This window comes from Pinus tabuliformis, chromosome 9 (genome assembly GCF_031772625.1).
Source record: "Pinus tabuliformis cultivar Carrire ecotype Pingquan chromosome 9, CPIR1, whole genome shotgun sequence".
NCBI lineage: Eukaryota > Viridiplantae > Streptophyta > Pinopsida > Pinales > Pinaceae > Pinus > Pinus tabuliformis.
In genome coordinates this window covers 691,694,133-691,766,221 of record NC_142307.1, presented here as the reverse complement: position 1 = coordinate 691,766,221, position 72,089 = coordinate 691,694,133, and positions in this window count along the sequence as shown.

The window sequence follows — 72,089 nt, the reverse complement described above, 5'->3', positions numbered from 1 at the left end:
AACTCATAATGAGAACAAACGAAATGTTAATCATGATTCCATAGACTCTAATGTTGGATCGAAGACCTACCATATTCCAAAAATCGATATGAGGAAGTTTGATGGCAAGGATCCCGCAACATGGATATTACAGATGGAGCAATTTTTCAATCTCAATAATGTGCAAAACACACAAAAGGTATGTATTGTAACTTTATATTTGGAACCAAATCAGTTTGTATGGTATCAATGGCTTTGCTCTCGTAAACAAATTATCACTTGGGAAATTTTTACAGAAGAATTGATAGCACATTATGAGGATACAAAAAGCAACACTTTTTTTAGCCAATTTTTAAGTCTCAAACAAAAGGGTTCAATAATGAAGCACATTGAGGAGTTCCAAAAATTGAACATAAGGGTAAAAAATATTCCAGAGGAGCATAGGATTGATGTGTTCATAGGGACTTTAAAGGATAATATCCAACATGACGTTTTCCTTTGGGAACCTGATTCATTAGAGAAGGCATTCAGGTTAGCAAGAAAAATGGAAAGCAAAATTATGGCAACCAGGAAGCATACCAGTCACAACTATAAAGATGGAAGCATTGTTACCCCTAGCCTTCCACAAGCTATAAGGTTGACACCACAACAATTGGAAGAAAAAATAGCAAAATGGTTTTATTGCAGTTGTGATAGCAAATACACTAAAGGTCATAAGTGTGCTGAGAAGAAATTATTCTACATAGATTGTGAAGAGGTAGAAGAAAAGGAGCAAGAAAGATCAAAGGAAGAGGATATACTCTTGGAACAAAGCCTAGATAAAGAAGAAATGAATCTGACCATATCTTGTAATGCATTGGCTAGAATTACCAATCCTCAAACCATCAAGATAGAAGGACAAATCAAGAAGAAAAAGGTAATAGTGTTGATTGATTCAGGAAGTACCCACAATTTTGTTCATTGAAAGGTAGCAAAGGAATTGAATTGCTTCCTATATCCAACACCAGAGTGTCAAGTGATGATTTCAAATGGAGGAATGATAATTTGCTCTAGAAAGTTCCATAATATCAAGCTACCCATGGGAGAATATGTATTGACTAGCCCATTGCTTTCCATTCCAATGGGAGGTGTTGATGTTGTACTAGGAGTCCAATGGCTACAATCCTTGGGTACAATAGCTTTTAATTTTCAAGAAATTTTCATGAAATTTTTTGCGGAAGGAAAGGAAGTTGAATTAAGGGGTATTGCAGGGAAACCGTGAAAGATAGTCAGCTCTAATGTTATGACAAAGCTTCTAAAAAAGGAACAAAGAGGTGTAATTTCACAATTATGTTTGCTAGATGTTTCCACATCAGAATCATCTATTTCTCCAGATCTCCAAAAAGTCTTAGAAAATCATTCCAAGGTATTTGAGACTCCCAAAGGTCTCTCACCTATTCGTGATCATGATCATGTTATTCATCTGATTCCAGGAAGTGTTCCTCCAAACATCAGGTTGTACAAATATCCCTATACCCAAAAGAGTCAAATTGAACGTATGGTTGCAGAAATGCTAGAGGCTGGTATAATTCAACCTAGTCAAAGTTCTTTTTCTGTTCTAGTAGTATTGGTGCACAAGAAGGATGGATCATGGTGCATGTGTCCGGATTATAGGGAGCTCAACAAGCTCACTATTAAAGATAAGTTTCCCATTCCTGTCATTGATGAATTATTGGATCAATTGCATGGATCAATTTACTTCACCGAGTTGGATCTTCGTTCAGGATATCATCAAATCATAATTAAGACTGAATACATTCCAAAAACAGCATTTAGAACTCATGAGGGTCATTATGAATGTTTGTTCATGCCTTTTGGCCTTACCAACGCACCTTCTACATTTCAAGCTTTGATGAATTCCATTTTCAAACCCTTCCTTAGAAAATTTGTGTTAGTACTTTTTGATGATATACTAATCTACAGCAAGTCTTGGAATGATCATGTTGAACATGTTGATAGGGTGCTACAACTATTGGAGGAGAAACAATTATATGCAAAAAGATCCAAATGTTTCTTTGGAGTACAAGAGGTGGAATATCTGGGTCATATTGTATCTCATGAAGGAGTTAAGGTAGACCCTAGCAAAATTAAAGCCATTAGGGAATGGAAAATCCCCACATCCATAAAGCATATGTGAGGATTTCTCGGGTTGACAGGGTATTATCACAAGTTTGTTAAGAACTATGGGAGAATAGCAACACCTCTAACAACATTATTAAGGAAAGATGCATTTTCATGGAATCCAGAAGCAACAAAGGCCTTCAAACATCTTAAAGAGGAAATGTGTCAAGCACCGGTCTTAGCGACACCGAACTTCACAAAAACCTTTATTGTGGAATGTGATGCTTTAGGAAATGGAATTGGTGTTTTTTTAATGCAAGATGAAAGACCCATTGCTTTTGAAAGCCATCCAATCAAGGGAAAGTTTTTACACAAAGCTATTTATGAGAAGGAAATGTTGGCAATACTACATGCACTTAAGAAATGGCCACCCTACCTAATGGGAAAACACTTCAAGGTAAAAACGGATCATAATAGCCTTAAATACTTTTTAGAAAAAAAGATTATCCTCCGAAGAGCAACAAAAGTGGGTCAAAAAGATGTTGGGTTATGACTTTGAAATCATTTACAAAAAAGGGAAGCAAAATGTGGTGGCAGATGCACTCTCAAGAAAGGATGAGGATATGGAAGCGTTGTTGTGCAACATTTCTATTATCCAACTAGATTGGATAAATGAAGCAAGGGAGGAGTGGAATAATGATGAAGAAGTGCGAGCACTTATTCGAAAGTTACAATAAGATTCTAGTACATCTGATACATTTAGTTGGAAAAATGATTCGTTATGGTACAAAGATCGCTTATACCTCTGTGAGATTCGCAGCTCAAACAAAAGATTCTTATGGAATTGCACACTTCTCCCTTAGGAGGGAACTCAGTATTTTTAAAAACTTACCACAAGGTTAAGAAGGATTTTTTTTGGATGGCCTTAAATCAGATATTAAAAAGTTTGTGGCGGAATGTTTGGTTTTCCAACAAAATAAAGTTGAAACAATTAAAACCCCGGGTCTATTACAACCTTTATCCATTCCAAGCCAACATTGGAAGGAGGTTTCAATTGATTTTATCACATGTTTACCCAAGTCTGAGGGAAAGAGTCTCATCATGGTGGTAGTTGATAGACTTACCACATACGCACACTTTTGTGCATTATCACATCCATTGAAAGCTAGTACAGTTTCTACTGCATTTATGGAAACAAATCAAAAGCTACATGGAAACCCAAAGATTATTGTAAGTGACAGAGATCCCATTTTCACTAGAAATTTTTGGACAGAATTATTTTCTTGTCTTGGTACTCAGTTAGCTCATAGCTCATCTTATCATCCTAAATCTGACGGGAAACCTGAGATAGTAAACAAATGTTTGGAAGGATATCTTCATTGCTTTGTATCTGATAAACAGACATAATGGGTCAAATGGTTGCCTCTGGTTGAATGGTGGTATAACACTTCCTTCCATACAGCAACAAAAATGACCCCATTTATGGCACTTTATGGATATCAACCACCATCCATCACATCATATTTAAGAGAAAATTCTAAGGTTCAAGCAATGGAACATCACATTGAACATCAACAACAAGTCCTCCAACTCTTAAAGGATAACCTCGTGTTGGCACAGAATAGAATGAAACAATAGGAAGATCAACATCGTGGCAAAAGAAGTTTTGATGTAGGCGAATGGGTATTCCTATGGCTACAACCATATAAAAAAATGTCACTCAAGCAAGCTAAGAAGGATAATAAATTATCACCAAAGTCTTATGGTCCGTATAAGGTGTCGCAAAAGATTGGTACTATGGCATACAAATTGGAGCTTCCTGCAGCATCTCGAGTGCACTCAATTTTCCATGTTTCATGATTAAAGAAGGTTATAGGCAACAATCTCCCAGTTCAAACAATATTGCCAGAACTTGATGAGGAAGGAAAATTTATATTGGAACCAGAAGCAGTCACAGAAACAAGAACTAAAGATTCCACATGGGAGGATGAGAATTTTATACAAAAGCATCCAGAACTACTCAAGCATTGAGGAAAACACTTTTTCTGAAGGAGAGGGGCATGTTAGGTCCTTATAATACTAGTGATTACCCCATTACTATTGTATTTGTATCTGTTATTAATATTTTTGTGCCCCTATTGTCCCCATATTTTTATTATTGTTCCCCATAGAATCCCTCTATTGTTATTTTTGTGGCTTTATATTATTATTCTTAGGTCGGCTAGGTTATATTGTGACTCCTTAGACTCCTATATATAGAAAGAAGGTTTTATCCATTTGAATCATCTAAGAATTGCTCATTTATGTAATGTAAAGGAAGTTGCCGCCTCGAAGAGGCTAAATTCTAAGGGGTTGATCTATCTTTTCTATCTTTTTCTTGAGCTGGTTTCATAACATTCTCCCAAATGGTGAAATTCTCTTCACCATCATAGTTGATGGCATTAATCAAATGTTGCAGGTTCCCAACTATGATTCATTTTCCCCTTTCTCCATTGAATCTCTCAAAGAAATATACGATAAGTTAACTTTTCCCTAGAGAGTAGCCATCTTTGAAATTTTCCTCCCTGAAGATTCCCAACTCCCTAAGAAAAGTCCCCCATATCCCTCTTATATGTTTCGTCAAAGAACAACACAAATTATTTATGTTTTGTCTTCCATTCTTGGTTACTACTCAAATGAGTGAGTACATGAGCCTATTCTAGGTTTTATGTCTACTCTTTCTTCAAAAGAAGGACCACTAGTCACCTTTCACTATGGTCACTTCTTATCAAATATAATTCATGACCAATTCCTTTAGTTTTTGACGGACGTAATGTTTATGTATTCATCCATTCTTATGTACATGTTTATATTTTTCCAAGAAGATAAGTTTCCATTCTTAGTGGAAAAACTGGATCAGCAAGAAGAGTCATAACTAGTTGTTTTCTGTACTTCTTTAGCCATAAAACAATCACAAGAGTACATCCTTTCAGATTTTATAGATCAATTTGTATATCCATTCACGTGTGTGTTGAGTGACCAGCAAGTTTGAAGCATCAGTGAAGAAATTCGAAGGGTTTTGCAGCTCAGTGAATAGTTTAAAATAGGGGATTGGTACCTTTTCCAATCATTTACAAATATTATGGTTCAGAGAGGACACCATAAAAACTACCCAAATACTTATCCATGATGACATTTTCCTTTGAATATATCACGGAGATAATTCATTCTGACAATATTCACTTTGTGATAGCCAAGAAAAAAATCCCAGTTCAAGATTAAGACACAAGTTGGACCATTCGTCTACAACACTAGAGCAGCGGGAGAGGGAGCAGACATCCTGTTGAAACAAGAAAGCTTCCCTCTTAGTTTCACTTGGTCCTATGACCCCTTTGTGGTAAATTCCAAGTTGAGAGTAGAAGAAAAAACTACACCATATGTGCACACACAAAGGCCTGAAATTGAAAAGTATAAGAACCAGCACACGTGGATGGAAAATACGTTGCAAGAGGCTAAGGAGCAGGTAATTTCAAGGAAATCTTTAGAGACTCCACTACCCAAAGAAAAATTAGAAAAAAAGAGCAAAGGAGGATGATTCCCCAATCAACGAAGCATCAGCTAAGGAATTTAAAATATATACTAAGAATTTTAAAGATGGATCAGGTTCTAAAATAAAATTTCCATCACTGGATGATACATAAGGCACTATTGGGCTCTCAGGTTTGAAGACTTTCAAGCTGGACAGTGGAAGTATATAATATCCATAATCTTCCTCAGTTACAAATGATATTCCAGCTATTGCCCCTCAAACACCTAAAACTTCTACAAAGGAGAGACAACTGGAAATTTTTCAGAGATATAAGGAACTCAAGCAAAGGAATGAGGCTATTCATGACAACATATCATCTCAGTTCAGAACATAGTCCTCTTCCATTAAGCACAGACTCATTTCAGCATATGATATGGAGAAGGGAAGAATGAAGATGCATTCTTGCAGGCCCAGGTCCCTCAACCAAGGTCAGCAGCAGACTTCAAACATACCACTTTTGAATTTGAGGCAAAGGATGTCCATCCGTTGGATCAAATAGATATGCATAGACAGGTAGGTGAGATTGTATATTCGACTTCCACACAGACTTCTATCACTGCCTCAAAATTATAGCTTACTCTAAATAATGTACAATATCATTTCAAATTGGAGAAAGTCTCCTCATTCGCCAAAGATACTAGAATGAAATACTTGGAGGAAATGGTAGTCAAAGAAGGACTTGATCTAGAAAATGCAAAAGCTACAGAAGAAATAATAAGAAAGAAGAATGTTCATATTGCAACATTGAAGAAGCAATTAAAGTAGCCAGCAATCGAAGACCCCCAGGCTAAAGATCCTAGAGAGATGGAGTTACAAAAGGAAGAAATGCTAAATATGTTAGCGGAGAAAGCTACTTAAATTAAAGAAATAGATAAATTAATAAAGGAAAAGGACCAGAATTCACATCTTGTTGTGGTTCCTCTTGATGTAGTTCCTATTGCATATCTGCTTCAGACAGGAATCTGTACAACAACTTCTACATCTATAACATCTTCCTCAGTAGTCCTTCCCATTTCAGTAGTGGATGACTCAATTAAATTGGCTCAATCTATGGAAAATATGACAATACAGGGAGAAGAGCTGAAGAAACTAAACCATGAGATAATTTTTTTGCAGTAGTAGAGTACAAGGTATGAAAATTCTTACTTGACAGAAACAAATAAAACTCACACCTTGTCCCAAAGATTACAGAAAATGGAAGAAGATTGTGCCATGGGAAAAACATTGGCAGAGGTGAAGAAAAACATCTGGAAAACAATTAATGAAGACATGGGAGAAATTTTGCCTTCCATCCAAATGATTCTTTAACAAAAGAAACTTTTTGAAAGATCAACTAAATCCATTAAGCAGGTTAGAAAGTAGCTAAGAGGCAATCAAAATGAAGCTACTGAGTTGATAAAATTTATCAATTCCAAGAAGTGTCAAGAGCTAGAAGAATTAGAGATTAAAGACAAAGCTGAAACAATTTTGGAAGTCAGGAAGATGTTGACTAAAAGGAACCTAATGAGACAGTTGGAGGAGAATGTGAAAACATGAACACACGCATACAAAGATTCTTTTCCAAGATAGAGCCTCTCTACAAGAAGGGACTTCCAAACCTATTAGTTATAAATCACAAACTGAGTACCTGGCCAGATTATAGGGTACAAATTATGAATAAGGTTAGAGACATCTCAAAAATTATAGCTGAAAGACTCAGCATGACAGGAAGGATGTTTCTGTAAGAAATATCGTTTGACCTCGACATCCATTATGAAATTCCGAATTTTTTCATTACCTAGCCGACATTTTCCAGGTATACGAAAGTTGATGAAGTGTACATAAAATTAATGAAGAGGAATATCCCAAGCGAACAACGTTGGGATAAACTCTGCGAATTACTAGAGTAAATTGTAAATTTAGCAGCACAAATCAACATCACATCACATTTAGTTCTTCAACACCAGACAGCGAGATGTTCCTTCATTTTGTGGCACCACTTTAGCAAGTTCGCTTTTCCTCATTTCATTGTAATAAGTTAGCTTAATTCATTCGTATCATTTTGTAGATGCGCCCTTGTCATGTTGACAAGATATTTTTTGTAATTTAGTTATAAATACTTCAATTGTTGAAGTAGTACGGGTTGGTTTTTGTATGAAGAAACACTATTGTATACCTTTTGCTAAAGCATCAACTAATTTTCCAAAGTAATACAGAGGCTTTTTCACAATATTAATGTGTTAAATTGGTGGTGAAGTACATCTATCTGTTATATGTGTTTATTTTCTCTATGCTTATAGAACATCATTGTTTTCTAAAACTATGAATTATTCAATAGATAAGTAAAGGGAATAATTTGTTTAAGCCTACACTCTGCACCTAGCTACAAATAATTTTTATGTTTTCTTCTGATCTTTGAATATAAAATTCAGGTAACAATGCTCTATATTTTAAAATGAACCTTTCTCTTTTCTTCTTCTCCATTTCACAGAATTTAAAATATCCTATTTGTTTGGCTAGCTTGCCTTGCGAGATCTATCTATAGATACTCAAGTTAACTAGTATTTTATGTATCAGACTCCATAGCCCAATGGAAATATAAGTTTTCAACCAACCACTCAAATACAAATCAAACCCCAAACTTCATAACTAGCCTAATATTTTATAAAAAAAAGTTAAATCTTACAGAGAGAACCCTCTCTGAAGCTGGCAGGGCTAGATCCCAGCTCCCAAAGTTGGTTTATGGTTACCTTGGTGATTTTCTTCTGCAACCTCAGAAAATTGCTGAGTGCTAACATTCTGGTGACCATACTGGGGAATTAAAATAACCCTTTATTCCATCATCATAATATTATTTCCTTAGTTTATTTATCCTTATTTCATGAAATTTGATGATTAACTCATTGGAAATAAAGGATTAGAGGTTGTTTTAATTTTAAAAACAAAAACAAAAAATCTGGCTCCAAAAACAATTTATACTCAAGCCAATCCTAATTTAGACCCAACTGAAATTCTAGACAATCCCGAAAGAATACTCAAAAGGAGAAGTTTAGTTAAAAGCCTGGGAAGTAAAAGCCCCCTTTCAAGGGCCAATTCTCTTCCTAAGAACCTTGATACTATTGACGATATTCAATATGACCTTCCTTTCGAGCATAGTCCTTTTAGGACTAATTCTGAATCTTTTGTTGATCAGACTGTAGTTGATGAAGCCATTCTTCAACTATATAAACCAATAAGACCATCTGTTGAACCTAACTTAGATCAGCAAGCCCTTCAAGATTTTGACAAACTGCAAGTTCTTGTTTCAGCCCTTGATTAGGCTGTAAATGAAGCTTACATACAGCAGCTTGTTGATCTCTCTACTCACACTATTGCCATAGTTGCTTCATCCTCTCAATTAGTTCATCCAGCATCAGTTGGCCCTTCCTCTTCTATAATTTGAACTACTCATTAAGTAGTATCTCAGGTAGTCACCCAATTAATTCCCACAAATCCTATATCTTCTCCTCCCTTAAGACCAAATATCATGGCTGATCGATATGCACCTTTGGTTCTACATGCAGAGTTGCATAATATGCCCGAAGACTATCAAACTAGGATACCCCAGTTTCATGGTACTATTCTTGTGACTGGACAACAACACATTGACAATGTGAATGAACTTTTTTATCTTCACGAAGTAGATGAGAATGATGTAAAACTAAGGATTTTTTTATCAGAGCTTACATGGAGAAGTCAGAAAGTGGTTCAAAGACCTAGGAATTGGTAGTATAATTGACCTTTTTGCTTTTCAACAATCTTTTCTCACTAGGTGGGAAATCGAAACGAGTCCTTTGGAGATCCTTAATGATTATAAAAACCTTAAGAGAGGTCCCAATGAAACTATAGAGGAGTATTGTGACAGATTCAATAGGGCTTATAATGCAATTCCCATTGCCATTAAACCACCCCTGGGCTTTGCCCTGATACATTTCCCAAAAGGATCCAATGTTGATATGGCCTATCAACTGAGAGAAAGATATCCCTCCACCTTGGGGGAGATGCAAGAAAATGCACTTAAACTAGAGGCTAATTTAATAGCCAAGAAAGCTAAGTTAAATGTTGAAAAAGGAGTAACCATAAAAGAGGAACCTTCAGCTTTTGTTTTTGCTGATTATAAATTAGACAGTCTACTGAGAACAATAGAAAAAATGATGGGCGTAATCAACATAGCTGATAGGAATCCTCAAAGAGAAAATCAAACTGGGGAAATAAGAAATCCAAATTATCGAAGAAATCAACCCTTGAATAAACAAAGAGACCAAAAGGGTCCAGACCAGCAGGTAATACCTCCTTTTCAGGAAAATTATACATATGAGGAGCTTGAAGTAGCTGATGATACAAAGAATACTCAAATAACTCTATTAGGAGTAAATGATAATGACTATAATTTTCTTATTGAGGAAGATCAAGACCTTTCCTTGTTATCCCAAAATGAAATAGAACCTAAAGAAACAGAGGATTACAAGAAAGACTTTGAGAATGCTATTATGGAATTTCACAAACAAGACAACCTTAGGAGTATAAAAGTACCTGATACTCCTCCAAAGGAACCAATTGAAACACCTTACAAAAAGAATGTTCATATCCTTGAAAGAATTATGATGTTCTAATCTTGAAAAACCTGACACCACCTCCAAAATAATTCAAACAAATGATCCCTCTACCAGCTAACCAGGAGATATACCCCAAAGAGATGTGCTTGATCAACTAGAAGCTGCCAATTCAAATAAAACATTATCATCCTTTAATATAGAAACGAATTGGTAAAACTCAAAATCCTTATTCCTTTGACATAATTGATGAGTGAAAATCCTTATACATCCCAAGAAATGAAAGCATTGATCATAGGAGAAAGCAATGATACAATTAATGTATCAAATGATCAACCCGAATTACTATTTGGCCCTGAAGTTGATGGAAAACTTCAATAGGGATATGTTCCTCCCTTTTATGTTAGTCCAACTATTCATGAAAAAATCTTACACGATGCTATGTTTGACTAAGGGGCTTCACACAAGCTTATGCTGAAAGTAATTATGGAGAGGATGGGTTAGATATTACCATATGGTATAAAGACCTATATTCATTTTATTCTAGTCAAGTTAAATGCATTGGACTTATAAAAGATTTGTGTGTAAATTTATTCCAAATCCCTTCCAAATTGTGTACTTATGGATATAGTTGTTGCTGATATTCCACCCTAACATGGAATGTTGATTTCCCATTCATGGGGAGCCAAACTCCAAGGAACTTTACATATGGATATGTCTTATGAAACAATCCCTATCTTTGGTCAGAACAGAAGACTCTAGAGAGATAAACTCATGAAATTCATGGTCACCACTCAGGATAGGCCTCACAATTATCCTATATATTCTATTCATTCTGATTTGGATTCAATTATTCTTTACAACGATGAAAGCACATAGGAACAAATTCAAAGCCATAGTATTAATTTTTGTCTCAATGTTGACGGTCAAAACGTAATCACTAACCTGGATCATTTAGATGAAGTTTTGTGGAATTTGGGTTTTTATGGATCAGTGAGTAAAGAAGGAGTTGGTGTTGGTGTATGGGTTTCTAATTCAGATACCCATCACTTAGAAGGTCACTCTCACAAATTAAATTTTTAGTGTTCCAATAATGTTGTAGAGTATGAAGCCTTACTCTTAGGATTAGAACTCTTGAAGAAACTTTGTGCAAAACGAATTGGCATTCATGGATATTCTGGGTTAGTAATAAAAAAAATCAAAGGAGAATACTTTGCAAAACATCCTAGGATGAGAGCCTATAGAAACACTGTGCTATAATTTATTGATTCTTTCACTGAATATAGTTTTCCTATAGATTCAATAGATCAAAATATATTTCTTGATGGTCTTGCTACTTCGGAAAGTGCTTGTAAATTACCATTTCGTCCCGCTCATCCATATACAGTCGAAGTAAAGAATCGACCTACTGTACTTGATAACATTAGATATTGGCAGGTTTTTGGAGATGATGATTAGATTCAAAACTTTTTGCATTGTAAACACGAATTTGAAAATACTAATATAGATGTAGAGTTTGATATAGAAGATATTGTACATACTAGTGTAAATACATAAGAATTACATGAAGGAGATGAAGAAAAAAAAAGAAACAAATATTTTTACAACTGGAAGGAAACATCTTTCCTAAAGGGCTTGTTCCTTTAGAGGATTTATTTGATTCCAATGATGTAGCTAAGAAGCACAAAATTGAACCCACTAGAGCTAGGGTTAAGGAACATGACATTAGGACTGAACTTCAGCCCAAAATGATCAAACTTTCTAAATCCTTACCTCCAGCTGAAAATCTGAACTACATTAAATTGTTCAAAGAATACATTGATGTTTTTTCCTGGAGTTATGAGGACCTCATATCCCATGACACCAATATCATACAACACAAAATTCCATTGAAAGAAGATCATAAACCATTTAAACAAAAATTAAGGAGGATTAATCCCATCCTTACGCCTCTGGTTGAAAAAGAAGTAAAGAGAATGTATGATGCAAAAATCATAGTACCTAGGAGATATTCCAAATGGGTGCCCAACTTGGTGCCCACTCGGAAAAAGACTAGTGAAATCAGACTTCGCATTGATTTTCCAAATTTAAATAAAGCCTCTCTAAAACAAAATTATCCTTTGCCTAAAATGGACCACATCCTACAGAAGGTAGTTAGACCTAGAAGGATTTCCTTGTTAGATGGCTTTTCTGGTTATAACCAAGTCTTAGTACACGTAGATGATCAAGATAAAACAACATTTACTACACCTCAGGTCACTTTCATGTATATGAAAATTCCTTTTGGTCTAATGAATGATGGAGCAATGTTTTAGAGGGCCATGGATTTTTATTTTGTTGATGAATTGGGTCATTTCATAGTTATATATTTGGATGGCATTATTGCTTTTTTTTAAATAGATGAGGAACACTTAAATCACCTAAGAAGATATTTTGAAAAATGTTGAAGATTTGGCATTTCCCTCAACCCTAAGAAAACTTTATTCGGTTTGTAAGAAGGAAACCTATTGGGACACATTATCTCAAAATAAGGAATGAAGATAGATCCCAAAGGAATAGAAGCTATATTGAAAATTAATCCCCCCTGGAATATAGAAGAAGTTTAATCTTTTATTGGACAAATAAATTTTTTAAGGAGATTCATTCAGAATTTATCTTAACTTTTAAAGAACGTCACCAATATGCTAAGGAAGGATACTGAGGTGAAATGGAACATGGAAGCTAGAAAATCATTTAACATTGTAAAGAAAGCTTTAACTTAGGCAACTATGTTTATTAGTCTAGATTTTACTAAAGATTTTCTCATTTTTTTCATTCGCTTCAGAACATACCATTGTTGTAGTTCTCTCGCAAAAGAACGATGACAGCTATGAACAACCCATTGCTTTTTTTAGCAAAGCCTTGAGAGATGAAGCCTTCAAGTATGACATGATGGAAAAACAAGCCTTTGCCTTGGTAAAGGCCATAAAATACTTTAGGGTGTATATTCTCCATTCACACATCATTTATTTTGTTCCAAGTGTAGTAGTTAAAGGTATACTAACTCAAAATGATTCAGATGGGAAAAGGGGTAAATCGATTATTGTTATACTAGAATATGATATTGAAATCCAACCCACTAAACTCATCAAAGTAGAAGGGTTATGTTGACAGTGCTGGACACACAAACATCTAAGAGGATCTCCTTGGTAAGAAGTCCCAATTAGACCTCAGACCGTTTGGTGTAGGAGTCCCAGCAGTGGGTCATACAGTAATTCCTTGACTGCGATTTCACACAGAGACAAGTAAGATTTCTCTGTTTGTAACAAGGGTGTGACATCTACAGTAAGACAAGGAAGGTGCATGAGAGGTTATAACACACTAAGGATGAGGTGAGTGCACCCCTTAGAAACCTATGATAGCATGCAACTTGGAAGGGAACACATGAGGAAAGGTACATCGCAACATGGAAGGCAAGTTAGTGAGCAATCCAAAGTGATGGTTAAACCAACAACATGTTTTAGAAAGATTCATACATACTTATACAAAATAGTATATACATGCATGCGTAAGAAATCAAATACATATATCATTTAGAGTAAACCAGATATCATAGAATAAAATATAACATATGCATGAAAAGTGTTGGCTCTTGTTATATTAAGAAGTGTAAGTTCTAGACATAGAATACATCCATGTCCAACAACTAGTTCCAATAGTGGAACGTTACAGCCACAACTGCCTACTCCTCCAAATATATGTACTAGCTCTGTGTAGTGGAGAAGCCAAGGCTCATTATGACACAATCTAAGCTCTCTCCAAGATAGTCTTATCAGAAGCTTGGCTGACCAAAAGCCTTTACAATGAGTTATAAGGTTCTATTTATAGCAAAGGGTTGGGTGACCCTTAACATTCCCCTTTATGATAGTTCATCTACCCTCATGACTCTTCATCTACACTATGAATGTTACATCCAACTATTGACACTTGAACTTCCACTTGACACAACATGACATTACAATGCACATGTGCTCATGTGAGACAAAATGGCTTGAGCAAGCGATGCAAGACATCATTAGCACTCGATCCATTGTGGTGAGACCAACTCTTTGACATTCTTGTGATGGTGAAGGTGGTGAGCTGATGCCAAGCTTGGTAGCCTGTGCTAGTGTGCATGAACCCCATGGTGACATCTTTCTAAAGCAAACTCTTGCCTCTATTACATCTGGGTGCATTGGTATGACTCCTTCATCCAACTCATCTGCTAGCATGCGTATGGTATTCTTGGTGCAACCGAACCAGTAACACACTGATGCATAGTGTCCATGTTGATCTTCTAGTGTGTGTTGGTGGTGATGCACATCAACTGTCAACTACATGCTCAACTCTAGTCAAACTTGCTTCTTGTCTTTGCCTTGTGAGTATGCTCAATGGGTTGGATCACATACATGCCCACAATGACATGCATGCTGCTAAATCCCTTGCATATGATCAACAACACTTCTCACCATGTTTTCTCCGTGCTAGCTGCTAGGAAGGATTTATGACTTTTAACGACGCAGTTTCATCTGTGAGTGCATGTTGCACCCCCTGTTCTTCATGTTCCTGCTGCAACTGATTCACTTGTTTGTGCAGCTCATGTTCTTCCTTGAGTTGCTTCTTCAGCACATGAAACCCCTTCTTTGTTCCATTCTCTCTCTTCGCATGATCTTCATGTCACGTCGTTGCCTCATAGCCTGAGCTTCCAAAGTTTCTTTCATCATCAGTGGGTCCACTTGAGCTTGCAACTTTGTTCCACCTCCATGTTTTCAACAACATTCCTCTTGCATTCATTGCATATGGTATGCTGACTTCAACTACCGTTCATGATGTTGCTTGCTACGATGCTATGGCCATCACATCTTGATGTCCTTGCCTATGAACATCTTGATATCTTCATGAGTAGGCAAGCTCATAGACACTTTATCGACTGCATCCCCAAGTGTGGTTTGAACAGTGTCTCCAACTCTGCTCTTCTAGAAACCATTGTACCTGTGCTTCTGAGAGGAAGATGAACACTTATGATACCTAGAGACATGGAAACACTCATGGAAATTAATGTATCATTTGAAAACCAAAATGAACTTGAGAATTGGCTTGCATCATACCTATGTGACTAATCATTGAGGTCATGCAATTTTGGTCGGGAGGTCGGGAGATTGAGTGCCAAAAATATGCAATGCATAGTCTAGGCTGCTGGGGGGCTGACTGAATACATAGTCCAGTCTGGTTGCTGACTGCGGGAATTGCACAATGCACAATCTCAGCTAGCCATGGTTGTAGGCTCAATGAATGCATTACGCAATTTTATGGACCAGCAGTAACTGTCCCTTTGAATTGCACAATCCAAGCCTAGAGGATAGTCACTGCATAGAAAAGATCATTTCCTAAGAGGAAGACAAAGTCTTCCCTATAAGGATTGCGCAATGCTGTCTTGGTGGGTAGAGTCTGGGTGAAGGCTGCCTAGACTCGCCAATGGGCAACTGAAAGTGAAAGTGAATACAGATGCATGAAGATGTTGAGTGTAAGCATAAGTGAATGATCGTTCATGCAAATGATGAATGACAGATTCAGAAAATGGAACAACATGCATGTGGGTGAGGCTAGTCACCGAATCAACGAACTTTCGTGAAAAACATTTTCATGTATGCAACAACAGTGAGATGTTAATGAAAATTGAAACGGTGCTAGTACAAGCTGGTATGTCTCAAAATGACAATAGGCACTCATTGAAATCAAGTAGACATCGTTCATATGAAGATAAACACCAAAAGCGCCAGAAATGCAACACAAGACATGGAAAGAGGACATACCCCAAAACAATCGAGCTAAATGTGTTGACAACTCCTATATGTGAGGTGGGATGCCAAAGTTGCAAGGTTGATGTGAGGAACAAGCTCTGTAGCATCTGGTTGATGAGTTTTGAATAAATCAAGGTTGTGAAATGCATGCCACAAATCTAGGGAAAGCGACAGTTAGTGGAGGTTTCTAAAATGATCCTTGCATGTAACCTCCAACTTCCAAAAATAAGTCCCTAAAACAAGGGATGCCTTTGCATGTTACCATGGGAGAAGCAACCCATGCATGCAATTATGTTTTGCTTGGTCCTTGATGGATCAGTAAACTTAGCTGCACATGCAAGAGGTTGCTCAACTATTGGGAGAAAATGTGCACTTCTGGATGGGAGTTGGGTTGGCTTCTCAAAAGATTTGCACAATTTCTATGCAGAGAAGGTCACTACTACCTAGATTTGCGCAAACTTTGGGTTGAGCAGCCCAACTGGGAAGGATTGTGCAACTATCTAGGTGAAGCTTGCACAACAGAATTTTGCAATTTTGGGGCCCAGCAGGCTGCAAGTCAAGATTGTGCAATTTCTAGAGGGAAGGCTGGTTGCACTCCAGATTTGCATAAATTCTTGAAGGAGTTAATCAGTTTGTTGTTGGATAAAGTCCGAATGAACAACTTGTGTTGGGAATGAATCAAGGTCTAATCGATAGGTTGTCTTTCTTTATGAAAATCACTGGAGCTTGTGTACTTGATGAAGGAATACATGCTGCTGTGAAGGTTGGTAGGGAGGATCCAAAACTAAGCTAAGGAGAAATTTTGGAGGGTGGTTGTAGCCGCTATAACACTTGGAGACACACTGGTAAAACTCCAGCTCTCTAAATGGACCTTGTTCTTGAAAAGAAAATCTGACACCTACGGAATTATTGCTCAGTTCTCAACTTGTCCTGGTTTCACACTAGCTTGAGTGTAAGATGTAGCATCCACCAAGCTCTTGGTTGATTAACACATGTTCCAAGCCAAGTCAACATAGTTGTTTTGATTGGTGTTGAGGGGTATCTTGATGCATAAGCATTATAGTCGTCAGAGTCTTAGTTTCATCTCTAGTGTTGCTTCACTTCCAGAAGGCCTCAATAGTACCCAATGAAGTCACATAGGAAAAAAATCATGGCTCCGCTGTCAACGAGCCTAGTTAGTGCCCTGATGAGGTTACTTGCATCACCACTCTAGCAAGAAGCCTTTCACTTCTTTCGCCTTATTCATTTTTCATTTTTTCAAATATTTTTCACTTTTTCATTTTTTCATATTTCATCTTCATAACTATGCATAGCACTTATTCCTTTCAGAGGAGGAAGAGGGATCCTAACTTATTGAGAGCATAAGAGGTTGTCCCTATAGAGAAGTAGTTTATTATACATCTGACATTCCTGTTAAGTTTCCCCCCTCACCTTACTCTAGTTGATTGTGCTAACAAGGATTGACCCCGAAACAACCCACTAGAGTAAGTGATACTAGTGAGTGTGCAGGCATTGTGTTTTCACCAAGGTTGACTTCAAACAATACATATTTTCCATTGATGTATCATGGACTGAAGACAACAAGTTCTTACATAGGAGAGTGGATAATAGATGACCAAATGATGATAGTTGTACAAGTCCTCTCGTACTTTACGCAACTTGTTTCAAGAGTCATACATGGTTTCATGCGAAAGTAACCTATGAACAAAACAATAAAACAAAGCAAAGCAGAAGTAGAAGCAAAAGTGAAACTAAAGTGAGTAAGAAAACAAGCAAGCAAGAAAAAAAACCAACAAAGCAAGTAAGAAAATAAGCATGCAAGCAAACAAACTAAAAGAAAGCACTACTCTTACTCCTAAGCTAATGGTGCATGGCCCATCTCATGTGAAGTGATATTTACAATGAATCCACCAGCGCATTAGTTGACCCATGTTGGTGAAGACATGGTTCACTGACAAGATAGCTATGTGAACCAACAAAAAAGAAAGATATAATAGTGAAGACAAACACAGTCTGAGTTTACAAGCAACCACAAAAGAGAAATGGGTGAAATCACATGACATGCACTCTGTGGAGCTGCCATGGTGATATGCTACACTGCATGCAGATGTTGAGTCTGTGCATTCTCTTGACTGTGACATGCAAGAAAATGTGAGAAAGGTAGACCACTTATGTTATGCATGTGTGCTTTCTATGTAATATTCCTCGAACGCATGAGAAATGGGATCGCGTAGTTCGAGTGGAGGAAGAGAAATTTGGGTGTTTGGTTGATCTTCAATGCAAAGTAGAGAGTGATGAGGAGCCTTGAGTGTTTTAAAAATTTCTTGACCAGAAGTGAAACAAACCTTAGGATAGCGAGGGCCTAGCCTAACCATCAGCTCAGGTTGAAGTGCCTTGACAAAAGTTCCTCAACATTCTGCGGGGTTTCAACTTCGTTGACAGATAGATCATTGTAGAGTAGTGCCTTAGAGAGATTAACAAATATTGAATCAACATCGTGATCAGATGAAGAAGTAGAGAGATCATGACGGCGAAGATCAGAAAATTTAGGATGTTTTTCAGCATCCCCGTGATTTGATGAATCAGGCAGAGGGGTAGATGAGAAGTAAAGATGTTCACCCTCTGTGTTTTCAGAAATGACAGATGACAGATTGGACAGATTTCCAGAGGAAGATGTGTCCTCTCCACACTGTGATGATAAACTGATATCCAACGTGTCCTGTGCATGATCGGAAGTAGAAACATCTGAAAATTGGATTTCACAGGGGAAATCAGCAGTGGCAAAATTGCAAGGGATTTTAGGATGAAGCGGATGAGGCGCGGCTGGAAGGGAGTCATCATTCATTGTAGGTTCTTCTTTAGATTCCTACACACACTCATCATGAATGATGGTGCAGGTTGGCTGCATAACACCAACTCTATCGAAAACTTGATCCTCATTCACAATAGGTGAGGAGTCTGGAATGGAAGAACAAAAGACAGTTCAATTCGTAGGATCAACAGAATGCGAGGACGAAGGTCGAGGGAACAAATCGACACAACAACCAACAGGCTTGCAAGACAAATCTAAGTAGATATCAAGAGAATGTGGGGTGGGAAGATGTGATAGTTCAATAGAGGTATGTCCATGATCTCCCACATCACTCCTCGATGGTGGAGTTGTTTGATGAGGTGCAGGGAAAATTTTAAGAATGAAAATTTATCTTGAAGTTTAAAAACATTGGCAAATCTCACTAGTCCCTAATATGCAAACTATAAAATTTTTATTGATGTATTTGTAAAATTATTAAAATTTATAATGATTTTGTATATACTCTCTATATAATGTTGGCATTTTTTAAGGTAAAATAATTTTATATTTTAAAATTTGGGAAAACCATTTTATAAAAGATGGAAATTGGTGAATCCTTTTAATGGAAAAATCATGGAAAATTAGCCCATGTGCGAATATTATCCCCTAAAATTTTCCATGACGAGGTGAAGGTGGACAGTCACTTATGACAACGACTATGCCTGCTCGTGATTGTGTAGTTCCATCACCAGAGTATGAGCGGGATTCAAGTGATTTCAAGAATTGTGAATTTTCAGATATGTAAAGAAGATACTCAAATCTCCCATCGAGAAATTCCCAATTAATATTATCTTCGAGGAATCGATATGGAAGATTACAAAAGCATGTGTGAAACTATTCAATGGATTCATCGGGTGCTTTTTGTAATTTCAGAATTTGTTTTTTGAGTGATTGACAGTCAAAGTGATTGAAAGCACGGTCTATCTCTGTGACCAGATGAGCAAGAGAATGAATATACTTTTCGGGCAACGTGGCACACCAGTGCATTGGGCACCCCCAGACCGTGTAGATGAACAATGGACATCTCATGTATTTTTAAAAGAATCCATGTCTTTAGCATGAGCCTACAACGTCAACCACATACCTAACCAAGGCTACATGGCCTCCACCATCATATGTTTTATGAGACAAGCTATCCGAGAGCTTTTAAGAGATAATGAATTCCTTTCCATAAGATATGCACATCAGAAGAGAAACTCGATAGTTAGTCATGATAGATATGTAGAGATTCAAAATAGATGTGAGGAATCAGCTTGTCATCTTGCCCTCCTTCTAGTACCAATTTGTTCACGGTTCTAGACCCGCCAACATGTAAGGGGATCCCCTTGGTAAGAATTCCCAATTACACCTTAGACCATTTGGTGTAGGAGTCCTCGTAGTGAGTCGTACGGTAATACCTTGACCACGATTTCGCAGAGAGGCAAGTAAGATGTCTCTGCTGGTCGCAAGGGAGTGATAGTTGCAGTAAGACAAGGAAGGTGCATGAGAGTTTCTAACACACTAAGGGTGAGGTGAGTACGTCCCTTGGAAACCCATGATAGCACGTAGCTTGGAAGGGAACATATGAGCAAAGATACATCACAACATCGAAGGCACATTAGTGAGAAATCCAAACTAATGGTTAAACAAACAACATGTTTCAGAAAGATTTAGTACATATACAAAATAGTCTATAAATACAGTGTAAGAAAGAAAATACATATATCATTTAGAGTAAACCAGATAGCATAGAATACAATATAACATATGCATGAAACGTGTTGGCACTTCTTATATTAAGAAGTATAAGTTCATGTCCTACAATACATCCATGTCTAATCACTAGTTGTAATAGTGGAACATTATAGCCACAACTGCCTGCTCCTCCAAAGAGATGTACTAGCTCTGCGCAGTGGCGAAGCCTAGGGTTGTTACAATACTGTCCAACCTCTCTCCAAGATCATCTTATCAGAAGCTTGGCTGACCAAAAGCCTTAACAATGAGTTATGACGTTCTATTAATAGCAAAGAGTGTGGTGACCTTTGACATTCCCCTTTGTGATAGTACATCTACCCTCATGACTCTTCATCTACTCTATATTGTTACATCCAACTATTGACACTTGAAATTCCACTTGACGTGATGTTACATTACAATGAAAATGTGCTTATGTGAGACAAAATGGCTTGAGCAACCCATGCAAGACATCAATGACACTTGGTCCATTGTGGTGAGACTAACTCTTTGAAATTCTTGTGATGGTGAAGGTGGTGAGTTGATGCCAAGCTTGGTCATCCATGATGGTGTGCATGCACCCCATTGTTACATCTTGCTGAAGCCAACTCTTGCCTCTGTTGCATTCACGTGCATCGGTGAGAATCCTTAATCCAACTCATCTGGTAGCATGCACATGGTCTTCTTGGTTCAACCAAACCAAAAATACATTGATGCAAGTGTCCATGTTGATCTTCCAGTGTGTGAAAGTGGTCATGCATGTCAACTATCAACTACATGCTCAACTCCAATCAGACTTGCTTCTTGTCTTCACCTTTGTGAGTGTGTTGAATCGATTGGATCACATGTGTGTGCACAATGACATGCATGCTACTGAATCCCTTGCATGCAATCAACACCACTGCTCACCATGTCTACTCCATGCCACCTGCAAGGATGGATCTATGACTTGAATGGGCACAGTTTCATCCGTGAGTGCATGTTGCAGCCCCTACTATTCATGTTCCTGTTGCAACACATTCGCTTGTATGTGTAGCTCATGTTCTTCCTTGATTTTCTTCTTCAACACATGCAGATCATTCTTTGTTCCATTATCTACCTTCACAAGATCTTCATGTCGCACCGTTGCCTCATAGCTTGAGTCTCCCAAGTTTCTTTCATCATCAGTGGATCTGCCTGAGCTTGCAACTTTGTTCTGGCTTTGTGTTGTCAACAACCTTTATATTGCATTTGTTGCATCTGGTATCCTTCCTTTAGCTGTCGTTCATGATTTTACTCATTGTGATGCGACGGTCATCACATCTTGATGTCCTTGCCTATGAACATCTTGATATCTTTGAGAGTAGGAAAGCTCATAGACACTTTATCGACTGCATCCCCAAGTGTGCTCTAAACGGTGTCTTCAACTTTACTCTTTTGGAAACCATTGTACCTATGCTGCTGAGAGGTAGATGAACACCTGCGATACCTAGAGACATGGAAACACTCTGTTGAGCCCTGAAACTACATCTCTTCTTCACACTTTTCTGGACTTTTTCCCCTCACTAGTGCATCACAAGCTATCAAAAATCATTACATATTGATTCTGAGAGTACATTTAAGTGGTTTTCTAACTATGTTTTTGTGTTTTCTATTTGACATAGATTTTTCTCATTAGCTACGGAATGTAGCCACTTTCCACAGCTGACTCGACTTTCTGCAGTTGTTTTTGTTGATCTTTATATTACAGGTGTCATCAAGAAAAACAAGGCACGTGGGCAGGTCAGAAATGATCTGGGCATGGACCAGGTCCTGTTGGTTTATCCAAATTCATAGAGGAAAGCCTTGGTCAAATGGTGATCAAACGAAGGAGTTCTACGGAAAACAGGCTTCTGTTTCAACACGTAAAGGGTCTGAGACTGTTCCTAGATCCGTTGACACATTTTGACAGTTGTAGACTACCCCCATGACGCAAATCCAACAACCACCTTTTGGTAGATTGAATGATCTTGTCAACCATCATGCTAAGCTCATGGATGCTATCTTTTTACGTGTCTTCTGCTTAAGTAGTTTCATAGGAAAACTGTTATGTAATTTCCCTTATAAATAATGAATTTGCAAACGCATGTAGAGTTAGTTTTTGTTGATGTAATCTAGCTGTTAACTTTGTGAACTGTGCCATGACACTGGCCTTGCTGTTGTAATGAGAGCTTCCTCTATTTTGCAATACAATAAAAGTTTGTTTTATATGACTGTGTGAGCATAATCTCGGTTTGTCATCATGTTAACCAAGGTTGTGCAGAGGGCCCCTGCTAGCTAAGGTTTCATTCTTTTAATTCTGTAAAGTTTTCATGTGTTGTTTTCTTAATTTCATTGTAAACATTTTGTAGTTTGTGAACTTGTGTATATTTCACATTTCAGTTGTAGTGTTAATGTTTCATTCCTGTACATGATTTTCCAAACGTTGTATACTTGTGCTAACACTGATCAGTTTATTTTAGGCTAGGATAGACTCAGGCATTTTCATACAATTTTTGCAGTAAATATTGACATGAGATTGTCCTCTCTGCTGACTTTGTTTTTCTTAGCTTTCAATTTCAGTTATGCTTTGATTTCAGTCTTATTCATTTGCTATTGATAGTTAGTTTAAATATCCAATTCTTCATGTCATTTAACGTTATCTCCAGAGCCATGGCTTAACCCCGAAAAGCTACTTGGCGAGCTATCGGACTATAAATGAAGTGAATTGGTTTTGCTTTTATTAGTTTGCAATTTTTGATATGTTTGAGTGCAATAGCTTAACTTTTATTTCTGTATTTAGATGAGCAGCAGATATAGAGTTTTCATGATCAGTAGTTCATCATTTGTTTAATTCAAGTAGCTGCACATTTACATTCTTGTTTAGTTGCACATTTATATTCTTGTTCAAAGTATTAATTTCATCACTAAACTGTTTTGAGATCTTCTAAAGTGTTAGGTTATGGAAGTCATCATAAAGGACATAATTGCCTTAAAATCTATACCCAAACTTGCCTTCTAAAGTATTCTTAAAACTTAGGAATAGGATTTCCATTTGCATTAGGAGACAAACCAAGATAAAACCCCCCAAAAAAAAAAGATAAAATTGAAAACAATAAAAAGTAAGAAAGTGGTTGCCTTGCACATATAGTGCACCACACTTCATTAGTTTACGACTCCTGGATTGATAATTAATGTAGCAATTTAGGACATACTAAATCGACTAGACATTTTGGCACCGTTGCCAGGGAAGTGTAACTAGGTAGCTGATCTCTTAAAAAAAAGGGGGAAATTTGATAACTTCTTGAAGTATGCTCTCCTCTTGCACCTAGTGTGATCTGGAGGATCAGAAAAGAGAGTTATTAGTTCAATATTTTCTTGATTATGATCTCTTCTTGTACCTAGTGTGATCTGGAAGATTGGAAAGAGAATTATTAGCCCAACTTAAAAATTAGAAAGAAAAAAAAAGGACATGCATAGAGCAAGAGATTCTAGGGGAAGGTTTATAGCCAGGGCCAAAAGTTCACAACTCCAACTACTTCAAGGCATAGACAAGATACACCTCCATCATCTCTGACTCATACTCCTAGCCTTAGAATTCTTGGAATTCAAGGGGTAGTAGCCGAATTAGGAGATTCTCCCACACTATTTACTAAATCTGATCTAGGAGAAGAGCCTTTCTTCACTTCTACAGGGGAACATATTATAATCAAAGAAGTAGAATCACCTGAAGAAGAGGAGGGAGAAACACTTCCTCGTTCACCATTAATAGAAGAACCAGAGGACTTTGAGGACTCTGAGAAAACTATCATGACAGAGGAAGTAGTAAATGGATTTGGAGGGTAGAGGTAGAGGAAGACGAAATAATGGAGGAGGTAGACGTAACAATGGAGGAAATAGGGATGGAGATAACTCATTAGGATTTCCTATAGCAAATAAGGAAACTCATACAACAATGAAAAACATTTCACCATTTTTCCTCCCAAACTTTTATGGGTTGTGAAGTGAGGATCCTAAAACATTTCTATTTGAGTTTTGAGTTTGAAGCCTTGTGTCAAACCTATGACTATATGGAAGACTCTCAAAAATTCAAATTGTTTCCTTCAACATTGAAAGGAGCTGCTTTGAAATGGTTCATGGGATTAGTCACTCAATCTATTAGGACTTGGGATGATAAACACAAACATTTTTGGATAGATATCTGGATTATTGTATGCCCACCAATCATAAGTATGAGGTATTCAAGATGATGCAAAGAGAAGATGAAAACTTGGAAGATTTACTTGAAAGATTTCAATACAACTTAAAAAGAGAAAAAAAGAGTAATTTAGATGAGGATACCTTGAAAGCTCTTCTATTGAAAGCCAATAGAGATGAATGGATAGATATTTTAAACATGATGGGGAAGGGAGATATTTCTCAACTTCCACTTCATGACATAGCAGAACTATGTGTCCATCTCTCAAGAGGAAAATCTAAAACTGGAAAAGGGTCGAGAGATTCTTCTCTTATTAGAGAAAACAAATCTGCAACTGGATCAGTAAGTAGGGCAGAGATTGGCAATATGCTTGATGAGTTCAAAACTGATATTCTAGGGAGCCTTAGTGAACAACTAGACACCCTTAAAATACAAAACAAGCAGAAAGCAGAAGCTGATGCCTTGGCCATCTTTTGTCCAAAATGTAGAAAGAAACATGCTCTAAGGGAATGTCCCTTGGATGCAAAAGTTGTAGAAACATGTATTATTTTCTCAGAAAGTCATGAGACCAAGGATTGTCCTTCAATTCCTGGGCTCAAAGCTATCTTTCAGGAAGATCCAAATTCAGCAGAGTCCCTTTGTTTTGTTTCAAGAAGACCATGGCGAGGGCAACAAAATCAGGGATTTAAAAATCATATGAACTTTCAGCTCCCGCCAAATTGGAATTCTTAGCAACAACCTTGGCCCCAATCTCAAAATCCATACCAGTCATGGGCACAAGGGATGAAAAATCCTTATGGGAGATTTGCTTAATTTTATTAATATCCTCCATCTTTTCCAAATCAATAAAATCCACCAATTCCAAATCAAAAACTGCAACTTTCATTACCATTCCCACAACAACAACCTTCTTAACAAAATCCAAATTCTCAACTCTTACTTCCATTTCAACAAAAGACAAATCAACTACCAACCCAGCCATTGCCAAATCCCAAGAACAAAAATCCTCAGAATGCTTACATGGTAGAAGGACAACAATTTCCTACGTATATGATTGTTTCTCTTAATGATGTCCAACTCAGATTTGGTAGAGTTTTAGAAAAACCTTCTATAGATGTTCAAGAGCAAGGTACCTCTGAGGAGGATTCTCTTAAAGTCAATAAAGGTTCTGAGGAAGCATCTCTTCAAAACCTAATCATTCAAAAAGAAAAAGAAAAAGAGTCAACCCCCACAACTCCTATCGTTGAGAAACCTGCATCTTCATCCATGCCTCCATTGCCTGAAATATTACAAATTGACAAAGGGGTGGAAAAACAAATCTTGTTACCTGACTATGATTTTCTAGATGAATTAAAGAATGTCCGTATCAAGATTCCCTTGCTACAAGCCATTAGAGAGATTCCTATTCTAGCGAAAACAATAAAGGAGTTGAGTCTTAAAAGACCAGGAAGGAAACCAAGGGACACAAGATGAATCCACCTGGTAGGAAAAATTGCAGATATCATGATGGGTAAAATTACCATGCAGAAGTATGTAGATCCAGGTAGTCTAACTGTCAAAACACATATAAATGGAATAAGATTCCAACCACTTTGATTGAATTAGGGGCTGCTATCAACATTATGAGTAGACAGACTATGGAACAGCTTAAAATTCCTAATCTTCTTTTTACACCCACCTTACTGCAACTTTCAGATAGATCTATAATCAAACTAGATGATGGACTAGAAGATATTTCAGTCTCCATAGATTCTTGGGAGTATCCAGTAGATTTGATGATTTTGACTCCCAAGAGTAATTTAGGAGGACATCCACTCATCTTAGGAAGACCTTGGCTAGCCATAGCTGATTCTTTCATTAGTTGTAGATCTGGAGATATATACATTTCTGATGGTAGTTCAATAAATAAATTGATTTTGTATCCTCCAGTAAAGGCAATTATAGAAGTAGGAGAAAATGAATGGGTCGACGATGAAGATATTATACAACCTGTCTTTACTGTCTCTGAATTTAGTGAAGATAGTCAAATTTTGAACACATTAGAAAATTTTGAAACATCTTAAAAATATGACCACACACAATTTCAGTTAGATTCTGATATTGAATATCTATCATCAAGATAAATGTCTCTTTACTCTATGGAAGAGTTTGGTAGCTCTACCATTGAGATTTTTCCAAGAAAAGCACTGAATATCAACAAAAAATTGGAAAAGTCACAACAGGAAGAGCTAACAAAAATCTTGCAAAAACATTCTACTGCATTTGCATGGGAGTATACTGATTTGAAAGGTACTGACCCTAAGACTTGCATCCATCATATCTATATCGAGGAAAACAATAGACCAATCAAACAACCTCAGAGAAGGATGAATCCAAATCTTAGGGAGATAGTGAAAAAAGAGCTCCAAAAACTACTCAATGTAAATTTCATTTACCCAAGTTCAGATAGCCAATGGGTTTCTCCTTTGGTTATAGTACCCAAAAAGAATGGTAAATGGAGGGTATGCATTGATTACAGGGAATTGAATAAAACAACTTTGAAGGATCACTTTCCCTTGCCCTTTATCGATCAAGTATTAGATACATTAGCAGGAAAAAAGTATTTTTTATTTCTGGATTCTTTTAGTGGTTATAATCAAATTCAGGTAGCACCTGAAGATCAGGATAAGACCACATTTACCTTTCCATGGGGAACTTTTGCTTATCGAGTGCTTCCTTTGGATTATGTAATGCACTAGCAACATTCCAAAGAGCAGTACTAGTAATTTTTTCTGATCTAATCCATGATTGTGTAGAGGTTTATATGGATGATTTTACAGTTTATGGTGATTCGTTTGAAGAGGCATTAGAAAATTTGGAAAAAGTCCTTATAAGATGTAAAGAAACAAACCTTTCACTAAGCCATGAAAAATGCTTTATGATGTTTACTAAAGATATTGTTTTAGGACATCATATTTCAGGGTATGGGATTAAAGTTGATAGATCAAAAGTTGAAGTCAACTCCAAGTTACCTATTCCAAATTGTCAAAAAGATGTTAGAAGTTTTCTGGGATTTACTGGATATTATAGAAGATTTATAGAAAAATTCACCAAAATAGCATCTCCACTCTTCAAACTGCTTACAAAAGACTGTGAATTCAAATGGGATCCTGATTGCCAATTATCATTTGAAACTTTGAAAACAAGAATATCTAAAGCACCTATCTTGAGAGGACCAAATTGGAAACTTCCTTTCCATATTTCTATAGATGCTTCAGATACAACTCTAGGGGATGTATTCGGATAGAAAGATTTAGTTCCTTATGCCATTTACTATACCAGTAAAAATTTAACTCCTACTGAGTTGAACTATACTGTGACTGAAAAAGAGTTCTTAGTTGTTGTTCATGCAATCAATAATTTTAGACATTATATAACAGGCTATGAAACTTTTGTTCATACTGATCATTCTGCAATTAGATATCTAATGAAAAACCCATTACTAATGGTAGAGTTACAAGGTGGCTCTTACTTTTATAGGAATTCAACATTACTATGTTAGATAGACCAGGGAAACAAAACACAGTAGTTGATTTCTTGTCTAGGATTCAGAATACTAAAGAAGATTCTCTTGTAGAGGACAAGTTTCCTGATGAATATTTATTTGCAGTAACTACTAAGACTCCTTGGTATGCAGATATAGCTAACTATTTGGTTATAGGGAAACTACCTCCACATTTATTTCCTAGTGAAAGAAGAAAGATTATTCAGGAGAGTTCAAAATATTCATGGATTTCTAATGAATTGTTTAAAATAGGGCAAGATCTTGTGATCAGAAGATGTGTTAGGGAAGATGAGATGCCTGATATTCTCAAACCATGTCATGATGAACCATGCAGTGGACACTTTGCTGACAAAAGGACAACCTATAAAATCCTCTCTTTAGGATATTATTGGTCATCCCTCTTCAAAGATGCAAAACAATATGTCAGAAGATGTAACAACTGCCAAAGAGTGGGGAAACCTACCCTCTCAAATGAAATTCCATTACAACCATAGGTACTCATCGAACCTTTTGAAAAATGGGCTTTAGATTTCATTGGACGTATTAACCCACCATCTCAACAAAGAAAGTATATATTGTATGTACTGATTATGTCACTAAATGGGTAGAAGCCAAAGCATTATTTTCTGCTACTAAGCATTCATTTGTTAGTTTTATTTATGAGGATATTTTTACTCACTTTGGTGTTCCAAGAGAAATTGTCACAGATTAGGGAGGTCAACTCACATCCAAACTAGTAGAGAAGCTGAAGGAAGAGTACAAGGTCAAGCATAGAAAGTCTACTCCTTACCATCCAAAAGCAAATGGTCAAGTAGAGTCTACAAACAAAGTTCTTAAAGGAATCATTACCAAGGTTGTTCATGTACACAAAAGAGATTGGGCAGAAAGGCTTCCTGAAGCCTTATGGGCCTACAAAACTACATGGAGGAATATAACAAGACATTCTCCCTATGAACTTGTTAATGGGAAAGAAGTTTTGCTCCCCATTGAGTTCCAAGTTAAAACCTTCAAGATGGCAGTTCAATTGGGAATGGATCTATCAGAAGCCCAAAAGCATATAATGGAGCAGTTGAATGAGCTAGATGAGATTAGACAAGAAGAAATCCTAAGAACTGATCTAGTTCAATACCAAAGAGCTAAGTGGCATGACAAATACATCAAGGAGAAAAAGTTTCAAGAAGGAGATTGGGCTTTGCTATTTGATTCCAACTTTAAAGATTTCAATATTAAATTTCAGACTCATTGGCTTGGACCATATGAGATTGACAAAATATTTAGCAATGGAGCGGTAAGAATCAAAACCATTGATGAATATAAAACTCCTCTTATTATGATTGGCCATAGATTAAATATCTATCATAAGCCACTCTCAAAGGAGGAATTTGTCAAAATCTTTCAAGATAATTATGTAATAAAGCTGGTGAAGAAGAATCCTTCTTCTCCACCAGTCTAGTCTTTGTTCTTTTATGTTTTATATATATAAAAAAAAAAGGGAAAAAAAATTTGTATAAGCCTGAAAACCAATCACTAATTGGCAGTCTTATACAGAAAATGCAGGGCAAAAATCAGAAACTTCTGATACCCTATATTTTCCAAAAAAAAAAAAAAAATCCTCGTTTTATTCATAGTTTCATGTCATTTCACTTCATTTCGCTTCACTCCATTTCATTTCATCATCTAATTTTGTCAATAAAATTCCTTTCATGACCAGTTTTCATATATCATTCACTCAATCACCATTCATTTCCATCCATCTCCATTCAATCATATGTTCACTGTGTCAGTTTCCGCAGCTGAATTTAGTTTCCACGGCTAGAAACTGATTCCGCAGCTAGTTGATTGATTCCACAGCTAACACTCCGTTATTCAGCACTGACAAGTTAGATGTTAGCCAAATAATGATGAGAACCAAGTGCAGGTATGAGAAAGGAAAATATTTTGAAGATATAAAGCACCTAAAACACTAACAGGAAGCAGCGAATCAAAGGTTAATGGATGGAAGTGGCAAAAATTCCAAGGTATGAGCAAGATTTATTTCAAATATAATTTTAAAAATCACATTCTATATAGTTATGAAACCACGACTCCATTATATGTAATTATTAGCATTGATAACTTCCATAACCGCTCCATGACCTTTATATGACTCCTCCATGAACCTTGCATTAATTTTTAATGGCCTCATGATCCACCTCCGAATTTAACTCATGTTTATTTGTACATTGGCATTCCACCTATTGAATCGAGTAATTATGAGGACGTAATCTATTTGATCACGGCTTTGTCTCGCCGCACAAATCCACAGCCATTTTGAGAACGTTCTCACGCCTATTCCACAGCCGTCTATCTCAAAAGCCAAGTTCACTCTATTCCCATACTATCCCATTGAAGTTGTGTTGTCATTTCTGGCTGTTTACACTCCCTTGAACTCATTCTCATTACCTGTTCTCTGCTCTTTTGTTTACGACTACTGGTTTTCTCCGTAAACCTTCTCCATTCCCCACTAACACAGCCGTTTCACCTCTGTCAATCCATTACTCACCCAGATGTATTTTAAGGCAGCAGGAAGGAATGGGTCTTTTTCTAAGAGCAGAAACGGAAGGGCCCAAATTCATGGAGGGGTATCCACAATTAAAAAGCATACTAAGGAAGGCACAGTGGCTACAGTTCATCCAGAAATTCAGATGCTATAATAAAGAAGTTACGAAGACATTTGCGAGGTCTTTTAATGGCGTGGAAGTTGAGATTGGAAATCTTAAATTTTCAGTTACAGAGGCATCTATTGCTGTAGCAACGGAACTCCCAGAGGAGGGGGAACGGTGGTTCAAAAACAAAAGCTTTCATGAGAGGGTCTGGAGGGTTATCCTACGCAATCTAGGCATGGATATAACCATTTTCAAACGTGGAATCCCTATCTCTACTTTAGAAGAAAAGTGGTCTAGTATATTTTTGATAAGCCAAAAGTTTATTACATGTGAAGGACGGTTCAGGTCCATGTATATGTACCACACTCGGTTGCTAATGAATTTTCTAGAAAATCAAACCATCAATTTGCCTTACTTTTTATTGAATAATCTGAAAAAGATGTCCATAACTATACAAAAGAATTTGGAGGACATAGAACCCCACCTGTACCATCACGGCCTTGTAAAAATTTTGATTGAAAAACAATTGAAGGAAAAGGACACTTGGGAACAGTTTTTGGTTAGAAACTTCTTTCATGATCCACTTGAAACACCCAAGAGCATCTCAACAAGGAAAAATAGGACAAGGAAAACAAGTGTGAGAATTCAGGACACTCCTACTAACATAACTAAAGAAACTAATAAGGAAGAGAAGCTATCTGAAAGTAGGAAGGAAAGAATTGAGGTTAGGAAGCAAAGAAAATCAAAGGGGAAAAGAAATATTGAAGCTATCTATCAAACCCTAGAAACTTCCTCAGAAGAGGACCACCAAATACTATCTGAAAAACTAGTTTACCTTCAGGAACAATTAGCTGCAGCAAAGAGGAAAGGGAAAGAAAAACAAAGTGTGGAGAAAGAAGACACTAGCTCACAAAATCTAAGGAGGAGCTCCAGACTTAAAGGAAAATTGAGGAAAGTATAAACTAAAGGGCCCCACTTCATTGATTTAGGAGGGGAAACACCGGAACAATCTCCAGCAATCCCTCCTAGCCGTGGCCCACACCGTACTCCTATTCCTTAGCCAGATTTTGAGATCAGTCCTTCTCAGCCAAATTTTGAGATCAGTCCTTCTCAGCCAGATTTTGGGGACAACCCAAGGAAGACTACACCTAAGATAGATCCAACCTAGCAAGAAATGTATTATTATATTGAGGTGTTGGAGAAAACTGCCACAGATCAAGGCACTTCATCTACCCTGCCTAATACAGCCCAGGAAGCTCTAATCCAATCACTAAAACAGGAATTTTTTGAACTGGAGGTCCTAAATAGACACATGAAAAGAGAAAATGAAACATTGAAAGAACAGAGTAGGTTGGATAAGATTATTCACGTCAAACCATGTTGCATCTTAGGCTATGGCAGAAGAAGAATAGAAAATTGGAGAAAAAGAGCAGGAGGTTGAGCAGAGCTCTCATCAACCTCAAATTCAAGTGCCTAATGAGGAAGCCTAGGATGATAGTGGTCCCAAGAAAGAAGAAAAGAAGGCTGGATGTGTTGGCAGAGGTCTCAAAACACATGAACTGAAGGGAGGATGATCACAGTTTTGGTTGCATGAGGACATGCAACACCTTCATAGTGGGGGTATGTTGAGCCCTGAAACGACATCTCTTCTACACACCTTTCTAAACTTTTTCCCCTCACCAGTGCCTCACAAGCTATAAAAAATCATTACATATTGATTTTGAGAGTAAATTTAAGTGGTTTTCTAACTATGTTTTTGTGTTTGCTATTTAACTTAGATTTTGCTCATCAGCTGCGGAATGCAACCACTTTCCGTAGCTAACTCGACCTTCTGCAGCTATTTTTGTTGATCTCTATATTACAGGTGTCATCAAGCAAAACAAGGCACGTGGGCAGGTCAGAAATGATTTGGAGATGGACCAAGTCCTATTGGTTTAGTCAGATTCATAAAGGCAAGCCTTGGTCAAACAGTGGTCAAACGAAGGAGTTCTACGGCAAACAGGTCTATGTTTCAACACGTAAAGGGTCCAAGACCGTTCCTAGATCTATGAACACATTTTGACAGCTATAGACTACCCGCACGACGAAAATCCAACAACCACCTTTTGGTAGATTGAATGATCTTGGCAACCATCATGTTAAGCTCACGAATGCTGTATTTTTACGTGTCTTCTGCTGAAGTAGTTTCCTAAGAAAACTGTTATGTAATTTCACTTATAAATAACAGGTTTGCAAACACTTGTAGAGTTAGTTTTTGTTGATGTAATCTTGCTGTTAATTTTATGAACTGTGCGGTGACACTGGTCTTGCTGTTGTAACGAGAGCTTCCTCTGTTTTGCAATACAATAAAACTCTATTTTATATGACTGCACAAGCATAAACTTGGTTTGACAGTGTGTTAACCAAGGTCGTGCAGAGGGCCCTTGCTCGCTAAGGTTTTGTTCTTTTAATTCTGTAAAGTTTTCATGTGCTGTTGTTTTATTTTCATTGTAAACATTTCGTAGTCTGTGCACTTGTGTATATTTCACATTTCAGTTGTAGTGTTAATGTTTCATTCCTGTACATGATTTTCCAAACGTTGTATATTTGTGCTAACACTGATCAGTGTGTTTCAGGTTAGGATAGGCCTGGTCATTTTCATACAATTTTTGCAGTAAATATTGACATGAGATTGTCCTCTCTGTTGACTTTGTTTTTCTTAGATTTCAATTTTAGTTATGCTTTCATTTCAGTCTTATTCATTTTTTGTTGACAGTTAGTTTAAATATCAAATTCTTCATGTCATTTAACATTATCTCTAGAGCCATGGCTTAACCCCGAAAAGCTACTTCACGAGTTATCAGATTTTGAGTGAAGTGATTTGATTCTTCATGTTATTGACATTATCTCCAGATCCATGGCTTAGCTTGGAAAAGCTACTTGGTGAGCTATCAGACTATAAGTGAAGAGACTTGATTTTATTTTTATTTTGCAAGTAGATAATTTGGATATCAATTCCTCATGTTATTGATGTTATCTCTAGAGCCATGGCTTAACCCTGAAAAGCTACTTGGCGAGCTATTAGACTATAAATGAAGTGAATTGGTTTTACTTTTATTAGTTTGCAGTTTCTGAATTGTTTGAGTGCAATAGCTTAACTTTTATTTCTGTATTTAGATTAGCAGCAGAGATAGAGATTTCATGATCAGTAATTCATCATTTTTTTAATTCAAGTAGTTGCACATTTACATTGTTGTTTAGCCGCACATTTACATTCTTATTCAAAGTATTAATTTAATCACTAGACTGTTTTGAGATCTTCTTAAGTGTTAAGTTCTAGAAGTCATCATAAATGACATAATTGCCTTAAAATCTATACCCAAACTTGCCTTCTAAAGTATTCTTAAAACTTAGGAATAGGATTTCCATTTTCTTTAGGAGACAAACCAAGATAAAACCCCCCAAAAAGACAAGATAAAATTGAAAACAATAAAAGGTAAGAAAGAGGTTACCTTGCACATATAGTGCGCCACACTTCATCATTTTACGACTCCTGGATTGATAATTAATGTAGCAATTTAGGACATACTAAATTGACTAAACACACTCATAGAAAGCAATCTGTCAATTGAAAACCAAAATGAACTTGAGAACTAACTTACATCATACCTATGTGACTGATCATGAAGTTTGCGCAATTTTAGCTGGGAGGTTAAGAAACTAAGTGCCAAAACTGCACAAGGTACAGTTTGGGATGTTGGGAGGCTAACTGACTGCTGGAATAGTGCAATGCACAGTCTAATCTTGCTACTGACTGCTGGAATTATGCAATTCACAATCTCAGCTGGCAATGGTCGTAGGCTCAGTGACTGCATTGTGTAATTTTCTGGGCCAATAGTCACTGTCACTCAGAATTGCGCAATGCAAGACTAGAGGACAACCACTGGGAATAAATGTGCATTTCCTAAGAGGAAGACAAATCCTTCCCTCTCATGATTGCGTAATGTTGCCTTTGTGAGGCAAAGTCCGGGCGAAGGCAGCCCAAACTCATCGATGGGCAACTGAAAGCGAAAGTGAAAGCAGATGCATGGCAATATTGAGTGTAAGCATAAGTGAATGATCGTGCATGCAAATGGTGAATGAAAGATTCAGAAAATGGAACAACATGCATGTGGGTGAGGTGAGTCACCAAATCGGTAACCGTTCGTGTAAAAAAGTTTCATGCATGCGACAATAGTGAGATGTTAATGAAAACTGAAACGGTGCTACTACAAGCTAGTATATATCAAAATGATAACAATCGCTCATTGAAATCAAGAAGACATTGTTCATACGAAGGGAAACACCAAAATCACCAAGAATGCAAAAAAAAACATGGAAAGAGGGCTTACCCCAAAACAACCGAGATGAATGTGCTGATAGCTCCTAGATCCGATGTGCGATGTCAAGCTACAAGGTTGATGTGAGGAATGAACTCTGCAGTGTCCGATCCATGAGGTTTGAAAAAATCGAGTTTTTGACACGCATGACACAAATCTAGGGAAAATAATAGTTGGTGGGAGGTTTTTGAAATGATCCTTGCATGTAACCTCCAACTGCCAAAATTATATCACTGAAACAAGGGATGCCTTTGCATGATGTCGTGGGAGAAGCAGCCGATGCATGCAATTTTGTTTTTCTCTGTCCCAGAGGGAATTGATCAACTCAGTTGCACATGCAAGAGGCTGCTTAACTGCTGGGAGAAAATTCACATTTCTCGCTAGGAACTGGGCTAGCTGTTTAGAATATTTGCACAATTTATTGGTAGAGCAGCTGACTGCTACCCAGATTTGCACAAATTCTAGGCTGAGCATCCCTTCTAGGAAGGATTGCGGAATTTTTTGGGTGAAGCTTGCTCAATAGAATTGCGCAATTTTGGGGGCCAACATGCTGCTAGTCAGGATTGCACAATTTCTGGAGGGAAGGTTGGTTTCCCTCCAGATTTGCACAAATTCTTGAAGGAGTTGCTCAGCTTGCTGCTAGACCAAGTCTAGATGAAGATCCTGTTATGGGAACGCATCAAGCTTTGATCTACAGGTTGTCTTTCTGCAAGAAATTCATTGGATCTTGAGTACTTAATGAAGCAATACATGTTGCTATGAAGGTTGGTAGGGAGGCTCCAAAACGAAGCTAAGGCAAAATTTTGGATGGTGGTTGTAGCTGCTACAACAGGTTAGCAAAATTAATGGAAGAATCTAACTTACATGGTTTAGATATAAATTTTCTGGCAATATTTAATGAACTAGATGAGTTGGTGACTCCAATGGTAGCATAAGGTTTTTATACCTCTCCTTGGTATGCAAACATTATTTATGTGCTACATAATTTAAAAACTCCTCCTGGTTTAACTAAAACGATGACTAGATTTATTAAACTTAAAGCTATTGAGTTCTGTATTTTGAATGAAAATCTGTACTAGAAAGATACTGGTGGTGTGTTAAGAAATGGCTTATTGGAAAATGAAGTAGATAAAGTCATGCAAGAGTTCCATGAAGGAGACTATGGTGGACACCTGTTTTGCAAAACTACTTCAAATAAGATTTTAAGGGTAGGTTTTTACTGGCCCACCCTATTTTCTGATATCCAAAAGAAGTTTGCTTCATGCCACAAGTGCCAAATAGATGAAGGTAAAAATAAGTTGTTGCCTTTACCCTTGAGGCCTATATCTGCTAAAACTCCTTACCAACAATGGGGCCTTAACTTTATAGGATAAATCCACCTTGCCTCATCTACCCAACATAAGTGGATTCTGATAGCCACTAATTACTTTACGAAATGGATAGAATTCGTACCTACCAGACAAGCTTCTGATGCAGTCATCATAAAGTTCCTAGAAAGCAACATCCTTGCTAGATTCGGTTGCCCTAGGAAGATTATCACTGACAATGCTGTAGCTTTTAGGTCAAAAAAGATGATATATTTCTGCAATAAATATAAGATAAAATCGGGGCATTATACAACCTATTACCCTCAGGGAAATGGACTAGAAGAATCATCGAATAAAAGCTTAGTTAACATCATAAAAAAATTGTTGGAGGACAATATAAAATCATGGCACGTCAAGCTAGTTAATGCATTGTGGGTAGACAGCCTTACTACCAAAAAGTTGATAGGCATGTCTCAATATCAGCTAGTGTATGGGATAGATTATGCTTTTCCAACGTCCTTGGGAATTCCCGTTTTAGAAAAGATGCAAGAGTTGGAGGTGGAACCAAATGATTTACAGAGGAGAATAAACCAGACAATCCATTTGCATGATTTTCAGATTGGTAATCATGCTCTGAAATGGGATTCCAGAAGGGAAGAAAAAGGAAAGCATGGTAAGTTTGAAAACTTATTGATGGTACCTTACAATATTGATTCTTTCAAGGTAACAATGTCTTTTTTCTTAAGAACACAGATGGGACAGAAATACCTAGAGGACCTATACTTGGTAGGATGCTCAAACATTATGTTTTTCAAGACTAATAAAGTGTTTTGTCACAATCATTGTTGATACCATTTACTTTTGTACTGTCATGAGTGGGTCGCTTTTTTCTTAAAGTTGAAGCCTGTGGAGAAGGCCCTAAGCTTTGAGATATTTTTCCACCATAAATACAGAAAATAGAAAAAATCAGATGCAGTAAATATTGAAGAGAAGGACTAAAGACTACTAGTCTATGATGTCCTTCACACTTCACTAGGAAGTGCCCTCCCTAGTTGGAGCCACTATTAGGGTCCAATAATTTATAGGATCAATGATCATTGAGTATTTTCTTTCAGTATTTCATATTGTAAATAAAATTGCTTTCTGAAAATGATTTAAAAAAGAAAGATAGAAAAGTGAAAATAAAAGATGAAAAGAGGGTATAAATACAAAAGAAAAAGAAAAAAGAAAATAAATGATAAATGAAACCCATAAAAACAAGCTGAACGTGATGCTAATTTAAGTGCCACTACTAGCCTTCTAGCTTTGTAAAAGAATAAATGGATGGAATTGAGTGCATCTTGTTTAAAATGCCACAATCCGTTTCTGCCTAAGACGTATAGTTTAATAATGCTCAAGTTGTTTTCAATTTATGCTAATTAGGTTAGAGTGAATAACTTAACCAAACAGTTTAATCTTGGTTAAGATTATATAGGTAGAAATAAGGGAACAATGTTAATCCAACTGTTTAATCTGGATTAATTTAGTTGATTAGATCTTACCACGAGGTCAAGAAGGAATGTTGTTGGGATGGCCTTAAATTTGATTTTCAAAATTTTGCGGTAGAATGCTTGGTTTATCAACAAAATAAGGTTGAGACAATTCAAACCCCAAGCCTTTTACAAACATTAACAATTCCAAGTTAGAATTGGGAGGATGTCTCAATGGATTTTATCACAAGTTTACCCAAGTCCAACTGAAAGAGTGTCATCATGGTGGTAGTTGATAAACTTACCAAGTATGCACACTTTTTTGCATTATCTCATCCTTTCAAAGATAGTATATTTTCTATTTCATTTGTGGACATAGCTCAAAAGCTACATAGAAACTTAAACATTATTCTAAGTGAAAGAAATCCCATTTTCATTGGAAATTTTTGGACAAAATTATTTTGTTGTCTTATTACTCAATTAGCTCATAGCTCATATTGTCATCCTCAATCTAATGGGAAAACTGATATAGGGAACCAATGTTTGGAAGGATATCTCAGTTTCTTTGTATATGATTAAAAAACACAATGGGTCAAGTGGTTACCTATGGAAAAATGGTGGTATAACATTTCCTTCCATACTGTAGCAAAAATGACCCCATTTATGGAGCTTTATGGATAGCATCCACTGTGCGTCACATTGTATTGAAGAGGAAATTCTAAGATTCAAGTAGTGGAACATCACATCGAGCATCAACAATAATTTCTCCTACTGTTAAAGGATAATCTGACTTTGGCGCAAAATCAAATGAAGCAACAGGTAGATCAACATTGTAGTAAAAGAAGTTTTGATGTGGGTGATTTGGTATTTTTATAGTTACAATGACACAAAAAATACCCCTTAATTAAGCTAAGAAGGATAATAAATTATCAAGCAAGTACTATAGCCCTTAGAAGGTGTTGCAAAAGATTGGTACTATAGCATGCAAATTGGATCTTCTTGCATCTTTGTCAGTACACCCATTTTCCATGTTTCATGCTTAAAGAAGCTTATAGGTGACAAGCTCCCGGTTTAAAATATATTTCCAGAACATGTAATGGAAGGAAAAATCATATTGGAGCCTAAAGAAATCACAACAACAAGAATCCAATAGCTACAAAATCAATCAATTCCATTGTATCTCATTAAGTGGAAGAACTTACCTATTGATGATTCCTCATGGGAGGCTAAGTATTTCATACAAAAGCATCTAGAACTATTCAAACATTGAGAAAAACACTATTTTGAAGGATAGGGGCATGTTAGGTACCTATAATACAAGTGAAACCCCCATGTTATTACTGTGGTGTCCCATAGACTCCCACTATTTTTATTTTTGAGACCTTACATTATTTTTGTTACGTAAGCCCTGATTATATTTTGACCCTTTAGACTCATACATATACCAAGGATGTCTTGTAATATTTTAATCATCTAAGAATTGTTCATTTATGTGATGCAAAGGGAGGATGCCCCCTCAAAGTAGCTTATTATCAAGTCATTGATCTATCTTTTCTTTTGTTTCTGTGTTATTTTTATCTAGATACTTAATACCCTTGCTCTATATCTTCAATTGTATTTACATTTGTACCTTTCTCTTTATCTCTTTTTCCCTCTTTGTCTCTCTCTCCATCCCTCACTATCTATCTAACTCTCTCCCCCATCTCTCTCTCTCTCTCTCTCTCTCTCTCTCTCTCTCTCTCTCTCCCCCCTTTCCCCCTCACATCATTTCTCTTCTCTCTCTCTCTCTCTCTCTCTCTCTCTCTCCACCATTTCCCCATCACATCATTTCTCTTCCTCTCTCTCTCTCTCTCCCCGCCATCTCTATCTATCTCCCCGCATCTCTCTCTGTCTCCCTCTCCCCCCCCTCTAGCTCTATCTCTTTTTCCCCTTCATTCCTTCTTATTTATCACTCTTTATCACCACCTCTCTCTCTCTCTCTCTCTCTCTCTCTCTCTCTCTCTCTCTCTCTCTACATATTTATATATCTCACATCACTCCCTCTTCCTCTTTCTATTAATCCTCTCTTTCTCTCTCTCCTCTCTCCATCCTCTATTTCTCTATCCTTCCCTCCCTCAATCAATCCAAGCTTCATGAAACTCCGCACCCCCCCCCACTCTCTCTCTCCCCTCTAACTCAGTTTCTATCCCCTTCTTTCTTATTCTCTATCTCTACCTCCATCACTATGTCTCTCTCACTCCCTGCCACTCTCTCATTCTCCTCCCCCTCACCCAACTCTCTCCCTTCTCCCCCCTCTTTCCTTCTCTCTCTCACATTTCAACTCTCACTCACTCTCTCTTCTCACTCATTAACTCATTGTCCCGCACCTATCTTTATATCTCTCTCTCAACCACATGATCCCTCCCTCTTTGAACCTCCCCATCCTCCTAAATCTGCCTCAACCATTTCCCATGTGTTAAATTCACTGGGTATAGGAATGTGTGTATGTTCTTAACACTAGAAAGATACATGCATTTTAAGCGCTAAGAAAGCACACATGTCATTGACTAGAAAAGTGCACACTTATTGATGTTGGGAATGTGCATGTATTATTGATGCTAGGAACATATACACATTTTTTTGAATTTATTTTTTTCTTAGTGGAAACCCTACATGCATAATGACTTGGTTTCTTTAAATATAAATTCTAGATTATGAACTTGGTGGTGTGGGCTACAAATACACGAAAATGACAATTTTTTAGAAAACACATATATATTTCTATCTTTGACGTTATTTTTCTATAATATAAACAAATCTGTTATCTATGAAACTATATACACATATAGATTAGGTTGTGTAGATTCTAAATATATAATCTTTTAAAATAAAATTAATGGTTTTTACTATTTTTAATACATTTTTCTTTTGACATATATCAAAATTTTAAAATGCATTCCTCTTTCGGCTATAAAATTTTGGGGCCTTAACCATTTGGAAAAAAGTGATATGATGCAATAGAGGATATTAAGATCTACAATCTAGAAAATGTATTATTTGATCATGTTAAGGCCTTTTAAATTGCAATAATATAAGACATTGCAAATTCAATTTTATCATGTTAAGGCCTTTTAAATTGCAATAATATAAGACTTTATAAATTCAAGGACATAATGACTTTCATAATTTAAAATATATATATATTAAAATTATAAATTTTGGAAAAATAATTATCCACAAACAACCTATTCTCTTCTCTCCAACTCCACAAGTTTTTTATCAAGATTCATTCATTTAGATATTCAAGGATTGTAATAACAAAAAGTTATGCATCATATATTGTATGAAAATAACACATAAATGTTAGAAAAAGTCAAAATTCATGTAGAAACAATTTCTATAAATATAAATCATATATTTAGAAAGACAACTCATTCATCTGTATTTAATCTTTTTATGTCATTTTCAAATTCACTGCATAAATATCTAGAATCATCTCTCCAAATAACATATTGTTGTTTTTCAAAGTTTACCATTATTATATAGTATTCAACCTATAATCTATTTTTATTTTTTTTAAACATATAATTTAAAAAAAAAACATATATTTTTAATAAATATATAATTAAGAAAAAAGAAATCATATTAATTCACGCATGCAAATATGTAAATCAACAATTTACATTTGCAATGGTTAGCCACTTACAACGCGTAAATACATTTACAATTTTTAACAACTTATAATGCATAATTTAAACAGTACACATTTTATGATTAAATATAAATACCTCCGGGTTATATTTATGTGACGAATGGTCAAATATTTCTTTTAATGGGATATTAATGATGTTTAATAAAATTTTAATGGTAGTTTAATTAATAAATGAAAGGGTTTTTTAAACTATTTTTTTGGTTAATTTTTATCAAAATTTAATAGATATTTTTTAAAATTTCAAGTTTAACAATTTTATTTTACAAAATTCTAGTGTTTTCGGGGTTTTTAAGGGTGTTGAATATATTTATGAACTTAAAAATGAATTTTAAATAATCAAAAATGACAATTTTACTAGAAATTGAATTATAAATTCTTATAAAAAAAAAATCATTGTATCTACTAGTTAAACTAGGTCATTTTTTTTCTTTTATCAAGTGAAAATATGTTAGCAAAAATTATGAAATATACAACAAAATTGCTCAGTATATTACAAAGGAATAATTATCGTAGCCAAATAAATATTTCCCTTGCAGAGGATACTGACAACTAAGAGCACAAGAATACAAAATTATCCAAAGTTAAAATTAACATAGAAGCCTAACTAGCCTAAAACATAAGAAAGTAAACAAAGAAAAATAATTCACATATCCAGATTGTAGTCATGCCATAGGTTCTGAATTCAAGTCAACCACCAATATGCGATATGGTGGACAATCTAAAGGTCTCCCACTACCAGTGAGATGCCTAAGTGGCACTCGATCCAAATTCCTTTGATCCAAATTCCACACGAGCCAATGAAGAGTATTGATACAAGATTCAAGTTAGTCCATGATCATCCTTCCTATATAAATTTATTCTTTATATAATGGTTGAAACTATGCGAGCATGTCCAGTTTTTGGTATCTAGTCTATCTATTTCATCAACACCTCTATTTCACCCACCAAACAAAAATATTGTTTTGTGGAAATATATTTATATGAAACTAAACTAATTTTTAGTATATAATAATCAATATATTTATTTAATATTATTATAACTAGCATTTGCACCAAATGTTTCAAAAGAAACGCCGTAAGGCATAAATTGAGGAACAATCACTACATGGGAATGGGCAAATCTAAATGAGATGCAAATATGTAGCAGAAATGAAATTCTAACATTGTATAAACAAAAGTTGATTTAGGGTGCCTCACACTATTTTTTATTAATTATTGAATTAATATTGCATATAAATCTCATAAAATTCAATCAACTTATAATTTAAGGCTCTGATCTAAATTTGATTTTGGGTCATTAACATGGTGATGCCGTGTCTCAACTACTTAACCACTAAACCACAAGCCAACAAAGAAAAGACTGCAAAATGTTATAGCCATTACCATAGTAAACCCAATGACTCTACACACAAGAATTTTTGGGGGAGGGTGTTATTGGAATTAATAAATGGCATAACAGGAGTAGAACCCTTGTCTTGCTTCCAATCCTCGTTTACAAAAGAAAGCTCATTCTGAATGATATATCTTAGGTTTGGATCGAAAGGCAGAACTGAAGCCTCTGATAAAAAAGAGCAACATTTTTCCTTCACTTCATTAAAGCGACTGTAAGTGGGAGTGGGAATATATTTTTTGTTAGTTTTGAAGGTAGATGGAGCATCGAATTTCAATAATTTGTAAGGGGATGAACTGGCCTCATTATAGTTGTTGTGGTCTAAAGTGGTTGTTAGCTATTTTTGTGGTTGATGTGAGTAGTTTTGTGAGTGTGGCCTCAATGCAGAGTGTTCTTTGTCTTCTGTGCTTCTATTGCATTGTCTACAAACTCATTCTGGTGAAAATTGGGCTGTCTAGGAATTTAATGCAGGACCTGCTCTACCAATGAGCTACCGGCCCTTTGATGATGGGCATCTGTACCGGTTTGATATCAAGGTGTCAATTGGTACCTTCAACATTCCATTGGGTTAATGCCAAATGGTGTAGTAGCACATAGGTAACTTTTGCAGTGACGTTTCGGGGGAGTAGTTCAAGTTCTGTTGATATTCACCTTCTTCTGCTAGCTAAAAACATGTTTTAGGTATGGTTACTCAATGTTGAAGTTATGATAATGAGAAAGATCAAGGCCTAGGTTTTGGGCCGAGTTCTTTGTATGTTTAATCTGCTACATGTGCCTCCGGTTAGAGTTCCTTCTTGAATACTTACTTGAGTTGGTGGAACTCGGAGTTCATAACACTTTCCAGCTTATTTCAAAATTCATTCCATATTTTCATGCAACATTGCCTCAAAGTGTCCGTGGCGGAATGGATGTTGGCACTGGTTGCCTTTTCTCCAAATGAATCCCGGTTCAATTATGCAAGTACTCTTCTTAATAGCATATGCTGTGTTGGGTGCCAAATTATACATTTCTGTTATTGAAATTCAACTCGAGAATATGGTAATATGGTCATATGGTCATATGTTTATTGTGTTTTCTATTTTCCAGTTTTGGTCTGCCAATCATGTACACGAGCTTTTTTTTCTTATCTTCACAAGATAAGATAATGCATGCTATGTACGTTTAGGAACATTTGAAATCTTCTCAGAATTGATGGAAACAATAGATGTTACTATGGAAAAATCAGATGAGTCCAAATTAATATCACATGGATCTTTTGATGAACTAGTAGTTGTACCTAAGCTAACCTTAACTGACAACATCTACAAGTCATTACCAACTCCCGTATTTTATGATGCTAAAAAATAACTTATAGCCTTATATGTTACAAAAATGGTTCTCCATCAACAAAAGGAGCATTCTACATCTGCAAGTGAATGGATTTATTTGGATTTCCATCACTCACAGGGAGGGGACTGCAACAATCATAGTTGTTTTTCTCTTCAGAAAAATATACAAGATGAATACAACTACAAATTGATTAATTTTACAGATCCTTCTTTGAAAGTGACTTCAACTTTTTTGAGTATAATGGAGTATTTTGATAAGCACCAGGATAATCAACCCGAAAATAATGGTCCAGAGCTCTCTAAAAGTGTTGGTATATTAGATATTCCAAGGTTCAAGTCTGAGACTGTTATAGGTCGGGTACCTGACAACATTGACATGAAAACATAGGATAATCTGCAAAATGCACTTCAGTCAAGAACTAAGAAGGTCTCTTTATTGTTCAACTCTATGTTTATATCCAGTGATTTGTCATTTTACTTGAATGTGAAAAGAAGTTTTGTAAGATGTGGAGATCCTTCAGCAAAAAAAACAAGTAGCATGCAAAATTCTTTGCATACCGATCTCAATGAATTCTCAAATACTATGTCATCCGATTTTTATTGTCAAAAGAACATGATACAACTTCATCATATTGAGATGTCCAAATCTGTCATAGACATTATTGATTGCGTTCGAATGGATTCTGAAATGGTTTATGAGTTAGATAATGAGCTAAAAAGAATAGTACATACATTTCTAGACCTGAAAAAGCTTTGTATTCCACATGTTAATCAGGTAGATCTAATGAGTTTGATCAAGGATAGGGTTTCCCAAATAGGTTCCTTGAAATATGATACAACTTTGAGAGGACTAGGCACTATGCATATATTATAGAAGACAAATTTTCATGTTTGTTTCTAAGTGTTAAGGTAGCATATCCGTATTTGATAGAGTTGGTTCAAAGCATAGAGTTTTTAGAAGATTCTATAAAATTGCCCTATTCTTTGCTTAAATATGCCTTTCTTGACCATCAATAAGCACTTTGGATGTAACAACACCAAAACAAAGAACTTTCGGAGGAGAGTCTACCATGGATTTCATTTCCATTTTCTTATACATTTGGTTAGATGTACCTAATCTGTTTAACGCATATATAATTTTTTCTGAGTTCCAATATGATGCTCACTAAAAACAAATAGATAAATCTGATGCAGCCTTGCACCAATAAGTAAACGGTGTAACGTTTCAATTTAAAACAGCAGCGTTGGTCCACAGTAAAAAAGCCTTTAAGAGCCATCCATTTCCTCCAACTGGCTACCTCGAACATCTTATCAAGTGATATGATACAACCTTGGCTTTTACACCAATAGGTATGACGATGTAATCATTTAGTTAAAACAGTAGAACTTGTGCACAGTAAGACAGTAATGAAGGGTTATCTACTTTCTCGAATTGGCTACACCATTTTTTTAGCTGTTGAAAATGCATTATATACCACATTAGAAATCAAAGAGATCCGGTGATTGAAAAAATATTTTGTAAAAAAAATACTTGTTTAGATTATAACAAGCAGATCATTGTTTACACAATGGATCACAAAAAGTCCATTTGTAAGGGAATAATAATCCGTTAACTTGATCAAACAAGGGAAAGGGTACAGGGTCGTAGAAAATGTGGATTCAAGCTGCTGCTGTAATGTTTTTGAGTAACCCACTTATTTTGATGATGTTTTTTGGTTTTGTCAAGATATTTTTCCATGAATAGGATAAAAAGTTTCTATAGTATTTTTTTAAAACATTTGTTAAATAAAATGCTATAATACTCCATGCACCTGCCATGCACCTCAATTTTTTAAAACTAACTTGTACTTGGATGTAACAGGCTATAAATGAGAATTGGAAGACAAAAGGATAGTGTGTGAAAAAGGTGAAATACAGAAAACAAAAATAAACTTTCCTGTAAGCCTCGTACCATGCCACAGAATGGGCCTTACTGCAAATGGCCAAAGCCTCTAAGTCTATGTTTCAGCGCATTGGACATTGGGATTTTTCTCTCCCCTTGCACGCAGTTATGATATATAAGGGGGCTTCTATCTTTATTGCGATTAACATGTTGACTCTATTCCATCTGCATCTATGTTCCAGATTTATTTGCTTTTTAATCAAGCCATCAATAGGGGCTTAAAAATTTTCATTCATTGTTGCCAGCAGGATAGTTGTTATTGTAGTATAGTTCTCATGCTAGATGGCCTACTTTCTTCTTTATCTATCCATATCTAGTTATCAAAAACATGGATTTCGAGTGCCTACTTTAATGAAGTGTCCACCAGTGGATGAGTCACACTGTCTGTACAACATTCTTGAAGGAAATCGGATGAGAAATGGAAAGAGGACCTTAAAGTAGTGCAAGAGCAATGCAATGGTATTTTATATTCCTAAGCCTATTCAGACAATGAATAATGCAGTGTGGAGAATGTGATTCCAACCTTCCCGATGATCTTTTGTATAGAATTCCTAATTATTGTGAATTGCAAGTGTTTTCTAAACAGGAATAGCTTGTAAAAGATAAAATTCCATCACACAGTCAAGGAAACTCATATGGTAGTGGTCCGAAGTACCTTCACAAAGGCCGTGGTACTTCATGAATTCAGATGATGCATATGGGTTTGCATGTGATCATGTTCTAGCGAAATGTTACAATTTGTATTAAATATTTAAACCAAAACAAAAATCTTGCATTGCATTCATAAGTACAACTCACTTGGCCAAGGGAAGTAGTTAGAAAGTTTAAGGAGGTCAGCTTCCAGTATGTAAAGAGATAAGGAAATATGGTAGCAGACCTATTGGCTAATATTGCAATAGAGGAGGAATAGAAGGATCAAACCTAAACACAAATTCACTGAACTTAGCTGAAGGGGAGTGGACGTCAAGCTTCAAAAATTGGTCCAATCAAATTGCAGTAATCTTTAGGAAGTCTTTAATCTAAAGTTCATTTGTCTTGTTTCAATCCCCTAATTTCAGAGGCATTTCAGAGGCCCAGTATTCCCCAACATTACTATGGGTTACAGTCCAATCATGTAAGCTTTTTTAGAAGGACCTGTTTTAATTTGAGAATTTATTAGAGAGATACCACATAGAATTCCAAGGTTGAAAGTAGATCAGCTTAATAATTTCAAAGGGTGGAAAAAGCCATGCAAGGCTATAAATTTAATAATAATACTCCTGGCTAGCTCAAAGAGGGAGAAATCTTGTTGCCCAGGAATTGTAATTCCATGAGGAGGAATTTAGACAGACTTGTTTTAATTTGAGAATTTATGAGAGAGATACGACATAGAATTCGAAAGTTGAAAGTAGATCAGCTTAATAATTTCAAAGGGTGGAAAAAGCCATGCAAGGCTATAAATTTAATAAGAATACTCCTGGCTAGCTCAAAGCGGGAGAAATCTTGTTGCGCAGGAATTTTAAATTGTTCAACTCTATGTTTGTATCCAGTGATCTGTCATTTTACTTGAATGTGAAAAGAAGTTTTGTAAGATGTGGAGATCCTTCAGCAAAAGAAACAAGTAGCATGCAAAATTATTTGCATACCAATCTCAATGAATTCTCAAATACTATTTCATCCATTTTTTATTGTCAAAAGAACATGATACAACTTCATCATATTGAGATGTCCAAATCTATCATAGACGTTATTGATTGCATTCGAACGGATTCTGAAATGGTTTATGAGTTAGATAATGAGCTAAAAAGAATAGTACATACATTTCCAGACCTGAAAAAGCTTTGTATTCTACATGTTAATCAGGTAGATCTAATGAGTTTGATCAAGGATAGGGTTTCCCAAATAGGTTCCTTGAAATATGATACAACTTTGAGAGGAATAGGCACTATGCATATATTATAGAAGACAACTTTTGATGTTTGTTTGTAAGTGTTAAGGTAGCATATCTGTATTTGATAGAGTTGGTTCAAAGCATAGAGTTTTTGGAAGATTCTATAAAATTGCCCTATTCTTTGCTTAAATATGCCTTTCTTGACCATCAATAAGCACTTTGGATGTAACAACACCAAAATAGAGAACTTTTGGAGGAGAGTCTACCATGGACTTCATTTCCATTTTCTTATACATTTGGCTAGTTGTACCTAATTTGTTTAATGCATATATAATTTTTTCTGAGTTCCAATATGATGCTCACTAAAAACAAACAGATAAATTTGATGCAGCCTTGCACCAATAAGTAAACGGTGTAACGTTTCAATTTAAAACAGCAGCATTGGTCCACAGTAAAAAAGCCTTCAAGAGCCATCAATTTCCTCCAACTGGCTACCTTGAACATCTTATCAAGTGATATGATACAACCTTGGCTTTTACACCAACATGTATAACAATGTAATCATTCAGTTAAAACAGCAGAACTTGTGCACAGTAAGACAGTAATGAAGGGTTATCTACTTTCTCAAATTGGCTACACCATTTTTTTAGCTGTTGAAAATGAATCATATACCACATTAAAAATCAAAGAGATCTGGTGATTGAAAAAATATTTTGTAAAAAAATTACTCGTTTAGATTATAACAAGCAGATCATTGTTTACACAATGGATCACAAAAAGTCCATTTGTAAGGGAATAATAATCCGTTAACTTGATCAAACAAGAGAAAGGGTACAGGGTCATAGAAAATGTGGATTCAATCTGTTGTTGTAACGTTTTTGAGTAACCCAATTATTTTGATGATGTCTTTAGGTTTTGTCGAGATATTTTTCCATGAACAGGATAAAAAGTTGCTATAGTATTTTTTTTAAACATTTGTTAAATAAAATGCATAGTACTCCATGCACTTGCCATGCACCTCAGTTTTTTAAAACTAACTTGTACTTGGATGTAACAGAATGTAAATCAAAATTGGAAGACAAAAGGATAGTGTGTGAAAAAGCTGAAATACAGAAAACAAAATTAGAAGTAAATCAATTTTTCATATCATATGTAAAAGAACTTATATTCAGATCTAAATGAAACATCCAACTCCCCCATAAACTTTATATAATGGATGAGTTCATATACTCTCTGTCATTAAAGGACAAGTAATGATTTCTGTCATGGATGCCCCCCCATATAATTTAAAGGTTCTCCCATTGAGATTTCCGCAAATGGATGGGCACTCAAACACTCTCCCATTAAAAGACAAGAAAACCATTTATATTAAAAATAAGATTATATGAGTCAAAAAAATACTTATTAGGATAAAAATGATGTGGTACTTATTAGGATAAAAGCATGGCAAACCATTTATATTAAAAATAATGTCGTATTGAAGAGACTATATCGAAGCGAGCTCTGCTCTGGCTCTTGCTTCTTATTCCAGATGAAGCAGCCTTCAATAGGATGAATGATCTGCTTTAGAATCCAACATGAATTGTTTATAGGTATTGACTGGACAACTTTCCTTCCTTCACAATATAATTCTGTGAAGGGAAATATCTATGAGCCAACTTCATGCATCAATAGCCACAAAGGACTAAAGAACTGACTTCACTCTATCTTAGATTTTGTTTATTTCAAAACTAATAACCTATAAAATCAATAAGATGGAATGAGCTTCATGCTAATATTTTATCATTCATTCCTACATAATGCTTTGAACCATCATTGGTCTCAGGAATGCATTTGAGAGTCCAATATTTGATGCATTGTTTTATTTGAGAGAAGCGAGCTCTTCTCTGGCTCTTGCTTGTTATTCCAAATAAAGCAGCCTTTAACAAGATGAATCATCTGCTTTAGCATCCAACATGAATTGTTTATAGGTATTGACTAGCCAACTTTCTTTCCTTCACAATATAATTTTGCGAAGGAAAATCTTCTCCCTTGAAGTATCTGTCTAGAATACCTTGCGTTCTAGCTGCATAGATTATTTGAAGTAGAGATTTTATGAACAATTAGTTAGAAAACTCTCAAGAATATCTTTGTACTTTTTATGATTCCTATTTTCTGCTTCCAAAGATGACAAAAATGATGAATTAATGACAGAATTAAAGCTTTTTGCAATGGACCATGATGAAATATAATTGACTTTTTGAATTATTTATGAGGTACGTTTGTCAATCAAAGAAATTGCTAGAAACAAAGGGGTGAAATTGGATGAAATATGACACCTAGCCATCTATTGTAGTCCCAGAGATATGGGGAGTCATAGCATGGTTTGGCATGGAGCACCATGGATGATCTTTTGGAGCAGGTTGAGCAAACCAAGAGTTAGCAATGTACCTGTTTCCATCACTGCAATTGGCAGTTAGCAATGTGGTTGTTTCCACCACTGCAATTGGAAAGCTAACTTGTTATAGAAAACAGGAACATAGTTTAAAAATTTAAAACACAGAAGAACGATTCATTGTCTTTAAGTTGCCTCCAAGAATGAAAAAAAGACTGCCAAAACAGAAAAATATAGTTACATTGTTTTATTAGCAACATATCATCATGCTCTTTCTGAATCTGAGATAAATGTTTGATGATGGGACTTGTATGTCCATTATTGACATTGGGAAGTAAGAATTACATGGTGTTCTACCTCCTTTCACATGGTCTAATATAGAACCTAGAAGTCCACAAATGAAGTGGAAGCCCATTTACCAGAGATTTACCCAAATACTATATATTCACCAAATCAGACAAACAATGACTTGAGTATGGCTATAATCAAGAGAAACTTCAATAATGCTTTCCCACATAATGCTTTCCTCAATAATGCTTCGTCTTCAGAAAATCTTCGTCCATGACTCTAGTCATTAATTATGATTTTCAATTCATGTATATTCAAATTGGAGCCAGCTTTAATCAACCATCTAAGCATGCAAACATTGGCATAAAAAAGAAGACGAGCTTCTGCCAGAGAAAACGAGATCTCGAAGCATATGAGTCATTATTATCTCAAAGCTGCTTGTGACTCAACAATAGCAGACTTCTGGGCCCCACGGGTTAGACTGAGAGGACAAAGCTCAAGGGGTTAATGCTCCTGCCTCAATTTGAATTCACAGACTTAACTGTTTTGTGTGGCTGGGCCTCTCCATGGGACCTAAAGTTTATAGTGGCAGCCCAATGGACTCAAACCCATGCCTAGCAGGTATGAATCCACTCAGTTATTGATTCCCTTAATAGAAATAAAAACAACAGACTTTCCTGCAAGCCTCGTACCATGCCACAGAATGGGCCTTACTGCAAATGGCCAAAGCCTCTAAGTTTGTGTTTCAGCGCATTGAACATTGGGATTTTTCTCTCCCCTTGCACACAGTTATGACATATAAGGGGGCTTCTATCTTTATTGCGATTAACATGTTGACTCTATTCCATCTGCATCTATGTTCCAGATTTATTTGCTTTTTAATCAAGCCATCAATAGGGACTTATAAATTTTCATGCATTGTTTCCAGCAGGACAATTGCTATTGCAGTATAGTTCTCATGCTAGATGGCCTACTTTCTTCTTTATCTATCCATATCTAGTTATCAAAAACATGGTTTTCGAGTGCCTACTTTAATGAAGTCTCCACCAGTGGATGAGTCACACTGTCTGTACAACATTCTTGAAGGAAATCGGATGAGAAATGGAAAGAGGACCTTAAGTAGTGCAAGAGAAATGCAATGGTATTTTGTATTCCTAAGCCTATTCAGACAATGAATAATGCAGTGTGGAGAATGTGATTCCAACCTTCCCGATGATCTTTTGTATAGAATTCCTAATTATTGTGAATTGCAAGTGTTTTCCAGACAGGGATAGCTTGTAAAAGATAAAATTCCATCACAAAGTCAAGGAACCTCATCTGGTAGTGGTCCAAAGTACCTTCACAAAGGCCCTGGTACTTCATGAATTTAGAGGATGCATCTGGGTTTGCATGTGATCATGTTCTAGCGAAATGTTACAATTTGTTTTAAAAATTTAAACCAAAACAAAAATCTTGCATTGCATTTAGAAGTACAACTCACTTGGCCAAGGGAAGGAGTTAGAAAGTTTAAGGAGGGCAGCTTCCAGTATGTAAAGAGATAAGGAAATGTGGTAGGAGACCTATTGGCTAATATTGCAATAGAGGAGGAATAGAAGGATCAGACCTAAACACAAATTCACTATTTCAAAGGGTGGAAAAAGCCATGCAAGGCTATAAATTTAATAAGAATACTCCTGACTAGCTCAAAGAGGGAGAAATCTTGTTGCGTAGGAATTGTAAAGCCATGAGGAGGAATTTAGAAGGCCCTGTTTTAATTTGAGAATTTATGAGAGAGATACCACATAGAATTCCAAGGTTGAAAGTAGTTCAGCTTAATAATTTCAAAGGGTGGAAAAAGCCATGCAAGGCTATAAATTTAATAAGAATACTCTTGGCCAGCTCAAAAAGGGAGAAATCTTGTTGTGCAGGAATTGTAAAGCCATGAGGAGGAATTTTCATGAGACCCAAGGAATTTGTTGAGAAGTGCAAATTGGTGGGGAGAAGAAATGCATATGTAAATTCCCAAATAATAGTAAAGCACAGAAGACACCAGAGGTAGGAAGGGACCTAAGAGAATGATCAAATAGGGGACAAAGAGGAAGCACCAAAGGAGCAATCTATCTTTCCCAATTTTGGAGTATCAATGCAACATGGCCCATCAAGAGAGGCTTGTGGAATAAACTTCCAAGTTCCAGGAGGAGAGATTCTCTAGAAAAATTAAGGAGGCAAGGCAAGCTGTTTAGGCAACCTGGAGCTGTAAGACCTGGGACAGTGCAGGCCACAAAGAAATACCTTCTTGATGGTGCAGGATGAAACAGGAGGTGCAGTCTTTGGCTGGAAAGGGATTTGACCTGGAAGACAAGGAGAAAAGGAATGTGTATAAGTATTTTTCACCCTGTTCAGTTCTTCATGGATTGCTGAACCAGTCAATTAAGTCATACCTTTAAACAAAGTCGATATTGCAAGGAGATGAGACTCCACTCTGCCCTGGTGTCCACAGCCTGCCGCCCTCCATTCCCAAGCTATGCTGAGCTGTGCGGCCGGGGTCACCAGATTGAAAGTAGGCAAGGAAGGCCCCACTCAAGGGAACACCATCATCCAAATACAACCCATCCTACCTCTATGCGCTCCGGTTGGTTTGCATCTCTGCACAAACAAGAAAACCAGTCAAAAAAAGATAACCCTAAAAACAGAACAGAAGCAAAAGCAAGAAACCTGGCCTGGCGCTCCTCCTCCTGCAGAAAAATCCACCCTGCGCGGCCCTCCTCATCCTCCTGGCCCTCCTCCTGCAGAAAAAGCTCGTGCAGCACACGACGGACTGGCTAGGTAGACGGACGGGCTGGGCTGGGTTTAATTAATTTTTTAACTAATAACTGTTTTTTAATGTTTTCTTTGGACGACAGAGAATTGTTGAATCGTCTAACAATAGATCTAACGGTTAAGATTAGGACAGAAAGACATTTAGGGGAGTTCATTTCAAAGGGAAACGCCTTACGGCGTAACTAGTTAATCGGTGTTATCTCAAAATAGGCAGAAAATAAAGCAAGCCATGGCCTTAAAGAGATAAACGACGTTTCATCTTTTACTTGGGAGGTGGGAAGGAAACAATCATCATTTCAAGAAATTGCAATTTTGGAAACCAATATCCCGAATTGAAATGTAATTTGCCAAAATCAACTCCCAAGCCAACTAGGAGAAGCAATCAAAGGTGAAACTGCTCACAAGATTATCCCTTCTATTGCAATCACATACTTGGTAACAGGCCTGGAATTTGACGTTCCACAGAATGTATTTTTGATTTCAGAACGTATTTGACGGCAGGGAAAAAATCTTCCACGTCAGGTTAGACGTGTGGTATACCTTTCCAACCCGTCGTTTTGACGTCTAATTTCATAGCCAAAACGTAAAAATCTATAATATCTTATTTCATAAGTCACGACTTGAACCCTGTACATAACACAGTTTAAAATTAAAAGTGTAATATGAGTTCTGGACATGCTACTCTGTCCTCCCTGACGGATTGAAGATTTCTGATTGGAACTTGCGAGCAAACCTGGATTTGAGTCACTGGCTCCTTTAAAGTAATCTGGTACTTTCCACATACACCTGTTTGATTTCTTCATAACACAGATACTTTCAACCCTGCTCTTCATCTTTGACGTAAACTGGAAACCACATTTTTTCTTTATCTTTGACAACATGCGCGTTTATGACTCTTATTTAAATTTTTATTGTTGCACGCTAGTTTTTTCCTGTAAAGTTCGCCGAATAAATCTCTGTCATGACTTGCATATTTTGACCAGACTTAATACTCATGAGTAACTTATTGTTTAAGAGGAAGAAACATATGGCTATCGAAACTCAGTCTTGGGATTGGATGTGAATTGAAAAATTTTAGATTGTGAATAAGAATTCTAATTAAAATTTCATAAGCATGTGAGGTGAGCATGGAAGGACATTTTCATGTAACTGAAATATGCAGATGAGTGTGGCATTGATTTCATCTTGTTTGGTGAGAATTTGCCAAGAAAATTAAGAAGAAAGAAAGAAGAGTTTGCAGTGGTGTGGACCTGGCAAGGGGTGGGTTTTTTTTGGTTGTTAGTGTCTAGTCTTTCTAGATGGTCATGTGACCTGGAAAATGGAATACTTCATGGAATATTAGATGGTTGTAGTGGTTGTATTAGAGCGTTTGAATACACAGGTAAATATTTCAAAACACTAGATGAATTGATTGAGACTGCCCCAATGCTTGGTGGCTTGAGATTGTCTTTTTACCATGTACTGGACATTCTGGCATATGGCACACCTCTGTCTTTAGTGATATTTGTAATTTTTGGGATGTAAAAAGATTAGATGTGATTGAGATAAATGCTTTGAAAAACAAAGGCGGAAAAATAGAGGGGTAACATTAAGTAATGAGAAGGAAGAAATTTAAATGGAAGGGAGGGAATCTAATGAAGGGGGATTAAAATTCTAAGTTGCCCAGGAATTGGTGAAAGGGTAGTGGTTAAATTGAAGTGTAGTGGCTTTTTCGTGGTATTTTCACCCCTGATATTATCAGAATTCAAATAAATAAAGGTTTTGAATGAGTGTGGAACTGTGATGCGGTCAAGCTGGTTTACTTTGGATGCTTCGACTAGTATTAAGTAACAATGTTAGGAAACAAAACAACAATGTTCCATTATCGCTTATTCCACATGACTCTTCTTTCACTTTGCCGAGCTGCCGACCTAACTCTCAGCCTGCCACTCTGTATAAGAAGATAATATGACAAAGGAAATCAGTCTCCTCGACTTTGATGGACTATCCTATTAAATGAATCAACCTAGAGAAGTATACGATTTTATTTTTTTTGAGACTTGCATTTTTGTAAATAGAAGATATATGACTTTTTTTTTTAGATTTTTGTACTTTTGTAAATAGAAGATTTAAAAAAAGACATAATATTCCATATGAGCCATCACCACAAATATCATTTGAATGCAATTATCGGATTTTTATTGAATTGAAAAATAATTAATTATAAAATATTATTAAGGCCAACTCTGTAACAAGTTCATAGCAACTCAAAATTTAAACAATTTTAATATACCAGAATGTTCTTGCAGTGGTTTTTGTGTACATCTCAAGCCGTTCAAACTGCAAATATGCCAAAGCACCCAATATGCTACACCCAACGCCATTCTTGTAAAGATCGGAACTAGCAGCTCCCAAATTTCCACCATAGAGTTTCGCTGCAAATGATCCGTATGCATATGCCCCAACTGCAATAATAACACCAAACAAAGTAATTACGCCATGGAAAGGATAGTTTTATTACCATTGTTGGCTCTTGAGTAAGTGTAACAGGCGAGTTTATATTGACGGATGCAACTGCATCCACTTAACACTGGGCTCAGGACAGAAACGATGAGAATGAAACACAAACTGCAAAAAATTAAGAAATGTGGTGTTCTGGTAGCCATGAGACACACACTGTAAAACAGGAAGAAATTTGGTGTTCTGTGGCCATGATGGAAGATTTCTTCACAGGTAGAATGTCAAACATCTGACAGCAAAAACTCGTGCTAATTTTTTTAATATGTAACACACAAAAAAAACCAGTCATAATTTTACTGAAACCGTAAATTGATGGGGATGGAAAACAAGCAACCGTCTCCAAAGTTTCAATTGACAAGCAAAAAAATATTTGAAATTCCAGGCCTGCTTGGTAACTCATTTCCACAAAATACCACATCCATATGCTCAATGGTTACTAAAACCAAACCATTTGCATCGGTATGTGTGGCTAGCTTCCATCCCAGAGAAGAAAAAGACTAATCAATATTTTGTTTGTGGCATTACTGAAAATTGATAGACGCATGGGCATTTTCCTGTAGTTTTTGCCATTCGTAGACAGGAAGGGCACTGCAAATTATTGGCCTACATGTACATTTTTTGCGGAAAGCAGGGTAGGACATCAAATTTCTAGCCTGTTGTGTGGTGGTTTATTGGGGGAAAGCAAACATGCAACAGAGGAAGTACCATCCATATAATAGATCAAATCCTCTGCATCTACTGAAGTAAAAGAAGACTCACCATTTGTATCTCAGGTAATAGCCATCTGTAGGAGTCTCATCAGTAATGATGTTATTGTCGGAACGCTGCAATTGCACATATGGATTTAACTCGCAGCCTACCACAGGAATATCAGAAGGAAGGTGCATTCTGAACACGCTCAACATCGTTTCAGGTCTCCGGTATGCAGTCAACGAATTGGTGAATGGAAATGATACTGCCAGTAACAGTAGTAGTATTATAGATGCCGGTACTCCACTTTTCTCTATAAATATCAAAGGGGTAAGCACAGGAGCCGCGAGGCCGATCCGCCATCAGACACCTTTACAGTCCGCCAGCGTTACTGACCCAATATAAGATCCATCCACTTTTAATTCAAAGGCCTGCGAAGAACCCAACTTTTTATTGTTTAATTTATTAAATTGTTAATGTGACCGACCACTCACGGGCACTTTCCCAGATACCAAGTATCGTTGAGGACTCACTGGGTGTCACTGTATACTAGGGGATTTCGTATGGGCTGTCTGTTAGAATCAGGTGTTAGAGCTCTAGAACTGTAAAACAAAGTCGAAGACCACCGAATAGAACTGTAAAACAAAGCTGAAGACCACCAAAAAGAGAATTCCTTCAAATGCGAACCCAAATCCAAATGCGAACCCAAATCTAGGACGCAACTCCTCATTCATCCTAATTATCGGAAGCTGAAATAGGGGGGAGATTACCTTGTTCATTCAAGGAAAGCTGAGAACGACGAGCTTACCTTGTTCATTCAAGGAAAGCCCAGAAGAAAGAGGGTTTGGCGGGGAAGATTCGAACTGGGCTAGGTAGACGAACTGGCTAGGTTGGCAGGGGAGATTCGAACTGGGCTAGGTAGACGAACTGGCTAGGTAGACTGACGGGCTGGGCTGGGTTTAATTATGCAGTAAGGCATTTCCCTTTGGAATGAACTCCCCTAAATGTCTTTCTGTCTTAATCTTAACGTTATTAGTTAAAAATTTAATTTTGTAATGTTTTCTTTGGACGACAGAGAATTGTTAAATCATCTAACAATAGATCTAACATTTAGGGGAGTTCATTCCAAAGAGAAACGCCTTACGGCGTAATTAATATTTTGTTTAATTATATTTCTAATCATATATATAATAATAATGTATGTATTTTGATAAATTTGAGGAAAAAAAATTTTAACACTATACCGTTTCCTTTATATTAAAAAAAACGAATGAAGTTAAACATAACAATGAAATTAAAAACTTATTATATTTATCTCTTAGGTTGTAATGTAATAATAAATATTTATAAAATAAATAAATAATTATTATTATTTAATAAATTTCACAAATTAAATTAATAATTTATTTTATTTAATTTTTCAATTAAATTTATTAGTTATTTTATCAAATTTGAAATTCCCTTTCTAACACCTTAAGATAAAGGATTGAATTAGTAGTAGGAAATACGTTTTAATTATTAGATATCACTTATTTATATGTGTGGATAATACTATATAATTAAATATATAGTTAAATATAATATTATTTATATGGTTATGAAATGTTTTTAATTTTTTTTTTTTCTAATAAATAATAAATATTATATAAATTAATTTATAATATTTAATTTATAAATAATAATTAATTAAATTAAAATTTTTATTTTTATTTTAAAAAAATTATTGATGTTATAAAATATTATTTAAAAAATATTTAAAAATATTATAAAAATGAAAAAAATAATAAAACATTATTATAAAACTATGATTCAAAAGGAAAAATAAAATAAAATAATTAATTAATTAATTAAACTTTCTCCTCTTTCCCCTTGGCAACCCGAGTGTTATTTTAACATTCATGAGTTTTGTATTTTAAAACTCAATGACTTTAACAAAGAGAAATGAACCTTCCCACGGCTAGAGTCAAAGGATAATCTCATGTTTAGAAAATTTAAATAAAAGTTTTTTTTGTTATGAAGTAATCTATATATTTTTTTATGGAAAGAAACCAAATGTTTTTGATGTAAATTTAATGGTGCATATCTTAGTATATAATTATTTTTTCCAAAATTTTACTTAAATTAAATTGATCAACTAAAAAATTGACATATATATATCTATTTTTCGGTCATAATTTTGATGTAAAAAAATCAAAAATATAAATTTATTTCTCTAAAATTTGATATAGATTAAGACAATAAAGTACAAAAATGATATATATCATTTTTCGCAAAACTTCGACATAACTGGTTGACGAAGTAAACCAACTAACTACATATTCATTTAGAAATTTAAAAATTAAATAATTTTGATATCCAAAAATCTCTACACAACTCTCTAAAATTTGGCAACACCATCCTTTCCACGACCCAATTTGAAATCATTAATGAAGATTTAAATATCCAAAAGTATAACTTTAATGAATTTTGTAAATCAAATGATTTTGATCATTCAAAAGTAATTACAATATACTATCCAAGAAAAATATAAAAATAATATTGAACTCTTGAATGAAAAGTTAACCATGTAAAAATATAATTTCAAGTGAAATACATAAAGTGACTGATAAACCTAATATATTTAGAGCCATTTTGCTAATTTACTATCTTCCACCACGACGAAGGCCTATAATACATTTAGAGCTTTGTTTTCAAGATTGGGAATACATCCACTGACTCTGCACTCGAGTCAAAACATCATTCAACAAAAAGGCCCACACGAAACCTGTGGTTCAGTACACTCACGATCATACAAATACACGCCAAAAAAATAACGGTCGAATCCCCACTTCAACCAAACTAAGACCTGTATGGCTGCACTATATGTGCATTTCCCAAAACCCATTATGCCCAAAGTTCCTAGTACCAGACTGCCTAATATAATGCACACCATTTCCAAAATTATCACTAAGCAGAGCAATAAATGTCCATGGAAATCCAAACCCCAAATACCTTCATCTATAGCCTCACTCCCACATAGATACAATTGCAAGCAATCCATAGTCAAAGTAATTCTGATGACTATTATGACTATGACTATTCTAGGTTTAGCTGGTGGCATAGACGGTGCATCATTTCCAAGGATTGTAACAAGCACAACCTAGCTAATTCAGTACATCAAGTTCACGCCACCAATTACCAATTATGAAAGAGAACATTATGAAGGTTAGTAGGCTATCTCTAAAGGTAAGTACTTGGAAAACATGAGTGTTTTCTGTTGAGTTTTTTTTCTGTTTTAGACGAAATAGGCAAAAATCCCAGTGTGTGACAACAATAGAAAATCTGTTGCTGGATTAGCTCCAGGTTGTTGGGAGAAAATTAATGCATCCTAAATTTGATGTGATAGGCAGTTAGATTCTCCTTGCTATAAAATAGGTAGTCATACGGATAGCTGGGTAGAGTGTGAGAGTTTATGTAATCTCATGTTTGTTGATTAATAAGATTGTCGATGCCTTACCCGGATGTGGGTGCTTTTACTTGCCATTAATCATGGCACTCGCCACGACACCTGGGATGAGGACGGAAGGACGGCACCTGTACGCGGAGGCCTGCAGCGGAGGATATCAGTTAATGCAGAAGGCAATTGAATCCAATTTGAAACAGAGCCAAGGGGACGGCGCATTCAAGTCGAGCATGGCAGCTCTGGACTCGATGCAAACCAGGATTATGGCTCAACGCTCTCCTCCTACGGAGATATTGGTTGCTACTCCTTATATTGGGACCGCCATGCCAATTTATGACCAGAATTTTCCCATTGCTACTGGTGTTCTGAGAGGGGATACTCTGGCTTTCAGAATTCGAGGGGTCGAAAAGCGTTTGGGGTCTCTGGCCTTAGGCACCATGCCGCGAAGCAGAGGTGTGCCAAGACGGGGAGGGAGGTCCGGTATCTGAGTTGGCCCTGAACTTGAAGAATTGCACCCAATTTCTCCCATGGCCTCTGTTCCCCCCTCGTCCCCTAGCTCAAAGCAGGAAATCCTTGTTCCGCAAGGCACTTACCAGACTTTTCGTCTCAGGTTTCCTAGCCGGCTCGTCAGACCAGAGGTGGTAGTTAATCTCACGGTGTACATTTCTGAGGAAGAGCCTGGAGATCCCACATCGACCTCTCCTGCCTCTGCAAGTGTTCAGGACAGTGACATACTCCTGGGGGATATGAATGGCCTGGTGTATAGAGCTCACCGCAACGAGGAAGCCCCGGCTCAGGACGCCCTGGTTCAGCATGCCCCGGCTCAGGAGGTCTCGGTTCATGCTGCTTCGGTTCAAGAGGTTCTTCCGCCACCTAATTCTGCTATGGAAAGGGAAGTGCTCAACGACCACGCTCAGCCTAGATTGGGAGAGCTGTTTCAGGACGGGGAAGGGCTTGTCATTTGGCTTGACTCGCCCAGTCCGGAGAAGGGAAAGCAGCCAGCGTCGCCCAGCCAGCCAGCCAAAGCTTCAATGGGTGCTTCTGTCTAGTTTTTTGCAATTATGTCGATGATTATGTTGTTTTTTCCTTCTGTTCATTTCAGTCCAAGGTCTCAGTTTATCTACTGCTGTAAGTCACAGGTTATTACAATATGCTTTCTATGTATTAGAGTCAATGGTGTAAACTGGTTCTGTCCTGCCAGTATCAAAGGTGGTTTTGTCAGTTCAAGTCCAGGAAAAATCATTATGGACTGTGTTTTGTAAATCAGTTTAAGCAGATAGACAGTATGGTCCAGCTTCTACTGTTTGAGGACTAGCCTCGGCCTCCTCGGAAGGTCTAATCCATGTACATATTTTTACTTTCTTTAATATAGAACTAGACTTTACTTAGAAAAAAAAAAAAAAAAAAGATTGCCGATGCCTTAGTTGTGTGGACGTAGCCCAGATTGGTTGGGTGAACCACGTTAATTCCTGTGTTGCTTGTGCATGTTTTTATGGCTGTATATATGCTTTTAGGTTTGCTGTGCATCTGATCTCCAACAATTGGTATCAGAGCAAGTTGGAGGCGTTGTGTGGCGGTGCTGAGTGTGCATGGATCAAATGATTGCTGGAGGCCGAAGAACCGAGGCGAGTTGGACTTGCGTACTAGAGGTGGAGCACAACGGTTCTGGAGGTGAATCGGCAGTCAATAAACTTGCGTGGATTTGTTATAACCCTGCGTGGAGGTAAATCTATAACCTGGTGCGTATTGTTTGGTTTTCACTGGGCGTATTGTTTCAATCTGCGTGGAGTTTTTTCATCATACGTGGAGCGCTGAATATGCTGCGTATTAATGCTGAGTGGATGTTAATGATGTGGATCATTGTTGTTTTGTGAACGGTGTTTCAACGTTTGCGTACGTGGAAACAGATGTATATTCAAAAACGGCGTTGATTCATATTTAAAACGATGCGGATGTACAATTAAAACAAAAAACAGCGTGGATATGTTTTTTTTTAAACAGCGTGAATATATAATTAAAAACGGCGTAGTGATATTTTAAAACTGCATATATGCGCTGTGTTTTTTTATATGTCTATATGGTGTGCTGCGATTGGCGCGGATTTTATTAATGACAGTCGCGCCAACAAATTAATTAAGTGCGCCAACGAATGAATTAGCGCGGATACGAAGTAATTAAGAGCGCCAATGCGCTAATGAGCCGATTGGCGCGCATATGAGTGCGATTCTCGCGCCAATTTGTCACCACTTAAAGCGTTTTTTAATAGGCGCGGTTCAGGTGCTGGTCAGCAAGCGCCATTTGTTTTTTAATTTGAAATCTGAGGTTTAAACAGCAAAAGCACCGGGGGTTGTTGATTTTGTTTTAAAAAGGCGAAGATAATCTGAGGCATAGGCATTTATTGACATTCAATTTTGTTTTTTTGTTAAATTGAAATTGGAGATTCTTTGTTTTAGCCGAGATGGCGAAAACACAAAGTGCCCGGTTCGAAATCGAGAAATTTAATGGCAAAAATAATTTCAAGATCTGGAAAGTTAGATTTCTGTAAACATTGTTTGTTTGGTAAACAAAGTAAGCAAAAGTTTAAAACAGGCAAACATACTAGTAAAGGAATACTTGATTATATCCATTCAGATGTTTGGGGTCCAGCCCCTACAGCATCATATGGTGGCTCGTCATATTTTGTATCGTTTATTGATGACTTTTCTAGAAAAGTGTGGGTCTACATGTTGAAAAGGAAGTCTGATGTTTTTACAGTTTTCAAGCAGTTTAGAGCATTGGTAGAAAACAACACTGGTAGAACTATAAAATGTTTAAGAACTGACAATGGTGGTGAGTTTACTTCCAAGGAGTTTGATAGCTATTGCAAGGATGCAGGGATCGAGAGACATAAGACCACGGTTTATACTCCTCAGCAAAATGGAGTTGTTGAACGCATGAACAGGACTCTTCTAGAGAGAGCAAGGTGTATGCTGAGTAATGCCGGGTTGCAGAAGGAGTTGTGGACGGAAGCAGTGGCAACAGCTTGTTATGTGATAAACCGATCTCCATCAACGGCGATAGGCTGCAAGGTTCCGCAAGAGGTATGGAAAGGACACCCTTGTGACTATTCTAAACTGAGAGTGTTTGGTTGTGAAGCATATGCTCTAGTGCCTAAACATCAGCGAACTAAATTAGATCCGAAATCGAAAAGGTATGTCTTTGTTGGGTATGGTGATGGAACAAAGGGATATAGATTGTGGGATCCTACTACCCGCAAAATCATCATCAATAGAGATGTAAAGTTTAATGAATCCTCTCTTGTACAGTTAGATGTAGATAGTAGATTGAAACAGGATGACGTATTTGATTTCCAGCACATTCAGTTTGACAGCATTTCTAATGATAGTCATAACGACCATAGTTCAGATTCTAGTCATGAACAGGTTTCAGAATTAGATTATGAACAGGGTTCAGATGGAGGTCATGAACAGGTCTCAGATGGCGATCATGAAGAAGTTCCTACAGATGATAGACAGCCAATTGTGGAAGCACCAGAAACATTCTTAAGGAGGTTTACAAGGATCAAACGCCCTCCGAGAAGGTATGATGATCATGTTACTTCAGTGGCTTTGACCACTAATGATGATGAACCTTTGTGTTATCAGGAAGTTGTAGAAGGTTCAAATAGTGACAAGTGGAAAGCAGCCATGAAGGACGAAATGATGGCCTTAAGTAAGAATGGTACATGGGATCTGGTTGAGCTTCCGAAAGGCAGGAAAACTGTGGGGTGTAAATGGGTTTTCAAGCTGAAACGTGTGAATGATACGGAAGACAGGTACAAAGCACGGTTGGTTGCAAAAGGGTTTTCTCAGAAAGCCGGTATTGACTTTCATGAGATTTTTTCACCAGTGGTTAAAATTGTTTCAATTAGAATTGCGTTAGCATTAGTGGCTTTGCTTGATTTAGAATTACAGCAACTAGATGTTAAGACTGCTTTTTTACATGGTGATTTAGATGAGGAAATTTATATGGAACAACCGGAAGGGTTTGTTCAGCATCGCAATGAGAAATTTGTCTGCAGGCTCAAGAATTCATTATATGGCCTGAAGCAGTCACCTCGGCAGTGGTATAAGAAGTTTGATTCTTTCATGTTGAATCAGAAATATGTAAGAAGTGAATATGATCATTGTGTTTACTTTAAGCAGTTAAATAATGGCATGTTCATTATCTTAGTGTTGTATGTTGATGATATGCTTTTAGCAAGCAAAAGCATTGAAGAAATCAACAGGTTGAAGACTCAGATGGCAAGGACGTTTGATATGAAAGATCTAGGAGCAGCAAGACAGATTTTGGGCATGGAGATTTTCAGAGACAGGAGTAATGGTAAGCTGTGGCAATCACAACAGAAGTATGTTGAGAAAATACTTTTGAGGTTTGGTATGAATAATGTGAAGCCTGTGTCAGTCCCTTTAGCTTCCCATTTCAAGCTTTCTTACAGTTTATGTCCTAATACAGATGAAGAAACGGATTATATGTCTCGAATTCCATATGCCAATGTAGTAGGATGTTTGATGTATGCGATGGTGTGTACGTGACCAGATATTTCACATGCAGTTTGGGTTGTTAGCAGGTACATGGCAAATCTGGGTAAAGAGCACTGGTCAGCAGTAAAATGGGTGCTTCGATATTTGAGAGGCACAAGTAGTTATTGTATTACTTACAATAAGAGTAGTGAATCTGTTTGCGGATATGTTGATTCTGATTTTGCAGGTGATTTGGATAAGAGAAGGTCAACTTCAGGGTATGTCTTTACTCTTGCAGGTGGAGCTATAAGCTGGATGTCAAAGCTACAAAACATTGTTGCTTTATCCACTACTGAAGCAGAATACATTGCTGCTTCGCATGCTTGCAAAGAGGTGGTTTGGTTGAAAGGTTTGCTTGGTGAGTTTGGTAGGTTACAGGACAACATCAGGTTACTTTGTGACAGTCAAAGTGCAGTACATTTGGCTAAGAATCCGGCCTATCATAGTAAATCAAAGCATATTCCAATTAAGTACCATTTTGTAAGACAAGTTATCACTGAAAGAGGAGTTTCTCTTGAAAAGGTGCATACAAAGGAAAACTATGCAGACATGTTCACGAAACCAGTTTTGTTAGAGAAGCTACGTTGGTGTTTGGCTTCTCTTGGCTTGCAGAAAAAATAAAAATAATAAACAAACAGGGCATCAGGCTAATTGTTGTCAAGGTGGAGATTGTTGAGTTTTTTTTCTGTTTTAGACGAAATAGGCAAAAATCCCAGTGTGTGACAACAATAGAAAATCTGTCGCTGGATTAGCTCCAGGTTGTTGGGAGAAAATTAATGCATCCTAAATTTGATGTGAGAGGCAGTTAGATTCTCCTTGCTATAAAATAGGTAGTCATACGGATAGCTGGGTAGAGTGTGAGAGTTTATGTAATCTCCTGTTTATTGATTAATAAGATTGCCGATGCCTTAGTTGTGTGGACGTAGCCCAGATTGGTTGGGTGAACCACGTTAATTCCTGTGTTGCTTGTGCATGTTTTTATGGCTGTATATATGCTTTTATGTTTGCTGTGCATTTGATCTCCAACATTTTCATCATTAGAAAATACCTGATATTTCTCTAAAAACGCATTGGCAGCGACCCCAACTCCTCTACTATCCACAATGTAATCTCTTATAACCCTTCAATTCCTGCGGTCCCCAATGTAATCCCTTATAACCCTCCTTGCGACTAGAGAACTAGAAAAAAAAAACTTTGAACCAGAAAGTTAGTATAATATTGATAATTGCTTCTGCTGCCCTTGCCATTATTAATGAGACAATGTTGTATTCCTCTATTGCATTGCATGCTCTGCTCTAAGCTATGTTCTTTTAGATGGCTTGAAGCGAAAATTCTTAAGGGCCATTTAGTGTTTGGGGCCGGAGATGTTTTCAAAATTCAAATCCCCAAATTTGAAATTCAAATTCCAGTGTTTGGGCGGAGCAGATTTCAAAAATTCAAATTTCAAATGAACAAACATTAATGTGTAGCGTATGCTGAAACCGTATATTATATTGTATGTGTAGCGTATGTTGAAACCGTATATTATATTATATTGTATTGCATTATACGTATAGTAGTCAGTAAAATATGAGGTTCACTCATATTTACATTTACCAAAAATAATCACTTAAATGATACAAATTTCACTTCATATTATAATCATAACACTATAATACCATCCACTAAGCCAATAATTAACTTAATACATCTCCCTTAAAAAATACCTATAAACATATATCTTATAAACATGGGTTTCAAATTACTTCACGTGGAGGAAAGCTTGTTTAATATACCTTCGTTCCTTGAGAAAGGGAGTTATGATAACTCATATCTTGAGTGAACGCTTTTAAATCACGTGGGGGATATTGAATTTCTTAATATAATGCATGAAATTCCTTAATAATCGTTGAGTGGTTTATTGCATGTGAGTATGGGGCATGTGATGTATAATGGGTGGGTGGATATTCATTCACGTTTGGACCTTTTAAATTTTAAATGAAGCCTTTTAAGTAGAGGGTGCATGAGATAGAATGGGGGGCTAGGTAAGGTGAATTTGTTTTTAATATTTTATTTGACTTATTTTAATTAAATTTAATTAATTCATATTTGTTTTGTATTTAATTTGTATTTATTTACTTTATTATATAATTATTAGGTTTAATTTATAATTTTTTAAATAATTTTGTATTACGATTATAAAATTATTTTTTTAAATATAAAATTTATTTAGTTTTAAATTTTATAATTAATATAATAATAATTATGATTTATAGTTATAAATAATTTTATGTAAAAATAAATTTGAGATTAAGATTTTAAATTTTTTTATTTAATATAAGAATGATTTTTATCAGTTTTAATGTAGAGTAAAGATGATGATTTAAGCGAGCAAATTTTTTTGTCATAATTTTTATGAGAGGAAATTATATGGAGAGGGAGGCACAAGTGGAAACCAACAGAAGGAGATAAGTTCAAAAGGAGAGCCAAATCAAGTACCAACACATCCACTTTTAAAAAAAAATAATTAATTTTCATGTCAAACCTAAGGGTTATGAGTGCTCCTACCCAAAATTAGCGGAAATGTGGTTCGACAAAGGAACTAATGTAATGTTGTTTTCCCCCAACCTTGATCCCAAAACACTCAAATTAACAATAACTCTAAAACATATTTTATAAATACTTGAGTATTTATTGTGTGCACCACGAACCCTTGAAAAATGTTCAATAATAAACTATGCGAATGATTTTTGTATTACATATACTGCAGTTTTGTTCATTGTTCGATCATAATTAATCGTTGAAAGAAGGAAAATGTTTTCATTCATATGAGGATTTAATGTAATGACTGTGATTAAAATTCAACATGTTATTTCTTTTCTTGTGACACCTAAAGGGGAAAATGAGATGCATGTGGCTTAAATGTATAATGTGGGTTTTTATGATTAATTCTTAAGCCTGAATTTCATGGTCACATATATTTTTTAGTGAATAATTAACACATGGTTTGCCTATTTATTTAATTTCATCCTACATAAACCGTCCTCGATTCAAGGAACAAAATACATCAATGCTGTAAGAATGTCAAGCACGAATCCTATCACTGGAAGTGGGAGGACCAAAATTTAAGCATGAATTTGAGTTCTTCTATCAAATAAATAGTAATAGAGCCCATCTAGATGTTTCATGACTCTGCATCACAGCATATCATGGTGTGACTTTGGGGAGCCAACATCTCCTAGCACCATTACCAAGGAATGATTGGGCTTTGGTCCCTTGGTGAAAGGACATTTTTTTTACCTTTGTGGTGGACAGAGGATGATATTTTCCTTCCAGCTACGCTTTCCACCTTGTGACTCCACTTTCCATTTCTCTCACCACCATTTCTTCTACCCTAGTATCTTCTCACCTAAATTCTTTCATGCCTCTCTCATGAACATCTGTTATCCTTTCCCACTATACTACAACAACCAAAATTGTTCTTTCCTTTGTGTGTGTCATATTGACCATCGCTTATTCTAGTCATGCTTTGATCAGCCTATTGTCTTCACTTGATGCCATTACACTCTAACTTCACCAAGGAGGCACAATCGAAGTAGTTTTGACTAGGACCTTATAGTGCTTGCTTCCAATATCAAGCGCTTTGTGCATGATTTTAATCAATGAGCCAAGGCCCTATCTACCAGACCCTCGAGAAATTTGATTGTTAGAATATTACCTCAGTCATCACCTACAATGATTATCCAATCACCTTATATCAAAATATACCATATAAACGCCACACCAGTGAAGGCCATGGATGGATATGCTGGATCACTCAGTCCTAGATTTGAACCACGAGAGGTGATCCACAAAACATTTACAACAACAGGAATTTGATCTTGTCCACTACGACGAATATAATTCTACAACACATCGTTGCTGGATAGGGTCAATCTCGCAACCATATGAACTAATCTAATCAACATTTAGCCTAGGTTGCAGCACAATATGCCCCACTGGCTCTTCCTAAGGTGTTGTATGATATGCCTGAAAGCTACCTCAAGTTGTTACCACATTTCAGTAGTGAGAAGAAATGGATCACTCAGGAAAATATCCATGAGTTTAAAGTTTTTATGGATAACTTCATGGTGGAAGATGAGGATTACTTCATGAGACTCTTTGTCTAGACCCTAGAGGGAGATGTACAAAAAAGGTTTCGTACCCTTCCCCCAAACTCATTACATTCTTGGGATGATTTGGAAAGGGTTTTTCGAGTCCAATGGCGTGAGAAAAAGGATTTTCAGTATTACCTCATGAATTTATCGGCAACGAAGAAGAGATCATCCAAAAGTTTAGATAACTTCACGAAGAGATTCAACAAGCTCCATAACAAAATCCCAAATGAAATCAAGCCTAACCCCATTACTGCCATGGTTAACTATACAACGACTTTTGAACCAGACTTCTCTATTACACTTAGGGAGAGGCAGCCTAAAAACTTATTTGACATGCAATTAGATGTATGTAGATATAAGGGAACTTAGAAGGTTAGAGATAATCGACGAGAACTGCAACTAAGAAAAAGAAGGGGTGGAAATCAAGATAAAGGCAAGAAGAAGATCAATAAGGAACCTAACCAACCTGCCTAACATGATGATTGATCCAAAGAAAAAATTGAGGAAATGAACTGATTGATCTAGAACCTATCAAAAAAAGTTTCCAATATTGAAGGTGAAGGGCCAACCAAAAATACTAACTAGCCCCTTCACAACCCACCTTTTTTCCGAAAACCTTTCCACCCACAGCAAGCAAACAGTGATAGGATAATAGAAGAACAACCTATACAACCTCCTATTAGGAGAGACACCAATATGCAAAATGATGAATATTTTGAAGAGTATACATAGGAAGAATAAATAAATTGGGTAGGATACCTTGGCCCAACCTTCTACATTACCAAGAATGACTATGCATATTTTGTACATTCCCTTGCGACACCAGAAATCCATATCCCATATGCTTGCGAAGGATATGAATACTATGGAGTTTCACCTTCTCAATATCAAAGAACAATAGACTCCATTATGGTTGAGATTAGAAGAACTTATGACTTGAGACATAGAGCAGGACAACTGATTGTCACAAATTGGCAAAGCAAACCAAGCAAACCTGAGGTATCGCCTCCTAATCTTGAATATACACAGACTAACATCCTCCCACCTTTTTCTCCCTTAATCAAGACACCAGAATTCCTAGTCAAGAAGAAAAAGAATACTCCAAACCAAAACCCACCCTACACATGAGAGGAAGAGGCACCTAAGGATTCCATGCCTCCACCACCCTAGTCTCAAGCAGTTAAGGAGGGAGAGAGAAGCACACCCCCTCCTTTTAATATTGAACAAGAACTGAGCAAGATCAAAGTTCTCGTCGCCCTCTTGTAATTGCCACAAAACCCATCCTACCAACCATTAATAGTGAAAATTATGGTCCCCTCTTGATTGATCACCCACAACAACACTCTTAACATTCAAGAAGATTGTCCGCATGTGGATTGTGGCCCTCACTTAGAGGAACAAGATGACGATAGCCCTCCTTTATACATTACCTTTAATATGCACCACAAGTTGATTCACATTTGTATGTTGGACTCAGAGGAATCCTACAACATCATGCCCAAATCAATTATGGTAGAATTGGGTTTGGATATCACCAAACCATATCATTATATCTACTCTTTCAATTCTAGAAGAGTAAAGTGTCTCGACCTTATCAAAGACTTACTAGTTTCCCTTACCCAAATACCAAATAATAGCTTGGTCATGGACAAAGTGGCAGCTGACATTGTAGCCTCCTATGATATGCTTCTTTCTAGATCACAGGATGGGAAATTATGGGGAACTCTTCAAATGAGTTTATCGTATGCCACCATACTAGTTTTTGGAGGACATGAACATAGCTTTATAGAGATCACAAGCCCCTCTATGTTATTAGTGATGCAAAAAGTCCAAGAACATATTGTTCTATGTCACAGAAAGAGTAAATGGGAAGATATAATCTATCAATCACCCTTGAACTTGCTCTTGAGACAATGAAGAATCACATGATATAAGACCCAACATGCAAACTCGATCATGTGTGGAATGTTTTCTTTAACTGACATGTTCCTGGGAAGGTAAAAGAGCAAGAGTGATTTTGATACCACCCATAGGGAAGAACATCTCACTCTCCTTTAAACTAGAATTTAATGGTACTGATAACATTGTTGAGTATGAAGCACTACTTTTAGGATTAGAAACAACCCGTAAAATCGGAGTAAAGAGTATTAGATATTTTTGGGACTCAAAATTAGTTACAAGTGAGAAACATTTATACCACAAAACACCCCTGAATGAGGTCATATCAAAATGTCGTTTGGGATATTATTGAGAATTATTCTGATGCTTTTAACATTAAAGTTTCACGTAAGGAAGAAAACCAGCCTACAAATTCCTTAGCAGTTGTATCTAGTTCCTTTTGACCTCCCCTCGAGCTAAGATTAAAGTATAAGCTGGAAATACGTTACTGACCTTCTGCCCTGACAACATCAAATATGAAATATTTTGAAGATGATAAATAGTTGAAGAGATTCCTAGAACTTGTGGATGAGTTTTTGGAAATCAATATCGATTCAGATGGAAAACCACCCCAGGGTGAGCAGAGTGAAGACTTAGACCAAGGTGATCCCAATGAATTCTTGAATCAAATTGGAGGTCAGCAAGTGATCTAGCTCAAAAACAACTCCATCCCCAAAAGATTGGTTCCTCTTGAGCAATTTTTTTATTAGAATGACATATCAACCAAGCCGAACTTTAAGCCAATAGATGAGAACATGAACGAACATAAACTCGATACGAAAGAAAACCCTCAAAAGGTGAATCTCGCTAGGTCTTTGCAACCTAACTACAAAATGAGGTGCACTAAGTTGTCTAAAGAATTTAAGGATGTTTTCACATGGAGTTATGAAGACTTGAAAACCTATGACACTTACATTATTCAACATAAGATACCATTGAAAGAGAATACTCAACCATTCAAGAAGAAGCTTAGAATAATTAATCATATCCTATTGTCGGCAATAGAAAAGAGAAAATTGTT